General features: G+C 38.7%; 1 protein-coding gene across 50 annotated transcripts; it reads right to left on the bottom strand.

The window, feature by feature from the left end:
• Window positions 1-40,320: 40,320 nt before the first annotated feature.
• On the bottom strand, window positions 40,321-67,715 carry LOC114650318 (circumsporozoite protein-like). 50 transcript variants are annotated; one of them, XM_051926990.1, is made up of 18 exons: window positions 67,549-67,715; window positions 67,287-67,367; window positions 65,372-65,452; window positions 64,595-64,666; window positions 61,836-61,901; window positions 56,539-56,601; window positions 52,911-52,958; window positions 51,904-51,951; window positions 50,901-50,948; window positions 49,898-49,945; window positions 47,992-48,039; window positions 46,985-47,032; window positions 45,076-45,123; window positions 44,074-44,121; window positions 43,064-43,111; window positions 42,287-42,338; window positions 41,223-41,268; window positions 40,321-40,585 (listed from the first exon to the last, which is right to left on the bottom strand). In XM_051926990.1, the coding sequence occupies exons 2-17, from the start codon at window positions 67,360-67,362 to the stop codon at window positions 41,262-41,264; spliced, it is 849 nt and encodes a 282-aa protein (XP_051782950.1). In that variant the 5' UTR covers window positions 67,363-67,367; window positions 67,549-67,715; the 3' UTR covers window positions 40,321-40,585; window positions 41,223-41,261. The 50 variants fall into 50 exon arrangements, with proteins under 50 accessions (XP_051782950.1, XP_051782954.1, XP_051782953.1 ...); XM_051926994.1 differs by having other exon boundaries at window positions 43,064-43,108; XM_051926993.1 differs by having other exon boundaries at window positions 44,074-44,118.
• Window positions 67,716-72,089: the final 4,374 nt, after the last annotated feature.

Below are 72,089 nucleotides of genomic sequence, written 5' to 3'. Positions count from 1 at the left end.
GGAGCCAACCCCAGCCAACACAGGGCACAAGGCAGGGGAACCAATCCTGGGCAGGGTGCCAACCCACCACAGGACACACACCAAACACACCCACACACCAAGCACACACTAGGGCCAATTTAGAATCGCCAATCCACCTAACCTGCATGTCTTTGGACTGTGGGAGGAAACCGGAGCGCCCGGAGGAAACCCACGCAGACACGGGGAGAACATGCAAACTCCATGCAGGGAGGACCCGGGAAGCGAACCCAGGTCCCCAGATCTCCCAACTGCGAGGCAGCAGCGCTACCCACTGCGCCACCGTGCCGCCCAGAAGAGATACCATGCACAATATTTTATTAATTTTTGTGGGTTCTCGGTCTGTAATAAAGTGCAATATGAAATGTACACCTTGAAGAAGTATATGCAAATAAATGGGTATTCCTACCTTTCAATGTGTTTTTCTAGTTGTCTTGAACTATGTAGTTCCTGTAAAAATTATAAAAAATAAATTATGACAATATGTATTTGAAATACATTTTAAATTAAAGTTGAAGAAGAAAGATTTTAATATAATTTAAATACATACTTGTATAATTCAGTACAGCAGTTGTCAATGCCAGTGACCAAGGTTTTAACTGCAGACAATTTTTCAATGGACCTCCAGATTCATTTAACTTCTCATTCAATATCTTCATCACTTTCTACTGTAGGTCATGGGTACACAGTCTGAATATACCGATGGCAAATGTTGATTACAAGCGTCATTTCAAATTCCTACTTTGAACAAACTACTGCAATAATAAATTGTTTATGTTCTTTTATTTATCCTCTGTGTAGATTCAGAATAAAACAAATTAATCTGGCTGTTAGTATAGATTCTTCATATGATAACAAAGTAATTTACACCTGTGCTCAGTGAAATTAATTTACTTTTAAAAACTAAATAGACTAACAAAAACTTCTTCTTCTTTCGTCTGCTCCCGTTAGGGGTTGCCACAGCGGATCATCTTCTTCCATATCTTTTTGTCCTCTGCATCTTGCTCTGTTACACCCATCACCTGCATGTCCTCTCTCACCACATCCATAAACCTTCGCTTAGGCCTTCCTCTTTTCCTCTTCCCTGGCAGCTCTATTCTTAGCATCCTTCTTCCAATATACTCAGCATCTCCACCTCTGCACATGTCCAAACCAACGCAATCTTGCCTCTCTGACTTTGTCTCCCAACCGTCCAACTTGAGCTGACCCTCTAATGTACTCATTTCTAATCCTATCCATCCTCGTCACACCCAGTGCAAATCTTAGCATCTTTAACTCTGCTGCCTCCAGCTCTGTCTCCTCCTTTCTGGTCAGTGCCACCGTCTCCAACCTATATAACATAGCTGGTCTCACTACCATCCTGTAGACCACCTCTTTCACTCTTGCTGATATCCGTCTGTCACAAATTACTCCTGACACTCTTCTCCACCCATTCCACCCTGTCTGCATTCTCTTTTTCACCTCTCTTCCACAATCCCCATTACTCTGTACTGTTGGTCCCAAGTATTTAAACTCATCCACCTTCGCCAACTCTACTTTTTGCATCCTCACCATTCCACTGACCTCCCTCTCATTTACACACATGTATTCTGTCTTGTTCTTACCGACCTTCATTCCTCTCCTCTCTAGAACATATCTCCACTGCTCCACGGTCTCCCCAACCTGCTCCCTACTATCGCTACAGATCACAATGTCATCAGCAAACATCATAGTCCATGGCGACTCCTGTCTAACCTCGTCTGTCAAACTGTCCATCACCATTGCAAATAAGAAAGGGCTCAGAACCAATCCCTGATGTTATCCCACCTCCAACATGAATGCATCCGTCACTCCTACTGCAGACCTCACCACTGTCACACTTCCCTAGTACATACAGTATCTTGTACAACTCTTACGTACTTCTCTGACACTCCCGACTTCCTCATACAATACCACAGCTCCTCTTGAGGCACCCTGTCATATGCTTTCTCCAGGTCCACAAAGACGCAATGCAACTCCTTCTGGCCTTCTCTAAACTTCTCCATCAACATCCTGGTGCTCTTTCTTGGCATGAAATCATACTGCTGCTCACTAATCATCATCTCACTTCTTAACCTAGTTTCCACTACTCTTTCCCATAACTTCATGCTGTGGCTCATCAATTTTATTCCCCTGTAGTTACTGCAGTCCTGCACATCCCCCTTATTCTTAAATATCGGCACCAGTACACTACTCCACTCCTCAGGCATCCTCTCACTTTCCAAGATTCCATTAAACAATCTGGTTAAAAACTCCACTGCCATCTCTCCTAAACACCTCCATGCCTTTCCATTTTTCTTCCTCTTCATAGCTGTCCTTACTTCCTCCTTGCTAATCTGTTGCACTTCCTGATTCACTATCTTCATATCATCCAACCTCTTCTCTGTCTCATTCTCTTCATTCATCAGCCTCTCAAAGTACTCTTTCCATCTGCTCAACACACTCTCCTCGCTTGTGAGTACGTTTCCATCTTTATCTTTTATCACCCTAACCTGCTGCACATCTTTCCCAGCTCGGTCCCTCTGTCTACACAATCGGTACAGGTCCTTTTCTCCCTCCTTAGTGTCCAACCTCTCATACAACTCATCATACGCCTTTTCTTTAGCCTTCGCCACCTCTCTCTTCACCTTGCGCCTTATCTCCTTGTACTCTTGTCTACTTTCTGCATCTCTCTGACTATCCCACTTCTTCTTTGCCAACTTCTTCCTCTGTATACTCTTCTGTACTTCCCCATTCCACCACCAGGTTTCCTTTTCCTCCTTCCTCTTTCCAGATGTCACGCCAAGCACTCTTTTTGCTGTCACCCTTACTACATCTGCTGTAGTTTCTCAGCTGTCTGGTAACTCTTCCCTACCACCCAGTGCCTGTCTCATCTTCTCCCAGAACTCAACCTTGCAGTCTTCCTTTTGCAACTTCCACCATTTGATCCTTGGCTCTGCCCTCACTCTCTTCCTCTTCTTGATCTCCAACGTCATCCTACAGACCACCATCCTATTCTGCTTAACTACACTTTCCCCTGCCACCACTTTGCAGTCTTCAATCTCCTTCAGATCAACTCTTCTGCATAGGATGTAATCTACCTGTGTGCATCTTCCTCCACTCTTGTACATAACCCTATGTTCCTCCCTCTTCTTAAAATACGTATTCATCACAGCCATGCCCATCCTTTTGGCAAAATCCACTATCCTCTGACCTTCTTCATTCCTCTCCTTGACACCATACCTACCCATCACCTACTCGTCTCCTCCAACATGCCCATTGAAATCCGCTCCAATCACCACTTTATGTCCGTTGGGTACACTGTTCATGACTCCAAAAATATCTTTCTCACCCATTGCACACCCAACTTGAGGTGCATATGCACTAACAACATTCATCATCACACCTCCAATTTCCAGCTTCATAATCATTACTCAGGCGGCACGGTGGCGCAGTGGTAGCGCTGCTGCCTCGCAGTTAGGAGACCCGGGTTCGCTTCCCGGGTCCTCCCTGCGTGGAGTTTGCATGTTCTCCCCGTGTCTGCGTGGGTTTCCTCCGGGCGCTCCGGTTTCCTCCCACAGTCCAAAGACATGCAGGTTAGGTGGATTGGCTATTCTAAATTGGCCCTAGTGTGTGCTTGGTGTATGGGTGTGTTTGTGTGTGTCCTGCGGTGGGTTGGCACCCTGCCGAGGATTGTTTCCTGCCTTGTGCCCTGTGTTGGCTGGGATTGGCTCCAGCAGACCCCCGTGACCCTGTGTTCGGATTCAGCGGGTTAGAAAATGGATGGATGGATGGATAATCATTACTCTGCCTGACACTCTTTTCACCTCCAAAACACACTTGACACACTGTTCCTTCAGAATAACTCCTACCCCATTTGTCCTCCCACCCACACCATGATAGAACAATTTGAATCCACCTCCAATCCACTTGGCCTTACTCCCCTTCCATTTAGTCTCTTGCACTCACAATATATCAACCTTCCTTCTCTCCATCATATCAGCTAACTCTCTTCCCTTACCAGTCATACTGCCAACATTCAAAGTTCCTACCCTCAGGTCCACTCTCTTTACTTTCCTCCTCTCCTCCTGCCTCCGGACATGTCTCCCTCCTCTTCTTCTCCATCTTCTTCTTCGGCCAACAGTAGCCCAATTTCCACCAGCACCCTGTTGGCTAACAGTACTGGTGGTGGTCATTGTTAACCCGAGGCTCGACTGATCCGGTATGGAAATTTGTATTGTTGTCCACATGTTGATTTGGCAAAATTTTACACCGGATGCCCTTCCTGACGTAACCCTTCCCATTTATCCGGGCTTGGAACCAGCACGAAGAAACACACTGGTTTGTGCATCCCCTGTGGCTGGGTTAAATAGACTAATAAGAACATCATTATTTAATTATATTTATAAACCAGAAATGTAGTTTACAACAAGTTAAAAGAATTAAAATTATAAGACGAATAAATAGACAACATTTCATTTGTGCTTAAATGTTTGCAAAGAAATACATACTTCAGGGACATTATAAAAGAAAAAACAGTAAAGAAATTAATTAAATCTAGTTATAAATGCAGTAGAGTACAATACACAAACCAGCCTTTGATTAAAAATTAGTTAGTGCCAGGGATGCACTGATTGATCGGCCACTGATCTAAATCAGCCAATTTTCACTAAGAAAGACTTGATCAGTGATTGATAAAATGGCCAATCGTAAAATCCAATCTTTTCAGTCCCTGCTATTCTACGCAAGGTATTACGATAGTTGAGCCTGCACGTCTCTCTCTCTTTTTTTTTCTTTAGTTGCAAACTTCCTGCAGTATAAACAGAACAGTTAAGGCTTGTTTAACAAGAGAGTTTAGCTTTTACTTAAGAAAGTGGAGTTATAATCTGAGAAAACAGAATCAGAGAAGTCATCCTGTGCATTTAGACAGATTGCAAGAAAAACTACTTTAATGAATTCAGACCTTTTTATTTTATCCTTTAAATTAAAATGGACGCCGTTTCAGTTTAGATAGGTAGATTGCTTTAAGTGCAGCAGCTTTCATTTTTAACTAGAAAAAGAAAAGATAAAGAAGAATGTGAAATTGCTCCTTAGTAAGCAATAGGCAGGTTAGCTTAACAGCAAAATGCATCTTTTACTTATAAACCTGTTGAGCAACTTTGTCTTGTGTCTTCTTGATAAACAACTTATGAACATTTGATATCTTTGCGGCCTTTTGAAAGATTTGTACTGTGTTTTTTTAAATTTATTTCTGTGTTTCATACAGTATACATTTTGGTAAGAAATAAGTACTATATAATTAAAATAGTAATTCATATTTTATAATTAAACCTCAAGAACTGCGAATGTCACGCTGATAGACTGAAAAAAAAACCACACCTTTATAATTATACTAGGGGCTTACCCCCTGCTCACTTTGCTCACCAACCCCCCTTGCCTGCGCTGTGCACCAGCCACTTTGCGTCTCTGCCACTCGTGTTGTGAAGAGGGGGGCTGAACCCACCCCAAGGAGATGCAGTTGCTCCTCTGAAACCACCTCTTAAATGGTGATATAATGGGAAACCAATACATTTTTTTTACCTCCTCTTTGCTTGATGAGCTGCTGGCTTGCTGCTGCTGCTGTGCCATGTGATCTGCATCTTGTGCGGCACTTTGAACATTTAAAAGCCTTTATCGTCTACTCTTTGTCTTTTATTTCCGGCCCTGGGTGTGGTTAAATTTCTTGGCACAAACTCTCGTGTTGCTGGACGTGAGTTCTTGATATTTTTTAGTTTATAATTTAAAAACGGAATAACAATCTGAAAATCTAATAACATCACATTAAAGTTCTATAAATTCTGAAAAGAATACCAAATATATATATGTAGCTTTTAAAATAAGCCCTATTTAAAGCGTGACAAAAAAGGTCACATAAAAACGGCACACTTTTAGGCTTAGGATTTTATATAGAGAGAGTAGATTAAATGTATATTATAATAGCAAAAAAGGCTGGAGTGCAATTAATGATTAAAAATTATTAATCTATGAGTACACATATATTTACATTTAAGCAGTGTTTAATTGCCAATAAGAGTTCATTGATTTGTAAGAACATATAGGTACATTATTGAAAAAAAAAAACCAATGTGATAACATAATTATAAAAAGGATTTTATTTTTTGTTTTATTCCATACATATTATGGATAGATATTTTTGTACAAATTTTATTAAAATATTTATTTTAAGAAATTTTTATTTATTTTAGTATTTTTATGGTCACAAACAATACGCCTACAGAATTTCATTTTGTTAATAAAAAAAATAAACAGCTGAGCTATAAAAATACCAAAGGTAACACTTTAATATAGAACAAAAGGCTTCTATATGCCTGGTTATGAAGGAGCTTAGTGTAAAATGTTTTTTAAACGGATAAAGAAAAAAAATGAAAATCAGTATCGGAATCAGCCAAGTATCCATAATCAAGTATGTAGCAGTCCAGTGCTGCTAAGATTCACACCGTCAATTCGACTGTGATTTATTTAGTTTTTTGGTGGAGATTCCAGCGACACACCCAGCCATGGCCCGACCCGCACACACTAACAGAGACACAAAACCAACAAAAGAATAAATAATATATTGAATGAAAATCCAATACACAACAACAACAATCAGATAAACCTCCCCTTTCCCCTAAGATGATACAGTTGTAATATAACAATGAACCTCAACAATAAACACTAACTACAATACCCTTATACAGTCCAATACAGCAAAAGCGGATGAAATGGTTTGGTGTGAAGATGACAATTCCGAAAACAGCTTCCAAAGAAAATTAATGAAACAGTCCTACCGGTAGTCCTGAGAGGCAATGGATGAGATTTGCAAGAGTGCTCCTTTTGAAGATGCCAGACAATGAATCCACCACTATACACACAACAGGCAGGCATGAGACAGTCCATTTATCATGGGAATTGATCCAGGGCACAACTGAATTTTCAGACAACACGTTGGACAAGGCACACAAAAACACTGATCTCTTGTCGCTCTGTTTGACCACCACTTTCAACTGCCCCTACTTCAGTTTCAGTTATCCTATTCGGGTAATCCCCCTTGGGCTGCTGGGAAATGGAGTTCTTCCCACGGTAGCACAGCTACAAGTGATATGAAATTGGTGATCAGTATCAGCCTTAAAAAAACCTGATCAGAGCATCCCTAGTTAGTGCAAAAATGTACAAACACCAAAGACCTCTAGGACTGCATTATAATTAACAAGCAAATCACATATATGAACAATCATTTTCAGTTAGTGTTGTAATATCATTTTAAAGTAGCAACCATTTGTCATGTGGCAAATAAAAATGCAATGGATAATTCAATTAATAAATGACAGAAAACTGAACTTAAATTTAATTGTAATTACATGATCAAGTTAGATAATACGCTTATCTTCTAACCAAAAAATAATCTGAACTTCAGCAGGAGCCTTTATTGCTTATACCTTTTCTGGCATGGCTTACTTCTCTCTACAGTAAACTTCTCTTCTGTAGACATTTTTTACAGAATGATCAAAGATAAAAAGAATTGTGGTCATATTAAATAGACTGTTTCATTGTCTTAATTGGACTAGAAAATAATAACAGACCCAGCATGCTTGTGCAACTTTGTTTAGGGTTTCCATAATTGTCCTTCATCAAGAACAGCATGATTTATTTACACTGAGGCCTATGGACAGCAGATCAGGGCCCATTCTGGAGCTGCCCTTATATACAAATCCAAATGATGCCATCAAAGAGTATAAAAGCCTTATAGCCTTAACATCAAGTAAAGACTGGCTGAAATGTAGCTTTCTCCATTGTCAAATATAAAAACTGTATCCAGAACTGAGGAGTCTAAAAGAAGAGCTAATTTTCTTAAACCAGGAATATAGCAATTTGAATTTTAATTTGCACATTAACCAAGATTATGCATCAATCTTGGATCGCAAAGCGATGTGAGGATCTTTTAACCATTTGCTCTGATGACATAACATGCATAGCGCATTCCAGGAAATTCTCAGACAGATTGTTTAGCAATCACCTGATGCCAGTGCTCTGAAATTACATCACCAGTAGTGAAACAAAGATGGCATCACAGTTTAACGAAAAATATAAACAACTTCTTAAGATCATTATGAAACCAGAAACTAATGTACAAATTCAGAATCCTTGAGTCCCAAAACACTTAAACAGACATATACTTTGTAAAAATTCATACAGGATAATTCACAAAATATTAAGAAAAGTCAGTAATCATAACATAAGCCTTTAATGAAGAAGAAAATGTTTAATAAGGAGACCTCAGAACAGATATTTTCTGTGCTTTTAATTGTGCTTAGCTAAAATTCTGCCCCTACCTTTTGGCTTCTCTGTGGGAAATGGTTTTGCTGCCTTTTCTGGAACTTTGGTTGGCTTCTCTGAAGGGAGTGGCTTAACTTCCTTGCCTGACATGTTGGTTGGTGTCACTGAAGGGAACGGCTTCATTTCTGTTACTGGTGTCTTGGTTGGCATAGCTGAAGAGAATAATTTCTCTTCCTTGCCAGATATCTTAGTTGGTATCACTGAAGGGAATGGATTCTCTTCCTTCCCTGGTGTTGTGGTTGGCATCACTGGAAAAGCTGATTTTACTTCCTTGCCTGGTGTTGTGGTTGGCATCACTGAAGAGAATAATTTCCCTTCCTTGGCTGACATGTCGGTTGGTGTCACTGAAGGGAATGAATTTGCTTCCTTCCCTGATGTCTTGGTTGGCATAGCTGAAGATAATGGTTTTACTTCCTTGCCTGGTGTCATGGTTGGCATTACTGAAGAGAATAATTTCCCTTCCTTGGCTGACATGTCAGTTGGTGTCACTGAAGGGAATGAATTTGCTTCCTTGACTGATGTCTTGGTTGGCATAGCTGAAGAGAATGGTTTTACTTCCTTGCCTGGTGTCGTGGTTGGCATCACTGGAAAGGCTGATTTTACTTCTTTGCCCGGTGTCTTGGTTGGCATTACTGAAGAGAATAATTTCCCTTCCTTGGCTGACATGTCGGTTGGTGTCACTGAAGGGAATGGATTCACTTCCTTCCCTAATGTCTTGGTTGGCATAGCTGAAGAGAATGGTTTTACTTCCTTGCCTGGTGTTGTGGTTGGCATCACTGGAAAGGCTGATTTTATTTCCTTACCTGGTGTCTTGGTTGGCATTACTGAAGAAAATAATTTCCCTTCCTTGGCTGACATGTCGGTTGGTGTCACTGAAGTGAACGGCTTCATTTCTTTTACTGATGTCTTGGTTGGCATAGCTGAAGAGAATGGTTTTACTTCCTTGCCTGGTGTCGTGGTTGGCATCACTGGAAAAGCTGATTTTACTTCCTTGCCTGGTGTCATGGTTGGCACTTCTGAAGAGAATACTTTCTCTTCCTTGCCAGATATCTTAGTTGGTGTCACTGAAGGGAATGAATTTGCTTCCTTCACTGATGTCTTGGTTGGCATAGCTGAAGAGAATGGTTTTACTTCCTTGCCTGGTGTCGTGGTTGGAATCACTGGAAAGGCTGATTTTACTTCTTTGCCCGGTGTCTTGGTTGGCATTACTGAAGAGAATAATTTTCCCTCCTTGGTTGACATATCGGTTGATGTCACTGAAGGGAATGGATTCACTTCCTTCCCTGATGTCTTGGTTGGCATAGCTGAAGAGAATGGTTTTACTTCCTTGCCTGGTGTTGTGGTTGGCATCACTGGAAAGGCTGATTTTACTTCTTTGACTGGTGTCTTGGTTGGCATTACTGAAGAGAATAATTTCCCTTCCTTGGCTGACATATCGGTTGGTATCACTGAAGGGAATGGATTCACTTCCTTCCCTGATGTCTTGGTTGGCATAGCTGAAGAGAATGGTTTTACTTCCTTGCCTGGTGTCGTGGTTGGCATCACTGGAGAGGCTGATTTTACTTCCTTGCCTGGTGTCTTGATTGGCATTACTGAAGAGAATAATTTCCCTTCCTTGGCTGACATGTCGGTTGGTGTCACTGAAGTGAACGGCTTCATTTCTTTTACTGATGTCTTGGTTGGCATAGCTGAAGAGAATGGTTTTACTTCCTTGCCTGGTGTCGTGGTTGGCATCACTGGAAAAGCTGATTTTACTTCCTTGCTTGGTGTCATGGTTGGCACTTCTGTAGAGAATAATTTCTCTTCCTTGCCAAATATCTTAGTTGGTGTCACTGAAGGGAATGAATTTGCTTCCTTCACTGATGTCTTGGTTGGCATAGCTGAAGAGAATGGTTTTACTTCCTTGCCTGGTGTCGTGGTTGGAATCACTGGAAAGGCTGATTTTACTTCTTTGCCCGGTGTCTTGGTTGGCATTACTGAAGAGAATAATTTCCCTTCCTTGGCTGACATGTCGGTTGGTGTCACTGTAGGGAATGGATTCGCTTCCTTCCCTGATGTCTTGGTTGGTATAGCTGAAGAGAATGGTTTTACTTCCTTGCCTGGTGTTGTGGTTGGCATCACTGGAAAGGCTGATTTTACTTCTTTGACTGGTGTCTTGGTTGGCATTACTGAAGAGAATAATTTTCCCTCCTTGGTTGACATATCGGTTGATGTCACTGAAGGGAATGGATTCACTTCCTTCCCTGATGTCTTTGTTGGCATAGCTGAAGAGAATGGTTTTACTTCCTTGCCTGGTGTCGTGGTTGGCATCACTGGAAAGGCTGATTTTACTTCCTTGCCTGGTGTCATGGCTGGCGTCACTGGAGAGGCTGATTTTACTTCCTTGCCTGGTGTCTTGGTTGGCATTACTGAAGAGAATAATTTCCCTTCCTTGGCTGACATGTCGGTTGGTGTCACTGAAGTGAACGGCTTCATTTCTTTTACTGATGTCTTGGTTGGTATAGCTGAAGAGAATGGTTTTACTTCCTTGCCTGGTGTTGTGGTTGGCATCACTGGAAAAGCTGATTTTACTTCCTTGCCTGGTGTCATGGTTGGCACTTCTGAAGAGAATAATTTCTCTTCCTTGCCAGATATCTTAGTTGGTGTCACTGAAGGGAATGAATTTGCTTCCTTCACTGATGTCTTGGTTGGCATAGCTGAAGAGAATGGTTTTACTTCCTTGCCTGGTGTCGTGGTTGGAATCACTGGAAAGGCTGATTTTACTTCTTTGCCCGGTGTCTTGGTTGGCATTACTGAAGAGAATAATTTCCCTTCCTTGGCTGACATGTCGGTTGGTGTCACTGTAGGGAATGGATTCGCTTCCTTCCTGATGTCTTGGTTGGTATAGCTGAAGAGAATGGTTTTACTTCCTTGCCTGGTGTTGTGGTTGGCATCACTGGAAAGGCTGATTTTAACTTCTTTGACTGGTGTCTTGGTTGGCATTACTGAAGAGAATAATTTTCCCTCCTTGGTTGACATATCGGTTGATGTCACTGAAGGGAATGGATTCACTTCCTTCCCTGATGTCTTGGTTGGCATAGCTGAAGAGAATGGTTTTACTTCCTTGCCTGGTGTTGTGATTGGCATCACTGGAAAGGCTGATTTTACTTCTTTGACTGATGTCTTGGTTGGCATTACTGAAGAGAATAATTTTCCCTCCTTGGTTGACATATCGGTTGATGTCACTGAAGGGAATGGATTCACTTCCTTCCCTGATGTCTTGGTTGGCATAGCTGAAGAGAATGGTTTTACTTCCTTGCCTGGTGTTGTGGTTGGCATCACTGGAAAGGCTGACTTTACTTCTTTGACTGGTGTCTTGGTTGGCATTACTGAAGAGAATAATTTCCCTTCCTTGGCTGACATATCGGTTGGTGTCACTGAAGGGAATGGATTCACTTCCTTCCCTGATGTCTTGGTTGGCATAGCTGAAGAGAATGGTTTTACTTCCTTTCCTGGTGTCGTGGTTGGCATCACTGGAAAGGCTGATTTTACTTCTTTGCCCGGTGTCTTGGTTGGCATTACTGAAGAGAATAATTTCCCTTCCTTGGCTGACATATCGGTTGGTGTCACTGAAGGGAATGGATTCACTTCCTTCCCTGATGTCTTGGTTGGCATAGCTGAAGAGAATGGTTTTACTTCCTTGCCTGGTGTCGTGGTTGGCATCACTGAGAGGCTGATTTTACTTCCTTGCCTGGTGTCTTGGTTGGCATTACTGAAGAGAATAATTTCCCTTCCTTGGCTGACATGTCGGTTGGTGTCACTGAAGTGAACGGCTTCATTTCTTTTACTGATGTCTTGGTTGGCATAGCTGAAGAGAATGGTTTTACTTCCTTGCCTGGTGTCGTGGTTGGCATCACTGGAAAAGCTGATTTTACTTTCTTGCCTGGTGTCATAGTTGGCACTTCTGAAGAGAATAATTTCTCTTCCTTGCCAGATTTCTTAGTTGGTGTCACTGAAGGGAATGAATTTGCTTCCTTCACTGATGTCTTGGTTGGCATAGCTGAAGAGAATGGTTTTACTTCCTTGCCTGGTGTCGTGGTTGGCATCACTGGAAAGGCTGATTTTTACTTCCTTGCCTGGTGTCATGGCTGGCGTCACTGGAGTGGCTGATTTTACTTCTTGCCTGGTGTCTTGGTTGGCATTACTGAAGAGAATAATTTCCCTTCCTTGGCCGACATGTCGGAAGGTGTCACTGAAGGGAATGGTTTCACTTCCTTCCCTAATGTCTTGGTTGGCATAGCTGAAGAGAATGGTTTTACTTCCTTGCCTGGTGTCATGGTTGGCATCACTGGAAAGGCTGATTTTACTTCTTTGCCCGGTGTCTTGGTTGGCATTACTGAAGAGAATAATTTCCCTTCCTTGGCCGACATGTCGGATGGTGTCACTGAAGGGAATGGTTTCACTTCCTTCCCTAATGTCTTGGTTGGCATAGCTGAAGAGAATGGTTTTACTTCCTTGCCTGGTGTCGTGGTTGGCATCACTGGAGAGGCTGATTTTACTTCCTTACCTGGTGTCTTGGTTGGCATTACTGAAGAGAATAATTTCCCTTCCTTGGCTGACATGTCGATTGGTGTCACTGTAGGGAATGGATTTGCTTCCTTCCCTGATGTCTTGGTTGGCATAGATGAAGAGAATGGTTTTACTTCCTTGCCTGGTGTCGTGGTTGGCATCACTGGAAAAGCTGGTTTTACTTCCTTGCCTGGTGTCGTGGTTGGCACTGCTGAAGAGAATAATTTCTCTTCCTTGCCAGATATCTTAGTTGGTGTCACTGAAGGGAATGGATTCACTTCCTTCCCTGATGTCTTGGTTGGCATAGCTGAAGAGAATGGTTTTACTTCCTTGCCTGGTGTCGTGTTTGGCATCACTGGAAAGGCTGATTTTACTTCCTTTCCTGGTGTCTTGGTTGGCATTACTGAAGAGAATAATTTTCCTTCCTTGGCTGACATGTCGATTGGTGTCACTGAAGTGAACGGCTTCATTTCTTTTACTGATGTCTTGGTTGGCGTAGCTGAAGAGAATGGTTTTACTTCCTTGCCTGGTGTCGTGGTTGGCATCACTGAAAAGGCGGATTTTACTTCCTTGCCTGGTGTCTTGGTTGGCATTACTGAAGAGAATAATTTCCCTTCCTTGGTTGACATGTCGGTTGGTGTCACTGAAGGGAATGGTTTACTTTCTTTTACTGGTGTCTTGATTGGCATTGCTGAAGAGAATAATTTCTCTTCCTTGCCTGATATCTTGGATGGTGTCACTGAAGGGAATGGATTTGCTTCCTTCCCTGGTGTCTTGGTTGGCATCACTGAAGAGACTGATTTTTCTTCTTTGCCTGGTGTCTTGGTTGGCATTACTGAAGAGAATAATTTCCCTTCCTTGGCTGACATGTCAATTGGTGTCACTGAAGAGAATGGCTTCATTTCTTTTATTGGTGACTTGGTTGGCATCACTGAAGATAATAATTTCTGTTCTTTGCCTGCCATCTTGGTTGGTGTCACTGAAAGGAATGATTTAATTTCTTTTACTGGTGTTTTGGTTGGCATCACTGAAGAGAATGGTTTTACCTCCTTGCCTGGTGTCTTGGATGGCATTACCGAAAAGAGTAATTTCTCTTCCTTGTCTGACTTCTTGGTTAGTGTCACTGAAGGGAATTTTTTCACTTCCTTCCATGTTGTCTTGGTTGGCATCACTGGAGAGAATACATTATCTTCCTTCCCTGACATTTTGGTTGGAGACACTGAAGGAAATGGCCTCATTTCTTTAATCAGTGTCTTGGCTGGCATCACTGAAGAGAATGATATTATTTCAATGCTTGCTGTCTTGGTTGACATTTCTGTAGAGAATAATTTCCATTCCTTGCCTGACATCTTCATTGGTGTCACTAAAGGGAATGGTTTCACTTTCTTGTCTGGCATTGTGGTTCGCATCAATGAAGGAAGTGGTTTAACTCCATTTTCTGCTGTTTTGCTTGGCTTAATTGTTTCATTTTTTACATCTGTGTAAAAAAAAGAAAAGAAAAAATATAGTTTGGAATGAATTTCATATCACACATTGTCACACACGTGTGCGTGGGAGGCAACTGAAGTGCTCAAAAAGGGATAGTTCCATGCCAGACCAGGGGGTGGCAGAGTGCACTGATCCTTCCTCCTTTCCTTCGGCAGACCAACCACTGGACATTTTGCCTGGAATCAAAGACATCATTTCTAGTTCCAGCCCCAGTGACGTCATTTCTGGTTTCCGGCCCCAATGACATCACTTTCAGTTCCTGTCCTAATGACATCACTTTAAAACTGCCATGTTTGCCTATCTCTGTTGTTCTAATTTTGGATTGAAGTCTGTCAAGACCATGTCAATTTTGAACCAAAACCTTCACATTCGGCAGCCTACTTCAAGTATACAGGCAGCTGTCCCCAAACCTTTCCTATGTTGTCTGAATCCTTTCACAACATAAAAAGGGTAGAAATTATTGCTGTTCTCGAATTTTTAAGGTACTAAGTAATACAAAGGCAATTTCAATTACAAAATTGTCCAATAGATAGATAGATAGATAGATAGATAGATACTTTATTAATCCCAATGGGATGACCCAATGTAATTTAATATGTAAACTGAAAATGGGAAAAAATGTAAGAAACAATTTGGAAAAAAACAGTCAGATTGTGTTTTTCCCCTTTCTTGCAACTGGTAGAAATACACAAGAATATCATTCATAGATAATGTAGATGGAATAAATTTTAAGAAAAGAACAAATATCACAAAAATGTGACTGCATGTTGATTGCTAATTACCATCATTACTTAAGATGGAGTATTCTGTTATAAATCTGAGTGCATGAGTGACTGTAACGTGTAAAGTGTAACTGCAAGTTCCATGGAACAGAGTGGCAGAGATTTTTTTTTATTTCTTTCACGTAGGTGTAGGCTGAAGAATTGTCAAGGGTGTTGACATGCAAAAAAAAGTTACTTGGACATTACCAGAATCAAAACCAAATAAATGAATTACAAGACAAAACCAGTAATTTCTTCTCTAACTGATTCTCTTTTTATTCTTTTGTTGGTTTTTCAAAAGCTAAGACTCTCATGCAGGTTTTTTATTGATTAAGTACTGATTTTGTTATGCTTGCTGCCATCTGTACAATGTATTTCTGCTGACCTCACAAATGTTGCCACCAAAAAAAAAAACAATTAAAAAATCTAAACAAGAAATAAACATGAATAACTCAGCAAAACAAATTGAAAAAATCAGATTAAATGCAAACACATTTCTTCCATATACTACACAATGTCACTGGATGGATAGGTGATTCAACTATATGCAACAACAACAACATTTATTTCTGTTACACATTTTCCTACAAACCATGCACCGCAAAGTGCTTTACAAGATGTCCAGAAAGTAGTTACATGCCAGAAAAAGCAAATTAAAATTAGATAAGAAAAATAATGCACAAGATATATGATTAGAATTATTTTTTAAGTCTCTAAATAACAGTCCAATTATAACGTCAGTTGGTGGACAGAAAAAAACAACTTTATTTAAGCTAGAGAAAAAAAAATAGGTAGGGTTTCCAGGTAAAAAGACCACCCAGCCCCCACTGGACATTCTGCCTAACATAAATGTTCTTAAGCAGAACAGAAAACGAGTGCCATTCACAAGAGTGGCACAGCTCACCTACTGGATAAATGTGAAGAAGAGAAAAGGGGACTGGAGCCAAAGAAAGCTTTCATGAACGACAGAGCACTTAGCGAGGACTGAGTTCGGGGTTGAGCCTGAAGAGCCATTTGATTCCCATAGATCTTAGGACTGTTTGTTAGGTCCTTAAGATAAATATCTCTCCTTTGGTCTTCCTGTTAAGAGTAAAAAATAGCCCAGCTCCTATGTTTTAACCATTTATTTGTTTTACTAAATTACGTTTTTTCCATATTATTGTAGTAGGTGGCTCTGGGTATATTACTGCAGGTGCTTTCCTGTAAGGGGTAATGTTTATTGTGTTTCTTACATACAATAATCCCTCCTCCATAGCGGGGGTTGCGTTCCAGACTCAAGCCCCCCAAAAACCCACGAAAGGTGAAAATCCGCGAAGTAGAAACTATATGTTTATATGGTTATTTTTATATTGTCATGCTTGGGTCACAGATTTGCACAGTAACACAGGAGGTTGTAGAGAGACAGGAACGTTATTCAAACACTGCAAACAAACATTTGTCTCTTTTTCAAAAGTTTAAACTGTGCTCCATGACAATACAGAGATGACAGTTCCATTTCACAATTAAAAGAATGCAAACATATCTTCCTCTTCAAAGGAGTGCGCATCAGACAGAGAGAGTGAGAGAAAAAAGCAAACAGTCAAAAATCAATAGGGCTGTTTGGCTTTTAAGTATGCGAAGCACCGCCGGACAAAGTAGCTGCGAGGAAGGGAGCAAGCATTTTTCAGCATTTTTTAGAGGAGCGTCTGTATCCTCTAGGCCAGTATGCGAACAGCCCCTCTGCTCACACCCCGTCCGTCAGAGCGAGAGAGAGAGCAAGCAATCAAAAATCAATACGTGCTGTTTGATCTTTTAAGTATGCGCAGCACCATGCGGGAAGCATATCGCTTGCAAAGCAGCCACATGTAAGCCCAGCAAAGAAGGGAGCACTGTGAAGGTAATCTTTCAGCGTTTTTTGAGGAGCGGCCGTGTCATCTAGGGGTGCGAACAGCCCCCGTGCTCACAATATATTTGAGGAGTTTTATTTAATACATAATACGCGCTGTGGTTGGGTAGCTTCTCAGCCATCTGCCAATAGCGTCCCTTGTATGAAATCAACTGGACAAACCAACTGAGGAAGCATGTACCAGAAATTAAAAGACCCACTGTCCGCAGAAATCCGCAAACCAGCAAAAAATCCGCGATATATATTTAAATATGCTTACCTATAAAATCCGCGAAAGTCGAAGCGCGATATAGTGAGGGATTACTGATTGTTACTGATTGTTTTACTTCAGTCTTCCTTTTTGTAAATTCTGTTTTTTTTTGCTTGACATAAGACTGCAAACAGTAGTTTTAATCGCAAAGTTGTAGTGTGTGTTTGGGAGTACTTTTAAATAACACGACAGTTACTTTTTTTAACTATATGCTGCTTTGGGTGGCAGTTGGTCTTTAAATAAAATATTAGGTTTTAACATTACATGCATTTAATTCACATTACATAACTATTCGTGATGGACTGGCACTGGGTCCACAATTGGTTCTTATCTGAAACTCAATGTGCAAGCTTATTGCAACCCTGCATTGTAATAAGTGGGTTCGGAAAATGAAAGAACTGATAACTGTGTCACAACAAAATCTACAGGTATGCATGAAAATAATTGCACATGCATTTAATGGACTGAATAGTCACAGGTACATGTGTAAGTTCGTCTAAATAAGGACTAGTGACCCATTTAGGTTCTGTCTATAGGCTAATGATGCTAGGATAAGCTCTGGCTGCTTGGGCCTTTAAAGGTTAACACAGTTATTTCATAGTTTGAAAACCAAAATATATTTTTACTGCATACTTACGCTCTATTTGTGCCAAAGAACAGGTCACTAGGAAAGTGGTAAATGTCAAGACCATCATCATGTTAAGCATCTCTGTTGGGAAAAGAGAACAAAGTATCAATTATAGGAGAAAATACAGTATTGAATGCATTTTTATTAGAAATTTACATTCCCTGCATTTGAACAACAAAGATTTAGTCACATTTATTTAATGAATTTATTCTGTGAAACCTGAATTCATTCAATTAACTTATATATTATAATTTAATCAAACTATAGAAATAAACCCACTCATGCTACTTTTCTAAGTGAAACTAAGACAACGAGGCACTTGGTAACGTTTTGCTGCAAGGAGCAGAAGTGGCCAATTTCTAACTATCAAACACCCTTCACATTATAACTCTGTACCTGATGAGTAAATTCCAGGCATTTTGAACTTTGCTGTATGTCCTATCACAGAAAAGACCGATTAAACAATATGGAGAGTCTGTATTATTCTTTTTACATAGCCAGGACCATACAAAAGAACTTTTGAATGTAAAACAGAGGATACGAGGAAGACTCAAAGGGCTTAACAAATGTGGTCCTTGTTATGAAAAGATCTGCCATGTACATGCTTACATGGTGAAAAAAGTCCATTAGTCATTTATTTGTTCCTGTTTTTTAAGTTTTAGTTGCAGTAAGAGAAGGAACTGTTACTACTTAATTTGCAATACCTCTAATATTGTGTGCTTCATTTGTCACTAATTATAAAGCAAAATGGTGTCAGCTTAATTATCATTCCATACACATATTAAGAATTCTGTCGTAGGATGATGATAGACCATGAGCAAGGGACAGGTAACTTTTCCGGTAAGGGATCTATAGTGTTGTCAAATACAACAAAAACTCTTAATTCTGATAGATTAAATAACAAATAAATCTACTATGAAACCCAAGGTGAAGTGGAAATAGTCTGTTTCAGCAGTACTGGATGAAAAACTGTCTTAGTACACATTCATTTAAACAAGGCCAATTAAGACTTCCACATTAGCTTATTATACATGTAATTGGAATGTAAGCAGAAAAATCTTACTCAGATACAGAAATAACATGAAAAAATAACAACTGTCCACTGGCTCACCCCTGCTGTTAGAAATTAATTACAATCAGTGTTTTTATTTAGACCCATGAGGTACTGAACCACATCCTGGCTAAATAGAAACCTGAACACCTTCTAATGTAATGCACAGGATTCACTTTGGGCTTTAGGTAACAGTTGATGACTACCTGTAGAGTGAAAATATTCACAATCTATATATATATGTGTTTTACTAAAGACGGTTAATGTTAATTATGACGGACTTTGGTTGGGGTGGCGACCCATGTTAGAAAGATTAGCAAAACAGGGAGATCTTGTAAACAGAAAGGACCAGAGAAATGAGTTCAGAACAAATGATGGTAATTCCCAAACAATATTTTCTTGAGACATAACAACAGACAAAGATTTAAAATGAGTTAGTTCCATTTTATATAAGAAATGGTTCAATAAATAGTGAATAAAAATCCACTGATTAAAAGTGTCAGTTAGAAGTACAATAAATAAAAAATGAGTCCTCATAGACAGAGATGAGTTTTTCCTCCAGTTATGAAGAAACTTGCAACTGCCACTTTTTAACTGCAGTTATTCACTCACAGCTGAAATAAAAGACCAACTCGATCTCTTTCTACACCATTTTACACAAGCATTGCCCTTTGAGATATCATATGGCAGTTTAGATCTCTTCCCACTTTCAGATATGCATCAACAGCTTTTATTAGTTTGCTTCAAGTGGCCAGATCAGCTAAGCTGCCTTTATAATCATCTGTTGCATGTCTTCCCCAATAATTATGCCAAAGCCTTTCATAGTGCATATGGTAGAAAATTAAAGAAAAATGCTTTCAGCCACAAAAGGATTGCATACATATTTTAATAAGTTAAATTACTGAGATAAACATATTCCTTATTTTGCACAACATCTTGTGGGACTGTATCCCACCAATCCTTCATGCAGAAACGCCACTGAGTGTGGTGTTACTGCTGCAGCCTCACAGGTCCAGGGGCATAAGGACAATTCGTTGCTTATTCACTTTCCATCTGCAATGTGCAAATCCTCACTGCATCAATGTGAATTTTCTCTGGGTGCTTTAGCCAAAATCTCCCAGACATGCATGCCAAGTTACCTGGCAGCTCTGAATTTGCCCAGTGTACACAAGTGATTGGTGTGTGACTGTGTCTCCTTGACAATGTGCTGACAGCCAGTCCAGGATTAGTTCCTTCCTTGTACATTATTCTGACATACCACATCCCAAAGAAAATAAAAAATAGTATAGAAATATGTTAAATAAAATTGGAATCTGTCATATATACAGCTTTTGACATATATTTGTATTTTTTAAGCACTGCAGTCTAATGAACCATCCATCCATCCATTATTCAACCCGCTATATCCTAACTACAGGGTCATGGGGGTCTGCTGGAGCAAATCCCAGCCAACACAGGGCACAAAGCAGGAAACAAACCCCAGGCAGGACACACACACACACACACACACACACACACGCACACACACACACACACACACATCAAGTACACACTAGGGACAACTTAGGACCGCCAATACACCTAACCTGCATGTCTTTGGACTGTGGGAGGAAACCGGAGCGCCCGGAGGAAACCCACGCAGACACAGGGAGAACATGAAAACTCCACGCAGGTAGGACCCTGGAAGCGAACCCAGGTCTCCTAACTGTGAGGCAGCAGCGCTACCACTGTGCCACCTCTAATGAACCATATAACAATTATTCTCTGAAAATGCAATACACATTACATGAAAAGCACAATGTAAAGTACATATATGAATTACCAGTTCAGATCCAGTATGGTCTGCAGTGGATAGTCTTCAGCGATCAGCGGCAAATTCCCTTTGTTTCTTTGTTGCGATTGTACATTTATACCCAAGGTTTACTTAAGGCAACGAAATATAATACTTGAAATCCAGCTGAAAAGAAGTCACATCTCTAGTTACATGACATGAATAATCTTTTACATTAATTCTCACGCACTGTAGTTTAGATGCCAAAAATGTCACTGTGATATCAATGGACTTAACTGAATTTAATCTGACAATGGTCAGTTTTACAACATCTCCATCTGAATGCATGTTCTTCTTAGCTTTTTTAAGCCATGCATTGTAAAATTCAGCACTTGTAGCTTACTCTGTGTGTGCATATGAAGTCCAACAAACTGTCCTCCAACAACAGTTTTGTGAAGCTTCCTCAGCCTCTGCTATTAGTGCATTGCTATTCAGGCAGGGCTCAGGGTTTTATCTTTACCATATTTATTAACTAACTATTGCAGTCTATTCAGGAAACATAGCCATAGTACAGAAAACAACCCCCAAGTGAAATGCTAGTCCATTGCAGAATACAGTCACCCACACTCACTCCTATCAGGGCAGTTTAGAGTTCTATGAATGTCTTCAGATGCCGAAAGAAACCAGATGGCATGGAGAACACCCACACAGTCCTTTAAAGATTCTGCAAACTGTGCATACACATGGCAGAATTTTGTGAGGGTTTTTTTTTTTAGGATACTTTGTTTTTTGAGCGTGAGTTTGTGTGTGAGTGTGCTCTACAGTGAAATGATGCCCCGTCCAGATTTGGTTCCTGCTTTGCATCTAAATGCTTGCTATGACAGGCAATGACTCACTGCAATCCTGACCAACAAATACATTTGTTAGAAAGCAGAGGATTAACTTTCAAGCACAGGCATCCTTTGATTGAATGTTTTAGCTATTAGCTATTTTATACTAAAACTGTATACTGTTACTACAGTTTTACTAAAACTGGACTACAGATCTCACCTTCTTTATCAGAGAGCCTTAGCATCACCGTAAATGCTCATTTTTAAATAATCCTTTTTGGGGTACCACACCTTACCATGGTAATGCACGCTAAAGTTCATTATTGTCATATTACTGTACTTGTCTGGGAAAATTCTCACCCAGACTCTGTATAGCAAATTTGAAGACAATGATTTGTATTACTTACTTGGACATCAAATTTCAAGGATCAGTGTGTAGCAGTAGGGCGTCGTACCATATTAGCTATTATGGATGCAATGAGAAGTCAGGTAAAATGACACCTTTCATTGGCTAACTAAACTGATTAAAATATTTTCAAGCTTTCAAGGCAGCTAAGGCACCTTCTTCAGGCAAGATTTTGGGACAGCTACAGTTATTGTGTAACAGGTGTACCGCCGCAGTCAAAATCCCAACTTCCCACTGTCCCCGGAGTGGGTAGCACCACACCTGAGAGAGTTCAGGTGCTTGATGCCAGAATCAAGAAGGGGAACGGAAGACAGAGGATTATTAATTGGAAGACTGTGGAAATCATGTGAAATGTTCTTGTGTATTGCTTTTTGCACTGAAAGCTGTATTAAACCATGTTACTCAAAGGTGCAGTTTTGGAGTTAGGGCTGTACAATGGATGGTACAAAATGAATAAAATTGTAAGGGATACAGCATGTTCTATAGCAGGGATGGGGAGCGTCAGTCCTGGAGGGCCACAGTGGCTGCAGGTTTTTGTTCCATCCAAATTGCATAATTAGAAACCAGTCCTTTAATTTTATAGCTTGTTAGTGTTAGGTTCTTATATCATAGATTTTTTTCCTTTCCAATCATATCATCCAAATGATTTGAAGCCGAAAACAGATCATTTTAGTCTGTCACATTTTTCTCTTAAGTGTTTTATTAAACTAAATAGTGCATTATGAATCCATAGAGATATAAATGAAAACAAGTTAGATGGAGAAGTGCTGGTTCCTTTGTCATTTGCATCTTGCTAATAAGGAGCTATTAAAAACAGGTAATGGAGCAGTTTTAGACTGAATTAAGCAAAGGATATAATTGACTTCTAATTAAGAAACTGGGTTTGATCAAAAACCTGCAGCCACTGTGGCCTTCCAGGACCAATGCACCAGTTCTGTTTGGGCACCAGTTCTGTAATATCAATGTTTTTTGCTGGTGTTCCCAGAAGGAGGTATTTCCTCTTGCAGGACACCCTGGGATATCATCGAGAGGAGTCACAGCTTATAGCTTGATGGCAACACCAGTCTTTACCAGGTTCTGAGAAGGACAGCAGTGAGGGCTGTAAGGCAGATAAGGAGGCATTTGTTAGGGGAACCTGTGAGCAAGCGACACTCCAACTATGGCCTAGTGACCCAAGTCCTGTTTACAGAGGAATTGAAACATTATGCACATCCAAATCTGTTTGGGTAATGGAACGGTCCTTAAGGATGATGCTGCAGTTGTGACCCACTGGGATGGCCACTTTGAGCAGCAGTTTAAAGCTGATCCTCCAAGTAGGATGTTGGACATCTCTGGGTCCATGGTTCTTGGGGCTGATCCTCCAATTGAATCACTCAATCTCACTGAGATTGCACAGGCGGCAAACCAGCTAAGGGTAGGGAAGGTTGAAGGGATCTGTAGTATCTGGGATGAACTTCTCCAGGCAGGTGGTAAGGCGGTCCTCCTGGTTTTGCAAGCAATCTTTGCTTCCATTTGGGAGATGTACGTTATCCCAACTGATTGGAAAATGGGACTTGTCCTTCCTATCTGGAAAAGGAAGAGTGATTGCCTGGATTGCGGCAAATACAGGGGGATAACACTACTCTCTGACTCAGTTAAGGTTCTTGCTAGGGTCATCCTCAATAGGATCTGTGATTACTTTCTCACTCTTCAGTGACCGGGATATTCTGATTTTATGCCTAAGAAGTCTACCAGTGACCGCATTCTGGCACTGAGGGCTCTGATCGAACATAAACGTGAATATCAGCAAATATTTGTGGCTTATCGTCAATTTATCATTATAAAATAAAATTTACTTTTAAAAATGAAAAATTTTTGTTTTTCAAAATTGTTGAAAATGGATGTGGAGGCTAGGATTAGGGATAGGGGTGGGTTAAAATGATTAAAGACATTGTAAGATATGCTTATGGATAGCATACAGAATAAAGTAAATAGGCAAAAATGTATTATCAATAAAAATATCCTATATTTATGATAGCAATGATGAAAGATGTTTATCATTATTTCCAACTTAAATATGCTCGATTTATGTAACCATGAAACACAATTACATTTTTAAAGTGAAAACTAAGACGTTATTCAATCATTTTTTTTACTGAAACTGTAGTTTCACTTTGTGTTCCAGAGGGATATTTATCTGAAACAATATATCATTAAGAAAAAAAAAAGAAATATTTTCTTGATGAGGTATGCTTTGCCCTAACATCTAGGATTAAGATCAAGAATGACACTCATTGTCATCAATAGGAAATATAACATTACAGCACTTGTGGTCCAACTGATTCCCAGTTGAAGCACCATGTACAGAGCTGCCACATTGCACCTTGTCTGGGGAGTTGAGCAATGTAATTGCTAGGCTGCTTGGCACCATTGCTTCATCCTGGTTTAACAGACAATAGTAAATAATCTTGGCATATCTTAATGTAAAAGGTTTCAGCCTTAGTGTAGTAAGGTAAACCTGAACTATGCAGAGATGCATGAATGTAATAAATATGTTAGTAAATTTACTTTCAAGTATATCCTTGCTTTCAAAAATGTGCGTGCAGATATTTTACCACTTTAAACCAATTTTTGACAGACGATACTGATTTAACAATGAAAAGACTATCCTCACTTAAACAGAACTGAAAAACCCACAACCTTCAGCAGAAAATAGAGAGCTCATTTACAATTATCAGCATCAATGGACTGTACCGATTTTCTGTTTACCCAGTTAGAACAACAAATGTATTAGCCAGTATTGACATTAACCAATAAGATTTTATGGTGAACCCATCTGTCTCTTGTTATGTTATGTAGTAGTAAAAGATTTAACTGAGGATTCTTATAAATGTTGAAGTTTATCCACTAATGGATAAACTTTGCAAAATCGTACCTGTGGCAAAGACCTTGCACAGGATGAATTACCAATGATTATTGATAAAACCATTTTCAGTGAAATACCTTAGCAACATTTGTGTTACGATTAGGTATTTTATTTAATTTTTGCACCATTTTTCTGAATCCCTTTTTCACAATTTGTACATCTATTAAGAGGTTTTGAACATCAGACCCCTTTGTTAATTATTTCTTTTATCCTTAATTAACAAGCCAAACAATAATGAGGAACAAAACAAGCCAACACATGACCAGCTTGTGTCCAACATACAATATCTACATACTGTATATAAAATATAATGTCTGTCTGTATGTATGATTTTCTGCTTTTCACGAGAGAACTACTTAACAGATTTAGATCTGGTTTTTTTCTATAATTTGCTTGATCATTCGGGCTGATTTTGAGATTTCTGTCATCGTGCTAAGTATAATAGTTTCGGTTGCGCCAAGTTATTCACGCGAATCTGAGAGACATTCTGTGGGCCCAGGGGAGGGAGAGGTGGGACCTCAGGAGTAGGGAGTAGAGAGTAGGGCCATCCTCACTCATGCATCAGCCGCCGTTGAGTCGCTGTACCTCTCACCACGTGTTGGAGCATACCTTACCTCGGCTTATCTAGCGATACCTGTTTGCTAAGCAGATCTTATCATCTAGAGATTGTTAAGGAGTAAAGTTTGACATTTTTGAGAGAGAGATCTCAGCTACATGTATTTTAGAGGGTACCTGCTCATTGGCAGAGACATCACAACCATGTGCTCTTCTCCCCATGCGAGGGACACTCTCCCATCATAGCTGAACACAATTAGATACAGTGGCAATGTTTGAAATTGGAGAATACCTATCTTCCACTTGGCCAGAGATACCTTGCCTACTTTTTACATTTTTGGCAAAGAGATCACAGCTACATTCTTGCCCTGATAGCAAAACCAAAAATAATCTATATCAAGAAACACACAGATACAAAAGCTATCAATATAAATTCTTCTCAATACAAATTATTACATCAATCAATTTTTATTGATTTTTAAAGTTTGTCCTGTATCACTACCAAGGAGCCGTGGGGGACAGTTAGCCTGAAAATAAAGAAATGGCAGGAGTTTGAGGCTCTGACTTAGTTGGACACTTGTTGGCTCACTTCTCATTTTTTGTTTGGGTGCAATTTAAGAAAGAAATGAAGCAATTCAGAGAACTGATTCTTAAAAAAAGAAGTAAATTAAAATGAAAGAAACAAAAGTTAATTACAACAAAAACTGGTCACCAGTTAAGTGAAGTTAAGAAGTTAAGAAAAGGGTTACAATGAAAACCTACAGCCACAGTAGTGCTCCAGGACCAGAGTTGGAGACCCCTGTACTATCACAGTGGAGGAAAATGTATCCAATTCTTATCAAAATTTAAAAAAAACATCTAGTCAGCTATTTAAGCGTGGTAATCATTTGGATTACATTTGAGTGATTATTTTGAGTTAATCTTTTTATTTCTTTGCCCCCTTTATGAGTAGAATATAGTGCATTTATGTATTATAAGATTTGAGTAAGATGCAGCACTTGAAAGAAAATCAAAAATGAATTCAATCAGTTTTTGATTTATTTTTGTATAATGAGTAGAGGCTCAAAAATTCTGCACAAATTTATAGCTATAATGTGTAGAAGAAATGGTTAAATCATCCATAATTAATGTAAGTGTGCATACACATTTGTTTGAACATGTAGTAAAACAGCAATATCAGTTTGATAAATCCTACTTATCCTCCTAATATTATATTTGAGATACTCTAGTAAACAGCATTGATGGCATGGGGAAGGGGCACAGGACAAAAGTCACTTAGTGACTGACCATGCACTCCTGTTATCTGATAAAGAGATGTAACTCCGCAGCACCAGATAGTTACTATACTGTACTTCGTCAGACACATGCGCATGGGAGACAGTTTACAGGCTCATTCGTCAGCCAGACCGGGGGTTGGCTCTCTCACCTGATCCCCTCTCCTCTTGTTCCTCTGCCCAGCCGGAGACCCTGCATCTCAATGGCATCACCATCGGTCCACCCACTGTTGACATAATTTCTAGCCAACCCGGATAACATCATTTCTAGTACCCAGAATTCCCCTTCCTGCCACATCAGTTTCTGTTCCAGCTGCCCTGACTCCACCTCTTCCTTTTACCCACCATATTTATAGAGCAGTCTCAACTTGTTAGACAGTTCAGTTGTGAACTCTGCTTCTGTAAAGATGTTTTTTTTATCTTTGCTGATTTTCAGTATACGGGGTGGTCATCCCCCAAACCTTTTTGTGTCTGCTGCCTAATTTTTTTTTTATCGCAACTTACACTACAAATTCAAAGTTGCACACAGAAAATGGACTCTCCACTCAACTCTTTTCACAGATGCCCCTTCTCAAATTCATGTCCTCAAGGTCAGATATGCCCTGCCCCCCAGGTCTTTGGTTTGGGGAGGACTGTGTCACACTCATCAATGTAGTCTTTCTCTTCCAAGGTCTTAAGTAGAGTACATGTGAGAATGAATTGAGTGCTATACTGCAAATGTTTCTTCACTTTCACCCAGGGTCAATGAGTCCTCTACCAACCAGATGAGATTTGACATCTGGTCCTACTTCTTCAGGTTCAGTCTATCCAGGTTTTAATGCCACAGTTCCAACTCACCATCTTCTTTTGGGACCAGCTCTAGAACATATGTTGCAGTATCGGGCACCATTTGGAAAACTACCAAGACCTAAATCAGCCTAAACATTATTACACAGGGTAGCCAGGCAGAGCAATCTCTTCTCATCATTACCCATCCTGCCAATTAGTCGACTCATAATGATGTTAGGTGCTGTTTTGTTTCCATATTATTATTTTTGTGTTGGGTTTCAGATATTCTACCTGTGCTGTTTTGTAGAGAAAAGCTGGGTGTATGTGATTTCAGTAGTGTCTCTTTAAGTCAACTGTGAGAAAAAGAGAAAGAATTTAGAGCTGTAAGAGAAAATTCAAAATATGTCTATATGATCTGTTATAAGATATAGGTATTGTAGAACAAAGGAAGCTTACAATTTGCTGCTACCCATGGAGTTAATAGGATAGATCATCATAAGCTTAGCTACAATACAACCACTATGGAGTTACTGCATTTCCCTAAGTAAATAAAGGCAAGTGTTTTTTGTTGTCTTTGAGAAACTCCCAACCATTTGGGCTTAACATCACTTACATTTTGAAAATGATTAAAGTTACTTTGCAAAATACCAGGTAGGACATTTGTCAGCATCATTTGGTCAAAAAGAAATAACCTTTAATACTGATGATTTAGAAAAGTGAATTGCTTGCTTTATAGTCTGTATTTGTGAGTGGGTGCTGGGTAGGATTGGCATTTCATGCAACGGAGACCAGGTCAGGTCAGGTTGGAGAGCATGTATTGGTAGAGCATGTTGCTGCACCCACCACACAACTAAACAGCTTGGGATCCCAGGCAGATACACGGTCCAATCCCACCCTCCGGAAATGAACCATCTATGTGCTGCATCCAGTTGTTACACGGGCGTTCCGTTGGCCTGGTCCAGCCGCTCAGGTCCTCAACAATGAGGATCCCACGAGCCAGATCACCCTTGAGGAATTGCGCCATATGGCCATAGTGCTGTAATTGATGCTCCCTCACAATGCAGGTAATGTGCCTCATTCAGGACTCTGTGAGCAACCACTCATTTGACACAAAGTCAAACCAGTGGTACCCAAGGATTTTATGTACAGACACAGTACCAAAGGAGTCTAATCTACATCTCAAGTCACTGCATAGTGTCTATGTCTTGCAACCACATAGCAAAACAGGAAGCACCATAACTTTAAAGACTTGAACGTTCATCCAAGAGATATTAGGAGCTCCACACACCCATTTCCGCGACCTCATGACTTCTCTATGCTCTTCCGATCTGCCTGCTGATTTCATTAGAAGAGTCACTAGAGACATGAATGTTGCTGCTGAGGTAAGTAAACCTCTCGATGAAGATGACATTCTTTCCGAAAACAGACACTCTGCTGTTGGTTATGCCCAAGAGGTCATTAAAGGCATTATTTTTTGTTTTTTATCCAGGGCACTCACAAGTCCAGACATTCGGACTCCTTGCTCAGTTTCTAGAGAGCCCTGATCAGAGCCTCTATTGTCTCCACAAAGATCACATCATCATCAGCAAAGTCAAGATCAGTGAATCTTTCTTTACCAAGAGATGCCCCACAGCCACTGGAAACTACGACCCTACCCAACACCCAGTCCATGCAAGCATTGAACAGAGTTGGAGCAAGAACACATCCCTGATGAACCCCAGAATCAACTGGGAAAAATGCAGAAGTTCTGCCTCCACTCTCCACAGCACTCACAGTACCAGTGTGCAGCCTGGCCATGATATCCAGCAACTTTGGAGGAATCCCATGAAGCCTCATGATGTCCCACATGGCAGATCGATCAACTGATTCAAACGCTTTATGAAAATTGACAAAGGTTACAAAGAAACTCTGCCAATATTTGCAATTGCGCTCAATCAGAACCCTTATTGCCAGGATGTGGTATATGGTAGACTTCTTAGGCATAAAACCTGACTATTGCTGAAGAGTATGCAAAGGATCACAGATACTGCTGATGATGACTGAAGAAGGACCTTACCTAATACCAAGAGCAGTGTTATGCCCTTGTATTTGCCGCAATCCAGGCGATCTCTCTTCCCTTTCCAAATAGGAACAACAAGTCTTGTTTTCCAGTCAGTTGGGATGATGTCCATCACCCAAATGGAAACAAAGATTGCTTGCAAAGCCAGGAGGACAGTCTTAACCACCAGCCTGGAGAAGTTAATCCCAGATACTAAAGATCCCTACAGCCTTCCCTACCTTTAGCTGGTTCACCACCTGTGCACTCTCAGTGAGATTGGGTGGTTTACAGCCAATTGGAGGATCAGCCTCAAGAACCCTGGACCCAAACATGTCCAACGTCCTGGTTGGAGGATCAGCTTTAAACTGCTGCTCAAAGTAGCCAACCTAATGGGTCATAACTGCAGCGTCATCCGTAAGAATCATTCCATCACCCGCTTTGACAGCGACTCTCTGAAGAATAGATTCAGATGTCCCTAAAGTTTTGATTCCTTTCTGAGCAGGACATTGGTCACTAGACCATAGATGATGTGTCACTTGCTCACAGATTCCTCTAACAAACACCTCCTTATCTCCCTTAGTGCCCTCGCAGCCTTCCTTCTCTGTTCCCAGTACAGACTGGTGTTGCCATCAAACCATGTGCTGCAAATCCTCTCGATGATGTCTAGGGTGCCCTGCAAGATGAAATACCTCCTTCCGGGAACTACAGCAACACCAACACAACCCTTAGCAACCTCAGAGTCTAGCATGCAAACTCATTAGAAACAGCCTGATTTTGGCATCTGGCCAGATCCAGCATCATTTTTCTAGTAGGTGTTAGCCTGCTGGACCTAAGATGAATCTTCAGAGTAGCAACAACAAGTATGTGGTCAGAATTCACAAACTGTGCACTTCTGTATATCCTGCAGTTCTGCAGGAGCCTCCAGTGTCTGCTCACAAGGATCTGATTGATCTCCTTTACTGCACCACTATTATAGGAGTACCAAGTCCAGCGATGCAGCTCAGGGTGCTGGAACCAGAATCCAGTATCCTGCAGCCCATGACCTTGCATAAAGTCAAGGAACATGGAGCCATTTTCCCCATGGCCCCCAGACCCATGGACACCAACACAAATGTCTCCCTCGCCAAGTCATCACTCACCGCAGTCAGAGCATACACAGAGATAACAGACAAGGCACCCAGAGAGTGCCTTATTTTGAGTCTCATAATATGCTTGTTGAAAGAAGTAACATCGGACACCATCGGAAAGAGCCGATCCACCACAGCAACAGCTACTCCCTGAGTTTGACAACCATAAGAGAGACCAGACCAATAAAAGGTGAGACCCATGAAGAAAAATGAAATGCCACAAGGGATTGTTAGAAGGTATACTGAAAGAAAGTGCCATGAAAATGACTAATCTAGGAGCACAGAAGTAAGCACTGGGATACATTAACCCCTTAACCGCACTTTGCCGGATATATCCGGCATCGTAGCTTTATTGCTGACGCCTTACTGCCGGAATTATCCGGCACATTTGCCTGTGGTTATGTGAATGCCTGGCGCGTAGTATAACTGACAGTTTGGCGTGGGTATTATTACTACGTTGTATTTCGACAACTCTGCGCTTGTATTGGCCGATCACGTGATGTGATTCGAAAGTGAAAGCTGTGAATATGGCGAAACGTAAATTGACTTCAAGTGATGTTTTTCAGGTGATTTTGGACAATAATTCTGATCATGATTGTAGCAGTTCTGAAGAAGATTGTAGCGACAATGATGATCAGCAACGTGCGCTGCATGATACTGTGAATGACAGCGCATCGGATGATGGCGATGAGTGGGTGTATCCCCAGCATCTCAACTGGACTGCTGCCCGAGATGAACTACCTTTTCTGCATCCGTTTGAGGCAACGTGTGGCTTTATTGTTGATGTAAACAATTACACTGCTGAGCAGTTTTATGAGCTGTTTGTGTCACCTGATTTGATCAGACATTTTGTTCATCAGACAAATCTGTATGCAGCACAGTTTATTGAGAAAAATCCCAATTTATCTCCACATTCCCATGTTCGTGCTTGGGTAGACACTGATGAAAACGAAATGAAAAAATTCATTGGGATTTTGATGTTGATGGGAATAATCAGAAAACCAGATATTGAGATGTACTGGTCTACAGATCCTATGTATGCAACACCTATTTTTGCAGCTATCATGACACGTAACCGATTCTCTTTGCTGCTGAAATTCTTTCATTTGAATGACAACAGAAATGAGCCAGATAAGAAAGATCCAAACCGCGACCGCTTGTTCAAGCTACGTCCTTTGATTGACCATTTATTTGAAGCATTTCAGTTGCCCTACATGCCAGGACTGTCAGTTGCAGTTGATGAAAGTTTATTGTTGTGGAAGCCTGAGAAAAGGTACATTTTGTGTTTTATTATGTGTTTGCCCATTTCTAGAATTTGCACAACATTTAGTGGTCAATACTGCTTGAATAAATGTAAAAAATGTAAAAAAAATGTAAAAAAGTAAAAAAACGAAAATTGTTCAGATTTCGCCTGGCGTGGGGAATATTTAGGGAGTTGGTGGTTAAAGGGTTAAACAGATGACCTCCAATCCAGATGCTGTCAGCAAGGAAGCCCTTATCCTATGCAGAGTACCCTGTTTGTGTTATGATAAAACATTTTTTTGGGTGCTGCCTGATCCTTCGAATTTCAGCTTGAACACCCAGGTGGAGCTTCCGTGAGCATTTTAGACCTTGACAGCAGTTATTTGAGAATTACCTAACAAATTAAAGCTGGATGGGACCTAATAGCACATTCCAGTTTGGAGTCAGAAAAAGAGTCATGTACAAGGAAGATTAGCCAGATGTTTGAAGGATGTGAGTAAGTGGAGTGCTTGATGGACCAGCCACTCCTTTGTATGAAGCAAACGTAATAATTAACTGCTGTGGTTTATGTCTGAAGTGATTAGTAATACAAATATATAGTCATATATATGACCAAAAACATGCTAAAATATTCTGGTAAAAGCGTAAAGCAGGGGTGTCCAAGAGATCCTGCACTGGATAAGTAGGTTAAGGAAATGGATGGATGGATGGATGGATGGATAGATGGATGGATGGAGAAGAGGTGTCTGAAATCTTTAATTTGACTAATTCTTGTAAACAATATTTGAATAAGGTGTTAAAAGAACAGCCACCACACCCTGCTGCTCATGTGATTATCACGAAAATTCATCAGCCTTTCTCTGAACCAAGTCACTTCCACACAGCCAAGATCTCAGCCACAGACAAGAAACTCAGTCACGTTTCAGTTGTTTTTTTGTAGAAATATTATAATAAATATAAATGAATGATAATATATATATATATATATATATATATATATATATATATATATATATATATATATATAATATTGTAATAGAGACACAAGATCAAGATAGCATAAAGGTTTGCGTTTTTCCGGCCCCGTATACTGTACAGTTTTGAAAAAACAAATAATATGGTCAGTGATATGACTTTTCAGCATTACAACAGACAAGATGCATATGGTGAAGGGACCATTTATGGGGTGGAACCGGAAACTGGTGAATGGAATGCGGAAGTGGTAGCGCATGGTTTAGACAATCCAGGTAAAGTTATGGCGGCTTTGTTTCTGTCTTTCTGTGGAGATAAAAGAAAGAAAGGTTAGTATCTTTGTCCGCTGGCACGATATTTTACGTTGCTCGTCGGGTCTTTACGCGGCTCCCTATGCACGCGTGCATGACAATATATATATATATATATATATATATATATATATATATATACTGTATAGTCACACACGTGTGTATGGGAGTCAGCCAAAGGGACCAAATGACAGTAATTCCATGCCAGACCGGGGGTAACAGGGTGCACTAAACCTCCCTCTTTTCTCTCTACAGACCAGACACGGGAAATTACGCCAGGATGTCACTTCCGGTTTTGGTCCAACAACATCACTTTCAGTTCCAGCCCCGAGGACATCACTTCTGGTCCTGGCCCCAATGATATCACTTCCCCCACTGACCTTAAAAACCCGCCATCTTCCCTACATTAGTCAGTCCTGTTTCAAACTCGAACCTGTACACATTTGTACTAAAATGTCCACCTTTAGCAGTCAGGGAAAGTACACTGGTGGCTGCCCCAAGCCTTCGTTATGTGTATCTGGCTGTTTATTTCACAGTGGCATAGTCAGCAGGATGGCTTCCTTGTGGAATCAGGAGCCAAACCAGGGAAAAGCTGGTACACACCATCCAGACCTCCAACCACTAAGGAAACAGGTGGGAGATTAGCGTGTCCGCGTTCCCGCGGTGGAGTTGGTCAGTCTGGCTAGAGGGAACCTGAGGCTCACTTCAACCCAAGGGTCTGATAAAGAGCCCTAGGCATGTGGACAAAGGGCCTATGGACTAGGGACGAGCTCAAAAGGGAACATATGGGGGATTGATTATGGGCTCTGCTCTGCAGGACCCCACCAAGGGAAAGACCTTTGCAAAAGGTGGGAGTGCCCCAGGTTGGCGGCCAAGGATAGTGATGCAGTGGGAAATCAACCCCCAACTGCCGACAGCTCCTCAAACCATAAAATTATGGACTGAAGTCGGGTGTTGGTTATAATAACACCAGGCAAATAGTAGAGCAAGTAGCATGTGCGCTGCTGCTCACAGCCCTCCCCACCGATCTTGTCCAGCTGGCCTGGGGTCGGCTGATTAAGAACATGGCCTCTTTGATAGAAATCGTACAGATCATAAGGGTGGAGTCCTACCCAGGGGAACCAGAAAACAACCTGTGTGAACCTGGACGATCTTGTGTTCCTACATTGGAGCCCCGCTGCCACCCTACGGAGCAAACCTCGGGACCTTCTGGCCCGCAGCAGCCGTCTTCCTGCAGTGAGCGATGGGTCTGTGGAGGCTCTCGCTAACCATCTGGCCTTCTCACATACAGGGGAGGTACTATTGAACAGAGTTTAAACACCAGCCATATTTAAATTCAGGCAGTAACATTTCAATTGTTGCCCGCCACTTGGTGTTGTCGTGACAATGGTTTAAATTTAAGACCAGTATAACATGTGTACACGTGGATGTCCACCAATATAAGTCTGCCTCTTGCTTTGTCAGTTATAAGGGGGCGGTAAAAAGACTGGCAGTAGCCGTCATGAAAGACCCTCTGTTCCTGGTGATACTTGGTAGAGACTGGTCAAACAATAAAAGTGGTTTAACCCTCTAAACAACAGTTGGGCTTAGTGATGGACGCTGAAATAATGTATACAGCCAGAAGAGAGACGGAGCATGGCCTCTAATGATGATGTGGAAATTCCCGGACCGTTGCGGGCTGATACATCACTTCCGCAGCAACATGGAAGAAAACATCATCCCTTGAGGTCACCTCCAACTCTCTCACTCAACTGCATTTCCAATTCAGGCAGACTCTGGCTTCTTTAAAAAGAGAGCAGTGGAATGATGACTCCCTTAAGTTTGCGAAAAATGCAGTCGTTCTGATAGACAGCCACCGTACTCATCATCCTATGCCACAAGGACCTCACTTTTGTGTTGAAAAATGATCTACTATATCAAGTAGCTGAACACGAGGGGGAGGTATGATCACTGTTGCTAGTCCCACGGATGTACCAGCGTCAAGTCTGTTAGCTAGCACACACCCACCTCCTCGGAGCTTATTTGGAGCCTCTGGAGCATATTAAACTTTTTTTGGCTGGGAATCAATGAGGAGGTCCGCTGCTTCTGTGTATACTGTCCAGAATGTCAACTGAGGCAGATTCCCTGAAGGGACCATGCTCCTCTCATTCCTCTATCCCTGATTGATGTCCCTTTTGAATGTGTTGGGGTTGACCTGGTAGGACCCCTAGAACCCTCGGCCAGGGGCCATAAATATATAATGGTCATGGTGGATTATGCAACCTGATATTCAGAAGCTGTTTTGTTGCGTTCAGCTACCACAAAGGTTATCGCATCAGAGTTTTTAGGGGTCTTCTTGCAAGTCAGCATCCCTAAGGAAATCCTTACAGATCAAGGGACGCCCTTTACCTCGAAAAGTTCAGAGAAATGGCTAAGCTACTGAGGATGAAATATTTGAAAACCTTGTATCATCCTCAGACCAATGGTTTAGTGGAGTGGTTTAGTGAAACCCTCAAACAGATGCTTTGTAAGATGGTCAGCGAGGACGGAAGGAACTGGGATCAGCTCCTCCCTCTCGTTCTTTTTGCATACCGGGAAGTCCCACAAACCTCTACGGGGTTCTCACTGTTTGAATTATTGTACGAACGACAACATCGGAGCATATTAGACATTCTAAAGGAAGGTTGAGATAAAGAGGCCCTCCCCTTGACAAACATATTAGAGTATATCGCACCGTTATGCGATAGATTTGATATAATACGACTCATCCTAAAAGTTCACTTGGAAAAGGCGAAAGCAGCTCAGGCCTGCTGTTACGACTGAGGCACATTTCACAGGGAGTTCAGACCGGGAGATCGTGTCATGGTACTCGTTCCTACTTCACATTCTAAATTACTGGATCATTGGCAAGGGCCTTTCGAGGTTAAGGAGAGGAAGGTGTTTGTAGATTATTTGGTAAAACAACCAAATTGTCGATCCCGATCCCTCCTCCGGACAGCTCCACTCACTCTTTCCTCTTAAATTAGAACTTAACTTCGGCCCTGATTTGACCACCCAGCAACGCCGAGAGCTGGAAGCAGCCATCTCGGCTATCCCTGAGGTAAAGAATGAAAACCTGGGACGGACCTCACTGAATGCACATAACATAGTGATGGAACCTGGGGTAATAGTAAGAAAATGCCCGTTTTGGCTTCCTGAAGCAAAAAGAGCAGAACTGGATCTGGAAATCAAACGAATGCTGGAACTAGTTGTAATAGAGGAGAGTCATAGTGGAAAGCCTGATGGGAGGTTTTTCAATGACTTCTGTCAGCTTAACAAAAGTCTCCAGATTCAAACACTTATCCAATGCCGCGAGTGGATAACCTCCTCGAGTGGATAGGACAATCGAAAATTCTTGACCACCCTCGATATGACAAAAGGGTACTAGCAGGTTCCCTTAAAGGATTCCGCAAAGGAGAAGACTGCGTTTAGCTCACCTAGCGGACACTGGCAGTATTGTGTCCTTCCATTTGTGTTACATGGGAACCCATGACCTTCCAGCGTCTGGTGGACAAAGTGCTCCGTTCCCATAACTCATACAGTACTACCTACCAAGATGTTGTCATTATCTATGGAAGGAACACCTACAGCAGGTACAAGCGGTATTGAGGACACTAAGCAAAGCTGGCCTACAAATCAAGCCAAAGAAATGTTTCTTGTGGTTAACAGAGGCCAGATATTTAGGCTACCTGGTGGGCTGGGGTACTGAACGACCACAGTGTTCGAAAGTTGACACCATATTGAAAGGGCCCTGTCCGAAGACCAAGCAGCAGGTCCAAGCCTTTCTTGGACTAGCGGGTAACTATCGCTGCATTGTGCCCCATTTTTCTGAAAGAGTGGTGCCCTTGACGAACCTCACAAAGAAGAAGTGCCTGAATCAGATGGTTTGGGAAGCTAAATGTGAAACTGCATTTAGTGACTTGAAACAGGCCCTCACATGTCCAGCTATTTATTTCAGAATATATATCTTCTTCTTCTTTCGGCTGCACCCGTTAGGGGTTGCCACAGTGGATCATCTTTTTCCATCTCTTCCTGTTCTCTGCATCTTGCTCAGTTACACCCATCACCTGCATGTCCTCTGTCACCACATCGATAAACCTTCTCTTAAGCCTTCCTCTTTTAATCTTGCCTGGCAGCTCTATTCTTAGCATCCTTTTCCCAATATATCCAGCATCTCTCCCAAGTATTTAAACTTATCCACCTTCACCAGCTGTACTCCCTGCATCCTCACCATTCCACTGACCTCCCTCTCATTTACACACATGTATTCTGTCTTGTTCCTACTGATCTTCTTTCCTCTCCTCTTTAGAGCATATCTCCACTTCTCCTCAACCTGCTCCCTACTCTTGATACAGATCACAATATAATCAGCAAACATCATAGTCCACGGAGACTCCTGTCTAATCTCATCTGTTAACCTGTACATCACGATTGCAAATAAGAAAGGGCTCAGAGCTGATCCCTGATGTAATCCCACCTCCACCTTGAATGCATCTGTCACTCTTACCGCAGACCTCACCACTGTCACACATCCCTTGTACATATCCTGTACCACTCTTACATATTTCTCTCCCACTTCCGACTTCCTCATACAATATCACAACTCCTCTCGAGGTACCCTGTCATATGCTTTCTCCAGGTCTACAAAGACACAATGCAGCTCATTCTGGCCTTCTCTAAACTTCTCCATCAACACCCTCAGAGCAAACATCACATCTGTGGGGCTCTTTCTTGGCATGAAACATACTGCTGCTCACAAATCATCACCTCCCTACTTAACCTAGCTTCTACTACTGTTTCCCATAACTTCATGCTGTGGCTGATTAGTTTTATTCCCCTGTAGTTACTACAGCTCTGCACATCCCCCTTATTCTTAAAAATTGATGCCAGTACACTTCTTCTCCACTCCTCAGGCATCCTCTAACTTTCCACGATTCCATTAAACAATCTGGTTAGAAACTCTACTGCCATCTTTCCTAAACACCTCCATGCTTCCACAGGTATGTCATCTGGACTAACAGCCCTTCCAACCTCTCATACAGCTCATCATATTCCTTTGCTTTAGCCTTCATCACCTCTCCCTTCACTTTACACCTTATCTCTTTGTGCATCTCTCTGACTATCCCACTTCTTATTCACCAACCTCTTCATCTGTATACTCTCCTGTACTTCCCCATTCCACCACCAGGTTTCCTTTTCCTCCTTCCTATGTGCAGATGTCATGCCAAGCACCCTTCTTGCTGTCACCCTTACTACTTCTGCTGTAGTTGCCCAGCTATCTGGTAACTCTTCTCTGCCAAAGCACACTTTGCAGTCTTCACTCTCCTTCAGATTGACCATCCTGCATAGGATATAGTCTACCTATGTGCATCTTCCTCCACTCTTATATGTCGCCCTATGTTCCTCCCTCTTCTTAAAATATGTATTCACCACAGCCATATCCATCCTTTTTGTAAAATCTACTATCATCTGACCTTCTTCATTCCTCTCCTTGACACCATACCCACCCATCACCTCCTCATCTCCTCTGTTCCCTTCATCAACATGTCCATTGAAATCCACTCCAGTCACCACTCTCTGTCCCTTGGATACATTGTCCATTACTTCATCCAACTCACTCCAGAAATCTTCTTTCTCATTCATCGTTCACCCAACTTGCAGAGCATATGCACTAACAACATTCACCATCACACCTTCAGTTTCCAGCTTCATAATAATGACTGTCTGACACTCTTTTCACCTCCAAAACATTCTTGACATAGTGTTCCTTCAGAATAACCCCTACCCCATTTCTCTTCCCATCCACACCATGAACAATTTGAATCCACCTCCGATCCACTTGGCCTTACTCCCCTTCTATTTAGTCTCTTGCACACACAATATATCAACCTTCCTTCTCTTCATCACATCAGCTAACTTTCTCCCCTTACCAGTCATACTGCCAACATTCAAGGTTCCTATCCCCAGTTCCACTCTCTTTACCTTCCTTCTCTCCTCCTGTCTCCAAGGATGTCTCCCTTCTCTTGTTCTCCTTCTTCGGTCAACAGTAGCCCAATTTTCACCAACAACCTGTTGGCTAACAGTACTGGTGGCAGCCGTTGTTAACCTGGGCCTTGATCGAACCAGTATGGAAATTGGTCTTGTTGTCCAGATATTGATCTGGCAAAATTTTACACCTTCCTGACATAACCCTCCTCATTTATCCAGGCTTGGGGCCAGCATGAAGAAACACACTGGTTTGTGCATCCCCTGTGGCTGGGTTAGATATATATATATATATATATATATATATATATATATATATATATATATATATATATATATATATATATATATATATCTTATATACAAACATCTACGCATGGCGGTGTGTGTGTGTCTGTCTGTCAGGCCCAGAAGTGCAAGGCAGCCTGGAAGTGCGAGGCTAAAGCATGAAGCTCAAAGAAAGCGACTCTGTCACCAAATTGAAACTGCCAAGAAAAGAGAAACTCACTTAGCCGCTAATGCACAAGCAATGTCAGCACATCGGCAAAACAAAACCTCAGAGGAGAGAGAAATTCACTTATCTGCTGATAGACAATGGAGGCGAGCACATCAGCAAAATGAAACCACCGACAAATGAGAACCTCGCTTAGTTGCTAATGCACAACCAATGCGATTGACTGATTGAAGTGCCAAAATCAATGGTTTCTAGGAGCCCAGGATATATATATTGCTCCTTCTTTATAATAAAGCTCCATATCTTTCATATTACTTATCAACAGCATGAGTGGTCTCTATCCAAAACATTCTGTGAAAGATGCTGCATGTTGGCACAGTTTGTGTTTATGTCTGCCCCTGATATGTGTAGCTGATAGAAATGCAAAGTAGAGCTGTAATGCAACACTGTAATGTAAACCTTATAAAAGCATTACTCTTCCTGGTTTCAAGTACAAGTTATTCAATATGTTCTGGGAACTTGGTTGTTTTAATTTAGATTAGCATGTGATTAATAATTTATTGACTTTTTCTTATTTCAGATATAAAGGATTACAGATTCTACTTTCGATGTTAATAAGAATGCAAACCTTATTGTATGTAAATCATATTACAAAAGTCTCATTTGGATGCAACATTTTATTTTATTTCAATTCAAAAAATGTCAATAAGTAACAGTTAAAAGAAACTATTGATTTAAAAAGAATTTACACTTAGAAGTTTTTATATTTTTGCTCACTAATGATTGCTAAGCCTTCATGCAGTTCATTGTTCCAGTTGGTCCCAAGTCTGTTAAGATTCACTCTTTATAGACATCCTGGGTACACAGTACATAGGTGTTACATAGCATCAAGCCATCAGATAAATACTATTCTATTGAAGAGGTCAACTGTCAACAAAAAGACAAAAAAGGAGAACAATTTAATTCACAAGAGAAAATGACTAGCGTATTGACTATTTTTCTATTATGATTTCTGTGTTTGTAGTATTGGTGTTCCCACAATGAGTGAGCCTGTAGCACTATTTAAATACACTGCAATACCTTTAAAATCACTTTAAGTGTTTTGTTTCCCACATTGTTAGTTTAGGCCAAGGCTTTTGACCTACTGCAGTGTTCATTATTCAGCTTCTAAAAATACTCACAAACTTAAGTATTTATATAGCTATTAAAACATCAGAAGAATTATGACAAGAACTGGCCATTCATGACTTCCAATCTAACACTGATAATCTGAGTCAAGCTCATATGCTGTTCTGGTAGCCATGGAATATTCAATACTTTTTGGAACTCAAGAATGGAACTAACAGCCTAATTTGTTGACCAAGAAGATGTGCATATCAAATGAAATTTGAATCAGTGAGAAGTCATGTCTTTTTGACACACCAAGTTATTACATGTATATGTTATTTTTCAAAGACACAATTGTAGTTTTCATTGTTTTCAGATAATAAATCAGGAATAAGCCAAATATCATTTACAGTAAAGAAAAATTTGATTAATTCTCTGTGAATTACATTGATCTTACCTTATTTCTTGCCTGTTGTAAATCTTTCTTTCTTGACATTTATGGTCTGGAAATAGTTTTTAAAGAAATAATATTACTAACAATGACAGAACAATATTTTTTAAAATAAATAAAACTATTTGTGTGAAGAAGAGACTTAAACCCAGTCTAATACGTGACCACACCTTTTCAGGAATATAACACCTTCAAGCATGGAAGAATGGTGGTCACAGACTAAAGACACAAAAGAAGGAAGGAAAATAGAAGTGAGAAGAGAAAAACCAGACAGGCTGCACTACAATGTAAAGGAATTGCATGTTCTTTTTGAGCAGGCATGTTCAAGTCAAATAGGTGTTTTTGCTTTCTGTGCACATTTTATTGACTCCCATTTCTATCCCACACCAGAAGAATAAATAATCCTGCTTGAGCATAGAATGTGGTCAACCTAGTCAAAGTATAAAAAATGATAAAATGTGGTATTGGAATCTGCTTTGCCACCCATATATTTTATAAACTTGCTGCACTACATGGTTGTGGGAAACCCAGAGCCTATCCTGTACATACAGCAGCATTAGATTAGATTAGATTGGACAAACTTTATTAATCCCAAGGGGAAATGTACATGCAAACAGCAACAGAAATAAATAAAAAAATAAATAAATAATGTATATTGCACATAAATTGGAAAATGAACATAAAGACAGAGCACAATGCAGGAATACAATAAACTCTGGATGTACTGCTAGTCACAGGGCACATGCACACATACACAATACTGTGTTCACATTTATGGAGCCAGTTTAAACTTAACATTAATACAAACACTTGTGACTATGATTAGAGAACATATCCAGAACATGCACTACCTTCAAGCAGATAATGTCTGGGCTAAGGTTAAAATTCAGGTTCCTAGTCTCGTGCTAACCAGTTTGACCATTTATATTTATTTTTGATTGGATATTATTAAATATAATACAGTATGAATAATGAATTTAAAATAATCAATGATTTTAACTGCATTGTGCTACCTCATATACTTAACCAAAACTATTAGTAATTTATTAGTAATAACATTGTGAACTTACTTGGATGAAGATGCATTGACATTCACCTGAAAGGTAGTACTTTGGGTTGCTGCTGTAAATTTAGAAATATTCCAAAGAGTTTTCATTATTTTCAAGTTTTTCAAAGAGCTTTGAGTCTCAAAAAATTCAAAACAGCCATTTACTGGACTAAAGTCTAAAAATCCACAGCCCAGAAGAAATGTCTTATTTATTCCTTTACCTTTAAAACAGTCCTGAAATTACTTAAAATTCTAAAAAGTTTTAAAGTTGTTATACTTCAGAAAAATCTACAAAGCATGTCTATTATAAAAATGTTCCTGAAAAGTGCTTGGGAATGTATTTCAAGAGTTGTATCATGAAACCTCAGTAGGCTCCATTCTTAAATATAAAGTAAAAATAATTAAAAATTAAAACAGATGCCAGACTATTGAAATAATGTAAATAATTCATAGCTGCGGTGAGCAAGAGCTTATCAGAGCAGCATCACTTCCAAAGTGAGGTTTCACTTCCACTTAGTCATCAAGAATTGTGCCACACGCTCAACAAACATATTGCTTCACTCACATTAAGTGGCTGACCACCCAGTCTTCCTAACAGGATCATTTGCAAGATGGAAACCAATCCCAGACTGGGTAGCAGGCCATCAGAAGGCTCACAAATAAACAATTTCAATTTAGAATTACCAATTCATCTGGCACACATATCTTCAGGACGAGGACAGAAAACCACAGTAAAATTTCACTCAAATGCACAAACTCCAACCAGACAGCAAATGGGTATAAATTACAGTAGACTTACTTTGAGGTATCTGTGTATTGATGGCTGGATTAGGTGGATTTCCTGCTGCTGTTGCAAACGGAAGACAAAGAGTTTTGATTGGAATGTGACAATCAAAGTTAAACAAATTAAACACACTCTGAATTTAATTGAAATTCTGTCCCAAAATCCAGGGACGTGAACTTTCCCTTCACAACAGTTAGCAAAATTGTGATGTCTTTTTGCGTGAATGTCTTAACATCCATAACTGCGGATTCTGAAGCTCTTTCTTTGTGCACAAGATGTATCAAACAGTAATGGATGCAAGTAGCAGTCTCACAGAAAACTGAAGAACTACAAGATGACTAAGAAATGTACCAGCTGAAACTGTTATTAAGTTCGTTTGTTGCTATGTTGTCTTGTTTTTCTATAAATCTCATTTTGTTATTGCTATTTTAGGAATGAAAATGAAGATTTCAGTCCAACAATAAATATTTCACTTCTTTTCCATCTACATATTCCTGTTTGCTGAGTGGGTCACCATTATCCAGAATGTGAGGAACAACATCCTGTATTTATATAAGATGTTTTAATAAAACAAAAAAATATAATAATAATAATACTAAATACAATAAAAAGGGAGGGAGAAACAGCAAAGGAACTTAAAACAACAGAGAAGCCCTGGCTCTTTCTGAGTCATTTGTAAGGGTAAGGTTTGAATCCTCTCATTAAGGTGGGGTTGTTCGTACACTTATTCAACCACAAAGAAGCGTCCAATCAAAACAACACAATGTCCTCACTCTCCTCCACAATACTGATATCGTAAATCCCAGCCTGACTGAGTCCTCACACCAACAGCGACAAGGCAGAAACCAATCCTGGATAGGGTGGCTAGCCATCATAGGTCCCACTCATGAACATTCACATTTAGAATTACCAAGTAATTTGGCACACATATGTTTAGGATGAGAACTGAAAACCTGTGCAAAAATCCACACAGACAAAGAAAGTCCAAATAGAAAGCAAATGGGTATAAATTACAGTAGACTTACTTTGAGGTATCTGTGTATTGATGGCTGGATTAGGTGGATTTCCTGCTGCTGTTGCAAACGGAAGACAAAGAGTTTTGATTGGAATGTGACAATAAAAGTTAAACAAATTAAACACTCTGAATTTAATTGAAATTCTGTCCAAAAATCCAGGGACGTGAACTTTCCATTCACAACAGTTAGCAAAATTGTGATGTCTTTTTGCGTGAATGTCTTAACATCCATAACTGCGGATTCTGAAGCTCTTTCTTTGTGCACAAGATGTATCAAACAGTAATGGATGCAAGTAGCAGTCTCACAAAAACTGAAGAACTACAAGATGACTAAGAAATGTACCAATTGAAACTGTTTTTCAGTTCGTTTGTTGCTATGTTGTCTTGTTTTTCTATAAATCTCATTTTGTTATTGCTATTTTAGGAATGAAAATGAAGATTTCAGTCCAACAATAAATATTTCACTTCTTTTCCATCTACATATTCCTGTTTGCTCAGTGGGTCACCGTTATCCAGAATGTGAGGAACAACATCCTGTATTTATATAAGATTTTAGTAAAAACAAAAAAATATAATAATAATAATAAATACAATTAAAAGGTAGGGAGAAACAGCAAAGGAACTTAAAACAACAGAAAAGCCCTGGCTCTTTCTGAGTCATTTGTAAGGGTAAGGTTAAAATCCTCTCATTAAGGTGGGGTTGTTCTTACACTTATTCAACCAAAAAAAGCGTCCAATCAAAACAACACAATGTCCTCACTCTCCTCCACAATACTGGTATCATAACTCCAAGCCTAACTGAGTCCTCACACCACCAGCGACAGGGCAGAAATCAATCCTGGATAGGGTGGCTAGCCATCATAGGTCCCACTCATGAACATTCAAATTTAGAATTACCAAGTAACTTGGCACACATATGTTTAGGATGAGAACTGAAAACCTGTGCAAAAATCCACACAGACAAAGAAACTCCAAATAGAAAGCAAATGGGTATAAATTACAGTAGACTTACTCTGAGGTATCTGTGTATTGATGGCTGGATTAGGTGGATTTCCTGCTGCTGTTATTGCAAACAGAAGACAAAGAGTTTTGATTGGAATGTGACAATCAAAGTTAAACAAATTAAACACTCTGAATTTAATTGAAATTCTGTCCAAAAATCCAGGGACGTGAACTTTCCCTTCACAACAGTTAGCAAAATTGTGATGTCTTTTTGCGTGAATGTCTTAACATCCATAACTGCGGATTCTGAAGCTCTTTCTTTGTGCAGAAGATGTATCAAACAGTAATGGATGCAAGTAGCAGTCTCACAAAAACTGAAGAACTACAAGATGACTAAGAAATGTACCAGCTGAAACTGTTATTAAGTTCCTTTGTTACTATGTTGTCTTGTTTTTCTATAAATCTCATTTTGTTATTGCTATTTTAGGAATGAAAATGAAGATTTCAGTCCAACAATAAATATTTCACTTCTTTTCCATCTACATATTCCTGTTTGTTCAGTGGGTCACCGTTATCCAGAATGTGAGGAACAACATCCTGTATTTATATAAGATGTTTTAGTAAAACAAAAAAATATAATAATAATAATAATAAATACAATAAAAAGGGAGAGAGAAACATCAAAGGAACTTAAAACAACTGAGAAGCCCTAGCTCTTTCTAAGTCATTTGTAAGGGTAAAGTTTGTATCCTCTCATTAAGGTGGGGTTTTTCTTACACTTATTCAACCACAAAGAAGCGTCCAATCAAAACAACACAATGCCCTCACTCTCCTCCACAATACTGGAATCGTAACTTCCAGCCTGACTGAGTCCTCACACCACTAGCGACAGGGCAGAAACCAATCCTGGATAGGGTGGCTAGCCATCATAGGTCCCACTCATGAACATTCACATTTAGAATTACCAAGTAACTTGGCACACATATGTTTAGGATGAGAAGGGAAAACCTGTGCAAAAATCCATACAGACAAAGAAACTCCAAATAGAAAGCAAATGGGTATAAATTACAGTAGACTTACTTTGAGGTATCTGTGTATTGATGGCTGGAAATTCTGTCCCAAAATCCAGGGACGTGAACTTTCCCTTCACAACAGTTAGCAAAATTGTGATGTCTTTTTGCGTGAATGTCTTAACATCCATAACTGCGGATTCTGAAGCTCTTTCTTTGTGCACAAGATGTATCAAACAGTAATGGATGCAAGTAGCAGTCTCAGAAAAACTGAAGAACTACAAGATGACTAAGAAATGTAGCAGTTGAAACTGTTTTTCAGTTCGTTTGTTGCTATGTTGTCTTGTTTTTCTATAAATCTCATTTTGTTATTGCTATTTTAGGAATGAAAATGAAGATTTTAGTCCAACAATAAATATTTCACTTCTTTTCCATCTACATATTCCTGTTTGCTGAGTGGGTCACCATTATCCAGAATGTGAGGAACAACATCCTGTATTTATATAAGATGTTTTAATAAAACAAAAAAATATAATAATAATAATACTAAATACAATAAAAAGGGAGGGAGAAACATCAAAGGAACTTAAAACAACAGAGAAGCCCTGGCTCTTACTAAGTCATTTGTAAGGTTTGAATCCTCTTATTAAGGTGGGGTTGTTCTTACACTTATTCAACCAAAAAAAGCGTCCAATCAAAACAACACAATGTCCTCACTCTCCTCCACAATACTGGTATCGTAACTCCAAGCCTAACTGAGACCTCACACCACCAGCGACAGGGCAGAAACCAATCCTGGATAGGGTGGCTAGCCATCATAAGTCCCACTCATGAACATTCACATTTAGAATTACCAAGTAACTTGGCACACATATGTTTAGGATGAGAACTGAAAACCTGTGCAAAACTCCACACAGACAAAGAAACTCCAAATAGAAAGCAAATGGGTATAAATTACAGTAGACTTACTTTGAGGTATCTGTGTATTGATGGCTGGATTAGGTGGAATTCCTGCTGCTGTTGTTGCAAACGGAAGACAAAGAGTTTTGATTGGAATGTGACAATCAAAGTTCAACAAATTAAACACTCTGAATTTAATTGAAATTCTGTCCAAAAATCCAGGGACGTGAACTTTCCCTTCACAACAGTTAGCAAAATTGTGATGTCTTTTTGCATGAATGTCTTAACATCCATAACTGCGGATTCTGAAGCTCTTTCTTTGTGCACAAGATGTATCAAACAGTAATGGATGCAAGTAGCAGTCTCACAAAAACTGAAGAACTACAAGATGACTAAGAAATGTACCAATTGAAACTGTTTTTCAGTTCGTTTGTTACTATGTTGTCTTGTTTTTCTATAAATCTCATTTTGTTATTGCTATTTTAGGAATGAAAATGAAGATTTCAGTCCAACAATAAATATTTCACTTCTTTTCCATCTACATATTCCTGTTTGCTCAGTGGGTCACCGTTATCCAGAATGTGAGGAACAACATCCTGTATTTATATAAGATGTTTTAGTAAAAACAAAAAAATATAATAATAATAATAAATACAATTAAAAGGGAGGGAGAAACAGCAAAGGAACTTAAAACAACAGAGAAGCCCTGGCTCTTTCTGAGTCATTTGTAAGGGTAAGGTTTAAATCCTCTCATTAAGGTGGGGTTGTTCTTACACTTATTCAACCAAAAAAAGCGTCCAATCAAAACAACACAATGTCCTCACTCTCCTCCACAATACTGGTATCGTAACTCCAAGACTGCCTGAGTCCTCACACCACCAGCGACAGGGCAGAAACCAATCCTGGATAGGGTGGATGGCCATCATAGGTCCCACTCATGAACATTCACATTTAGAATTAGCAAGTAACTTGGCACACATATGTTTAGCATGAGAACTGAAAACCTGTGCAAAAATCCACACAGACAAAGAAACTCCAAATAGAAAGCAAATGGGTATAAATTACAGTAGACTTACTTTGAGGTATCTGTGTATTGACGGCTGGATTAGGTGGATTTCCTGCTGCTGTTGCAAACGGAAGACAAAGAGTTTTGATTGGAATATGACAATCAAAGTTCAACAAATTAAACACTCTGAATTTAATTGAAATTCTGTCCAAAAATCCAGGGACGTGAACTTTCCCTTCACAACAGTTAGCAAAATTGTGATGTCTTTTTGCATGAATGTCTTAACATCCATAACTGCGGATTCTGAAGCTCTTTCTTTGTGCAGAAGATGTATCAAACAGTAATGGATGCAAGTAGCAGTCTCACAAAAACTGAAGAACTACAAGATGACTAAGAAATGTACCAGCTGAAACTGTTATTAAGTTCCTTTGTTACTATGTTGTCTTGTTTTTCTATAAATCTCATTTTGTTATTGCTATTTTAGGAATGAAAATGAAGATTTCAGTCCAACAATAAATATTTCACTTCTTTTCCATCTACATATTCCTGTTTGTTCAGTGGGTCACCGTTATCCAGAATGTGAGGAACAACATCCTGTATTTATATAAGATGTTTTAGTAAAACAAAAAAATATAATAATAATAATAATAAATACAATAAAAAGGGAGAGAGAAACATCAAAGGAACTTAAAACAACTGAGAAGCCCTAGCTCTTTCTAAGTCATTTGTAAGGGTAAAGTTTGTATCCTCTCATTAAGGTGGGGTTGTTCTTACACTTATTCAACCACAAAGAAGCGTCCAATCAAAACAACACAATGCCCTCACTCTCCTCCACAATACTGGAATCGTAACTTCCAGCCTGACTGAGTCCTCACACCACTAGCGACAGGGCAGAAACCAATCCTGGATAGGGTGGCTAGCCATCATAGGTCCCACTCATGAACATTCACATTTAGAATTACCAAGTAACTTGGCACACATATGTTTAGGATGAGAAGGGAAAACCTGTGCAAAAATCCATACAGACAAAGAAACTCCAAATAGAAAGCAAATGGGTATAAATTACAGTAGACTTACTTTGAGGTATCTGTGTATTGATGGCTGGAAATTCTGTCCCAAAATCCAGGGACGTGAACTTTCCCTTCACAACAGTTAGCAAAATTGTGATGTCTTTTTGCGTGAATGTCTTAACATCCATAACTGCGGATTCTGAAGCTCTTTCTTTGTGCACAAGATGTATCAAACAGTAATGGATGCAAGTAGCAGTCTCAGAAAAACTGAAGAACTACAAGATGACTAAGAAATGTAGCAGTTGAAACTGTTTTTCAGTTCGTTTGTTGCTATGTTGTCTTGTTTTTCTATAAATCTCATTTTGTTATTGCTATTTTAGGAATGAAAATGAAGATTTTAGTCCAACAATAAATATTTCACTTCTTTTCCATCTACATATTCCTGTTTGCTGAGTGGGTCACCATTATCCAGAATGTGAGGAACAACATCCTGTATTTATATAAGATGTTTTAATAAAACAAAAAAATATAATAATAATAATACTAAATACAATAAAAAGGGAGGGAGAAACATCAAAGGAACTTAAAACAACAGAGAAGCCCTGGCTCTTACTAAGTCATTTGTAAGGTTTGAATCCTCTTATTAAGGTGGGGTTGTTCTTACACTTATTCAACCAAAAAAAGCGTCCAATCAAAACAACACAATGTCCTCACTCTCCTCCACAATACTGGTATCGTAACTCCAAGCCTAACTGAGACCTCACACCACCAGCGACAGGGCAGAAACCAATCCTGGATAGGGTGGCTAGCCATCATAAGTCCCACTCATGAACATTCACATTTAGAATTACCAAGTAACTTGGCACACATATGTTTAGGATGAGAACTGAAAACCTGTGCAAAACTCCACACAGACAAAGAAACTCCAAATAGAAAGCAAATGGGTATAAATTACAGTAGACTTACTTTGAGGTATCTGTGTATTGATGGCTGGATTAGGTGGAATTCCTGCTGCTGTTGTTGCAAACGGAAGACAAAGAGTTTTGATTGGAATGTGACAATCAAAGTTAAACAAATTAAACACTCTGAATTTAATTGAAATTCTGTCCAAAAATCCAGGGACGTGAACTTTCCCTTCACAACAGTTAGCAAAATTGTGATGTCTTTTTGCGTGAATGTCTTAACATCCATAACTGCGGATTCTGAAGCTCTTTGTGCACAAGATGTATCAAACAGTAATGGATGCAAGTAGCAGTCTCACAAAAACTGAAGAACTACAAGATGACTAAGAAATGTACCAATTGAAACTGTTTTTCAGTTCGTTTGTTACTATGTTGTCTTGTTTTTCTATAAATCTCATTTTGTTATTGCTATTTTAGGAATGAAAATGAAGATTTCAGTCCAACAATAAATATTTCACTTCTTTTCCATCTACATATTCCTGTTTGCTCAGTGGGTCACCGTTATCCAGAATGTGAGGAACAACATCCTGTATTTATATAAGATGTTTTAGTAAAAACAAAAAAATATAATAATAATAATAAATACAATTAAAAGGGAGGGAGAAACAGCAAAGGAACTTAAAACAACAGAGAAGCCCTGGCTCTTTCTGAGTCATTTGTAAGGGTAAGGTTTAAATCCTCTCATTAAGGTGGGGTTGTTCTTACACTTATTCAACCAAAAAAAGCGTCCAATCAAAACAACACAATGTCCTCACTCTCCTCCACAATACTGGTATCGTAACTCCAAGACTGCCTGAGTCCTCACACCACCAGCGACAGGGCAGAAACCAATCCTGGATAGGGTGGATGGCCATCATAGGTCCCACTCATGAACATTCACATTTAGAATTAGCAAGTAACTTGGCACACATATGTTTAGCATGAGAACTGAAAACCTGTGCAAAAATCCACACAGACAAAGAAACTCCAAATAGAAAGCAAATGGGTATAAATTACAGTAGACTTACTTTGAGGTATCTGTGTATTGACGGCTGGATTAGGTGGATTTCCTGCTGCTGTTGCAAACGGAAGACAAAGAGTTTTGATTGGAATATGACAATCAAAGTTCAACAAATTAAACACTCTGAATTTAATTGAAATTCTGTCCAAAAATCCAGGGACGTGAACTTTCCCTTCACAACAGTTAGCAAAATTGTGATGTCTTTTTGCATGAATGTCTTAACATCCATAACTGCGGATTCTGAAGCTCTTTCTTTGTGCACAAGATGTATCAAACAGTAATGGATGCAAGTAGCAGTCTCACAAAAACTGAAGAACTACAAGATGACTAAGAAATGTACCAATTGAAACTGTTTTTCAGTTCGTTTGTTACTATGTTGTCTTGTTTTTCTATAAATCTCATTTTGTTATTGCTATTTTAGGAATGAAAATGAAGATTTCAGTCCAACAATAAATATTTCACTTCTTTTCCATCTACATATTCCTGTTTGCTCAGTGGGTCACCGTTATCCAGAATGTGAGGAACAACATCCTGTATTTATATAAGATGTTTTAGTAAAACAAAAAAATATAATAATAATAACAAGTACAATTAAAAGGGAGGGAGACACAGCAAAGGAACTTAAAACAACAGAGAAGTCCTGGCTCTTTCTGAGTCATTTGTAAGGGTAAGGTTTAAATCCTCTCATTAAGGTGGGGTTGTTCTTACACTTATTCAACCAAAAAAAGCGTCCAATCAAAACAACACAATGTCCTCACTCTCCTCCACAATACTGGTATCGTAACTCCAAGCCTGACTGAGTCCTCACACCACCAGCGACAGGGCAGAAACCAATCCTGGATAGGGTGGCTAGCCATCATAGGTCCCACTCATGAACATTCACATTTAGAATTACCAAGTAACTTGGCACACATATGTTTAGGATGAGAACTGAAAACCTGTGCAAAAATCCACACAGACAAAGAAACTCCAAATAGAAAGCAAATGGGTATAAATTACAGTAGACTTACTTTGAGGTATCTGTGTATTAACGGCTGGATTAGGTGGATTTCCTGCTGCTGTTGCAAACGGAAGACAAAGAGTTTTGATTGGAATGTGACAATCAAAGTTAAACAAATTAAACACTCTGAATATAATTGAAATTCTGTCCAAAAATCCAGGGATGTGAACTTTCCCTTCACAACAGTTAGCAAAATTGTGATGTCTTTTTGCGTGAATGTCTTAACATCCATAACTGCGGATTCTGAAGCTCTTTCTTTGTGCACAAGATGTATCGAACAGTAATGGATGCAAGTAGCAGTCTCACAAAAACTGAAGAACTACAAGATGACTAAGAAATGTACCAATTGAAACTGTTTTTCAGTTCGTTTGTTGCTATGTTGTCTTGTTTTTCTATAAATCTCATTTTGTTATTGCTATTTTAGGAATGAAAATGAAGATTTCAGTCCAACAATAAATATTTCACTTCTTTTCCATCTACATATTCCTGTTTGTTCAGTGGGTCACCGTTATCCAGAATGTGAGGAACAACATCCTGTATTTATATAAGATGTTTTAGTAAAACAAAAAAATATAATAATAATAATAATAAATACAATAAAAAGGGAGGGAGAAACAGCAAAGGAACTTAAAACAACAGAGAAGCCCTGGCTCTTTCTCAGTCATTTGTAAGGGTAAGGTTTGTATCCTCTCATTAAGGTGGGGTTGTTCTTACACTTATTCAACCACAAAGAAACGTCCAATCAAAACAACACAATGTCCTCACTCTCCTCCACAATACTGGTATCGTAACTCCAAGCCTGACTGAGTCCTTACACCACCAGCAAAAGGGCAGAAACCAATCCTGGATAGGGCGGCTAGCCATCATAGGTCCCACTCATGAACATTCACATTTAGAATTACCAAGTAACTTGGCACACATATGTTTAGGATGAGAACTGAAAACCTGTGCAAAAATCCACACAGACAAAGAAACTCCAAATAGAAAGCAAATGGGTATAAATTACAGTAGACTTACTTTGATGTATCTGTGTATTGATGGCTGGATTAGGTGGATTTCCTGCTGCTGTTGCAAACAGAAGACAAAGAGTTTTGATTGGAATGTGACAATCAAAGTTCAACAAATTAAACACTCTGAATTTAATTGAAATTCTGTCCAAAAATCCAGGGACGTGAACTTTCCCTTCACAACAGTTAGCAAAATTGTGATGTCTTTTTGCGTGAATGTCTTAACATCCATAACTGCGGATTCTGAAGCTCTTTCTTTGTGCACAAGATGTATCAAACAGTAATGGATGCAAGTAGCAGTCTCACAAAAACTGAAGAACTACAAGATGACTAAGAAATGTACCAATTGAAACTGTTTTTCAGTTCTTTTGTTACCATGTTGTCTTGTTTTTCTATAAATCTCATTTTGTTATTGCTATTTTAGGAATGAAAATGAAGATTTCAGTCCAACAATAAATATTTCACTTCTTTTCCATCTACATATTCCTGTTTGCTGATTGGGTCAACGTTATCCAGAATGTGAAGAACAACATCCTGTATTCATTTTAGTAAAACAAAAAAATATAATAATAATAATAATAATAATACAACAGAGAAGCTCCTGCTCTTTCTAAGTCATTTGTAAGGTTTGAATCCTCTCATTAACACTAGAATTACCACAGCCTACGAAAAAACTCGTATATCCGGCCCACCTTAAATCGCTTCTTAAAACCTGACATGCTGCCAGCAGCTGGCTATTCCATCCCCCCAACGACTTAGAACGTAAACAGGCTTTTCCTAGCTCTTGCCTTGATTGATTACCTGGGAGTGAAGTGGAGTTTTAGAGTAGAAATAATAAGATTGTTATTTGAAACACACGCATTTCATATGTGTTGCATTTCTACAGTAATCTGTGTAAACACATTGTTAAAACAGAAACGTGTTATATATTCTAGTAGCAATTGACAAAATGTAGGCATAAACTATATAATGTATGAAGCCTGAAGTCCAAATATCAAAGAAACACTTTCACAAAAGGTACAAAAAAAGCCGCCACCAAAAAAACCCGCCTTAGTGTGAGACATTAACTATTGCTGCTTCTGTGGCGTAACAGTATCAGTTGCTGACTGGGAATCAGAAGGTCATGAGTTCGATCCTGCACATCTCCCATTTGAGAAGTGTTCTTATTTTCACTATTTTAGAATAAAAAGATACATTTGATTTCAGTCTGTAACAGCTGGTGTAATTTATGATATTTGTAAAGGTTAGCTTTATTTTTTTAAAATTCACTTTTCATTGTCTCAGTCGCGTTCAGGATCCATCCCTACCGCCCCCCACCTGACACTGCTGTTTTTACATAAAGAAGCGCTATAGTTCTGCAGTGTATCACGATACATACGACCGCGTGTTTTTTTCCCCCAATATTGCCAGTCCCCACATGTTGCTATATGCTGTTTCTTTTGTACTCCAGGACATGCAGAGGAAAGCATAGTAAAGAGCAGTAACTTCAGCGCTATATGCAATCATCAGACATTCCCCATCTGATGCTGTTTTCACATAAAGACGCGCTAAAGCCCTGCAGTGTACTTGTGACTGCATTGTCGTACCAATGCTTGCGAACTGAAGTGTCTGCATGCACTTTTCGTGGCATTATACGTGTATTTTTTGAGCATGCCCATGTAGCTCAAACACAGGAACATATGTTGATGTAAAAGTATAACAAAACAAGTGCACTTTTATTCAAGACTATAACCGAAGAAAAAAGAAAGCAAGTTACAGTAGGCGGTTGATATGACAGCTTGCATGGTGGAATGCTAAGAACTGCTGATTTCCATTCTGTGCTATATAACTTAACATTTGAATCTGATGATTGCATATAGCGCTGTCTTGTTTAGTGTGCGCAAGAACATGCAGGTGGCCAGTTGCTGAGTGCTACAACGCACATTTTAAAAAAAGAAAGAGACAAATATATGTGACATTTTGAAGAAATCATTTTATGACGCGAATAGTACCAATCAGAAAACATCGTCGAAGTAATGCAATATTATTTGAAAACGAACAGCGTCAGGTTGGGTGTGAAGTTATACTGGCGCTGTTTGAGTCAGATCAGAAGCTGAATAAGCTGAAAAAGCTCCTGTTCTGACTCTAAGTAAAAAAGCATGAATTAATCAACAGAAATAACCGCGATTGACATTTTAAAGTTAACGATTTACAGTGCATACCAATTTATAAATTCAATGTCCGTTTGAGGAAAAAAAAAACACTATCTTCAAAGCTGGGAATCGAACTCGCGTCTCTGTGGCACAGTAAGGCAGTGGTGCTCCAAGTCAGCAAACCGTCCTTATAACTTATTTTTTTCAAGATCCATAACACACAGACAGACAGAGCACTGCGTAATACAGAGACAGACAGGCAGAGATATACAAACAAACAGGGAAGGCACATGTACTGAAAGAAAAAGCACTGAATAAGCTCACCCGCTCTAACATCACCCCTCCCCCCGATCTGACTCTCTAAGTAACAGCGCAAGTACAGACACAAATCAAGTGCATGTGTGTACTGTATAATATTAACAAAAAGAGCAGCTTACTACTGAAAACGGCAAATATAGGAGTGAGTGGGGATCGAACCAGGACTCTTGATCACACTTGGTTTGCGTCTGTACTTGCGCTGTTACTTAGATAGTCAGATCGGGGGGAGGGGATAATGTTAGAGCGGGTGAGCTTATTCAGTGCTTTTTCTTTCAGTACGTGTGCCTTCCCTGTTTGTTTGTATATCTCTGCCTGTCTGTCTCTGTATTACGCAGTGCTCTGTCTGTCTGTGTGTTATGGATCTTGAAAAAAATAAGTTATAAGGACAGTTGTTCATGTTAATTGCAGTCTCAATTGTTAAAAAAATATTTTAAAAGGAGCATCCCACATGAAAATATAACGATCTCATTAACTCACAGTGCATACCAATTTACAAATTTTATGTCCGTTTGAGGTTAAAAACAAAAAAAAGAAGTAACACTTTATCCCCAGCAGGGAATTGAACTCATGTTTGTGAGGCAAAGAAAAGATACTTGGTCTGAGAAGCAAATCTTAGCGCGCTACGCCACGGAAAGTGTTATATGGTGTGTGAAGCTTTTGTGGAAGTGTTTATTTGATCTTAGGAACTCGGGCTTTACACATTCTACATTTTGTAACATTTATTACTAAAATATGAAAAAGTTTCTGTTTTAGCAATGTGTTTACACAGATTACTGTAGAAACGGAACACGCATGAAATGCAAGTATTCCAAATAGCGATCTATTATTTCTATTCTAAAACTCCAGCAGTTCAGTCACTCCCAGATAATCAAACAAGCCATGAGCTGGGAAAACTTAGTGAACGTTCTGCGACGGTGGGGGATGGAATAGCTGGCTGCTCGCTGCTCCTCTTAATCGGCACATTTAGAAGACAAAAGAGAGGTGAGAACGGTTTTAAGGTGGGCCGGATCTACGAGTTTTTTCGTAGACTCTGGTAATTCTAGTGTTAAGGTGGGGTGGTTCTTACACTTATTCAACCACAAAGAAGTTTCCAATCAAAACAACACAATGTCCATTTACTGCTGCTATTGCATTGTGCCTGTATGAGCAAACAGAAGACAAAGAGTTCTGACTGACTTAGTGGCTTACCTAGAGGCATCTTTGTGCCAATGGCTGGATTGATTGCATTTATGGTTGCTGGTGTATTGTTGTCTGTGTCACAGAAAGAAAGATGGAGAGCTCAGTGTAGAAATTAACAATCAAACTGAAAAAATTAAAAACTCTGAATATCTGAGAATTTCTTTTTTACTTACACTTTTTTAATAAATTTGTTTCACTGGCTTTCCTTAGTAAACTAATCTTTAAAAATCAGGACTATGTGTACAGCAAGAAAACATTACCTAGTATTCATTGAAATTGAAGAGGTTTAGCAACGACACTGGCCAGATGTACACAACTCTTTTAGATTTCATAAAAATGCCTCATAATAAATTAAATTAATGCCTATCAATTACCTTAGATTTATTATACCAACAATAATGAATAAAAGACTCTAGAAATGGGGTTATAGTGATTTTTGCTACTTCCCAAAAGTTCCAAACACCATATGCTGCCTCATAACTCCATGGTCACCCTGCATGGACTATGTATGCTCTACTATTGTCTGTAAAAAAATTTTTTCTTCAGGTACTTATGTGTTAACATGTGTGTGTTTAGGCAATTTGTACGCAGTACTTTGAAAAAAAAAGAAACACAACAGTTTCTGGAAAGAGGAACAATTAAACCTTGCATGCTTTCACAAAGAGGTGTCAGTTTATTTTTCTTATGAAAAGAACAATACGTGTCAGACACATGAAAAGTAAAGAAGTGCACTTTTTCCAAGAAGGTCTGGGTGGAACAATATGTGATCAGGCCACAATTAAAAAGGCCTTCAAAGTGTAGGTCACCCTAAGGCAAAGGCCACACTTATTAGGTTTTTGTGTATTCCATAATACCTGAAATGTCACCATACCCAAAGGAGAGGGCCATTGGCATGCTGGAGGTGGACATGTTATGTTCTAGTGTTCACACAAACTGTGAATTAAGCCACTGCCCTGTGTTCAAACTACAACCAGGCTTTCTGAAGATCAATATTACAAATGATCATACAAGGTCTCTTTACCAGGACAAGACGGACATATCAGTCTGCTGATTTAACAAATTGTTACAGATCTATTACCTGTACTGCTGCTGAAAAGTCGGCAGATAATTCCCACATCAGGGATAGCCCATGAGGCACAAGCCTGCTTGCTGCTGAGCTTAGAGCAAAGTGACCTCTCTGACCTGAGGCCATCTGTTCATACCACCTAGATAATTTGATCCTATAAAAGAAAAATGCCTGGCCACACACATCTGCTGTGGTCACAACTGTCATGAGGAGTTAATGATGATGTGCAAATGCTGCTTTGTTCTACCTTTTCCCCTGACCATATCTTCACAACATGTCTTTAGGATGCCCTGGATCCCAAAATCCAGGGGTGTTAACCTTTGCTGACAATGGTTAGCAGCTTTTTGTGGACCTTCTGCTTAGGAATGGCATAGCATCCACACTGCAGATTCAGAGGCTCACTTGCTCACTTGGGGTCAAACAGCAGTGGCTGTAGGTGGCAGTCACACAAGATACTGAAACTCTACAAGGCGATTTTGAACTTTAATAGCTGTGGTTGTCTTTCTGTTGTTTTGTTGCTATGTCATCTTCTTTTTCTGTTATTTTTATTTGATTATAAATATTTTGGCAATGGAGATTAAGATTTTAGTCCAACAATGTATGTTCACTTCTGTTTCATCTATGTGTTCATGTTTGATGATAAAGTGTACCTCTGTTATCCAGAAGCTGAAGAACAGAACCATTTACTAAAATAAATGGTTTTATTAAAAGAAAAGTATATAATAATAAAAATAAGTGAGGGAAAAACAGTGGAAGAACACAAAGCAGCATAGAAGCCCTGGCTCTTTTTAAGTCCACTGTAGAGTTTCAATCCTCTTATCAAGATAGGGTGGTTCTTAATCTTATTAACCATCAAACAAGTATCCTGTTACAAAAAGTCAAAAAGCTAATATCGTCATTAATCTCCAAAATTCTGGTACCCCACCACCCTGCCTGTAACAGTTATAGGGCAGGAACAAATTTTGGATTTGTTTACAGGCCATCACAAGGCTCACTGATCAAGGTTATTATAGTTTTGCCTTTTTATATTAGTTTTTATTTCTATATTTTTTCTGACCTTACTTGGAAATTCAGTTTAGTTTTAGTTTTCCTTCATCATGTATTTTTAGTTTTAGTTTAGTTTTTATTTCCCAAAGACATTTTTATTTTATTTATATATATATTAGTTTCAGTTTTAGTTTTAGTAATTATGGCATGGAGTGCCCACGGAGTTAGTTTTGTGTCACAGTCAGACAGAACTGCACACTTAACAGATTTGGATACGAGTTTAATGTTAGTGGAAGCTTACTACACTGCCTGGTTTACTATCTGGTTTTGTTTTTGTCTGATAAAAACAAGCATAATCAAAACTAGACACTGAATATGAACAATTTCATAATTTTATAATTTTTAAAATATTTTCTCATGAAAATCACAGGGGCTTAGAAAGAACAGGGCTCTTGGACTTGAATGAGTGTGCAGACCCCACCTTGCTGTATTGAGGGAAACAAAGAACAACAAGCATGTAGTGTCAAGGTTAGAGGTGATGAGTCTTGAACAGACCATCATAAAGGACAGTAAACCCATAATGAGCAGAGCAAGAGCAGTTAATAGGAGTACAGACAGGCATAAAACAACAGAGACAGCGCCTGTGATTAAGAACAACATATACATTATCTAAACCTGTTTATCCAGAGTAGGACTGCAGGAAATCTGGAGCCTACAGCAGCAGGTTTGGATGCAAGGCAGGAAAAATCCCTGGTATGCAATACTGTATGTATGATAAGGCTGATAAGAACAGAAAGAATATGATATTTCAACTATCTATTTTGAGAGAGATATAAAAACATTGAAAAAAGGGAGACAAATATTTTAAAATATAATTCTGCTAATGGATTACTTTCACAATATCAGGTATTTTGAGTTGTGCATATGAACTAAAAAAGATCAATTAATAAATATGGAATAAATACAAAAACCCATTAGTATGTTTAGTTTTTCATCACTTGTCAGACTCTCTACCTTTGTTTGTATCACTTCGTTGTTAAACAATGTTTTTAAAGCAAAAGTGATTGGTTAGCAACAATATGCTGATCTTATATGATGACCTCGATCAGTGCCGTTTTATTTTCAAAAACCAGGAGTGCTCTCCCCTCGACTTTCTTGTATACTCAGATATCGGGATGGATACTGTATTTGAGGAGTAAACTCCAAGACAATGATTATATTATTATATTATGTACATTAAGAAACCAGCAACAAAATCAAATTAATAATATATTGAACAATTATTATAAAAGTAAAGTTGAATAAATCGGACTCTGCGGCTTTATATATATAAAAAAAAAAAAATCGAGTGTGTGTTCAGGTAAAGTAGCCTACCACTTCCGGGTGATGGATTTGGCCCAAAGGTTAATACAGATCTATAATTGTGGTGTAACAGCCACATTCCAGATTTCGTCCATCTATCTAGTTGCGTTTTTGAGTTATCGTGTTTACACACACACACACACCAACACACGCATACACGCGCGCGCATACGCACACAATTCCAAAAAATAGTATTGTTGGACATTGGTTAGTCTATAACATCAAGATTCATCAAAATATCGAGGTCGAATTTTTTCATGATTACTATACTTTCTCTATACTTCGTAGGCCTACATGAGAAAGTAAAAACGATTTCTCCTGTGCGAAGTGACAGATGAATTGCTGTCAACAAAAAGTAGACACGTGAGAAATAAACTGAAACGTTACTCACTCGTGATTTTTCTGTCCATATTATTAACGTTTTGTTGACCAGCACATTCTGACTTCAGCTGTTTGAATTACATCTTGATATACAACAAGCACAAAGAAAGGCGGCACGCAAATCGCTTTCTATTTCTCACGCTTTATGCACCCCCATACTAATGCTATGTGAACAGCCGCCCTCCGTCATCAGCCGCCGTTCACTGGATGAATATATGCAGGCGGCTCGTGGTGGATGACTTTCTGTTTTAGAGTTAAAACTTACAAGGGTTAAAGACTAACGGCAAGAATATTCATTCAAAAACGAAAACTAAAAATATTTTAGTAAATTATTATTTTATATCTGTAGAGAAAAGCCAAGCAAAATGACACCTTTTATTGGCTAACTAAAAAGATTACAATATGCAAGCTTTTGAGGCAACTCAGGCCCCTTCTTCAGGCAAGATGTAATACAGAGACTGGAGTTTCCTATGTTTATATACACACTCTAGGACAAGAAACAACATTGGTAAATATTTAAATGAGAAATTGTAAATGTAAAAAATTAATAGATTCATTCAGGCTAGGGTTAATTTAACAAAAGAGAAAAGAACAATGTATTGTCAAGATCTCTAGATAAGATAACTGTCCAACAAAGTCTTTTGAAGTTTGTAATGAGTTTTTTCAAAACAATGTGGATCTGTAGACAGGTTGTCTGTCATTCTGAGAGATGTAAACAATCCTCATATCTGACCATAAACTCTTGTCTCTATTCAATCCATGTTGTAATGTATTAAACTTTAGCATGAGTTTAACTTCCCAACTTCCTTACTCATGCTAAAATTGTTAAATTGTTAAATTAACCCTAGCCTGAATTAATCTATTAATTTTTTACATTTAAAGATTTATCAATGTTGTTTCTTGTCCTAGAGTGTGATATAAACACAGGGAACTTCAGTTTCTGTATTACATCTTGCCTGAAGAAGGGGCCTGAGTTGCCTCGAAAGCTTGCATATTGTAATCTTTCTAGTTAGCCAATAAAAGGTGTCATTTTGCTTGGCTTTTCTCTACATTCATAATGGCTAACACGGTACAACACCCTAGTACTACAGATATTTTATATCTGTTAGCCTTTCCAGCTACTTTAATAGTTTCATTTAGTTTTAGTTTTTCATTTCGGTTTTGTTAACTATTTTATTTCAGTTTACGAAAATGTTTGTTTAATAATAGTTTCAGTTTTGATTTTAGTTTTCGTTAACTATAATAACCTTGCCACTGATAAACACATTCCTAACTGCAAATTGACATGTAACTAATAACACAACCACATATAGCCTATTTTTGAAGAGAGCAGACAACAAGAGGAAAAAACATTTATACTCCACAGGTAAATCACCCTGGGATTTCATAAGGGCCAAGATAATAGAGACCATGGCAGGCATTCCAATGTGTTTCATTCTTGTTCTTTAATATCACAAATGGAAAGTCCGGAAAATTTCATAATAAAAGGTATAAACTGCTGGAGACTTACTTTGTGGAATCTTTGTTGAACGGGCTGGATTATTTGCCTTCATTGTTGTAGTTGATACCTTGTTGCCTGTGTTACAGAAAAAATGAAAGATGGAGAGTTTATGGCAGAATCTAACACTCAAGCTGAATGTATTAAAACACTCTGTTATACACTTATTACTGCCACTTCCTTTGAAGCTTCCCTTTAATTCATTTCTGTCAAATAATTAAATTAACCATTTAGTCAATAAAAATCAGAAGCATTTATATTATCTGCAAAACATCAGTGCTTATTATACTTCAGATGAAGGCAGTCTTATGGCCTGACTTGCATCACTCCCTCTGTTGGCCTCAAGTCTCCCTGCAATTCTGAGTTCTTTTTACTAACTTAGCACCCATTGAGTATCTCCAAGGCACATAACCTAAACAGCCAGAGTCTTTTCAAATTGTTTCCTGTGGATCTTGTTCAGAATAAGACAGCCTGATATTTATTATTATTTACTCACTTGGTTGATGTCTTTATCCAAGTCAATTTACAACATTTGAGATACAATTAATTATATTTCTTTTGTTTTTCCAATTGGCTCAGTGACAGATGAGGCGACTTGCTCATGATAACACGTGTCAGTATCAGAGTTTGAAGTCCAAAGTCTTAACCATTACACCACACTTGATGGTCTTATTTAAAATACATTTCCTTTAAAGAAAGAGGCATACTTGTGGCTGAGCTGCTCAAGGGGTGTTGGGGTGCCCCTCCATTAAAGAAAGCAATTATATTTAAAGAGATGGTATACAGAAGAGTATGCAGGGCATGGGAGGACGATGGTTTGGTCCTTAGTTATTACAGATAGAAAATCAGTTACTGTCATTTCACTACTACTGTCTATTTGAAATACCAATGAATAATAAAATATAATAAAAAGTAAAAAAGTAAAACATAATTAAACATAATAAAATGTAAAGAAAAGATTAAATTATATCAATGCTTCGTGAAAAACAATATTATGAATAACTTTATTCTCTAACTTAAATTCTATAAACGTTGCTTTTTTGCATTTCTGTTTGCATATTGTTCAAGATATTTTTCTCTTTTTTGCTTATTGGACGATTCTCTATGTTCCTGATTGTTATTATATACAGCTCTTTTTTGTTCATTTTCCTTTCTCGATGTTCATTGTCAGCTCTTGCTGCTCTTTTTCTATTGCGATCTAAATTCAATGTTCTTCAGTAGATAATTTGCTTTTCTGTCTTGACATTATAACCAACTGTGTTGAAGGGCAAGTTAGCACTGAGAGTGTCACAGGGTACTACAAAGAGAGGATGTGCTCTGTAGGAGTAATTATTGGGTGAGCGGTGTGGAGGGGAGTGATCAAGGCTGAGTAACGTGGACACAACGGAAAACATTTTTAATATGATAGAGAGATACACTCACTTCCGCAGATTACATAAGTGCTTGTGTGTAAATGTGCATACAGTATATGTAGAGCAAGTTTCTTAAAGTGTCAAATTGTAGATGCCAGATAGGAAAGCCAATGCCAGAACCACTGCTAGCACCATGGTGTTGGTAAATGACAGCAGATCCTTTGGAGTACCCCATTAATGCCTGTCTATTATTAAAATAACATTTGTGGACTACCTTGACACAAAATCAAGATATAATGGGGCAGCATGTTTAGTGTCTCCTTTAATTTAACCCCAGCAACTTGGATGTAATCCCTAGAAAAAGGTATCAAAGAGCACTGATTGCTATGGCCTATTGTGTCTAACATTAATGGGTCAAGTTAATAATAATAATAATAATAATACATTTTATTTATATAGCGCCTTTCCCATGCTCAAGGCACTTACAGAATAAATAAAGAACGGCAGAATATACAGTATATAGCATTGTACAAACCAGATAAATAAACAAAGAAGATTAAGACAGTAAATTATGGGAAAAAAAAAAAAAAAAAAAATGTGGAGACTCCTTGGCAATGTAATAATACAAACTGCTCTTTTTGCACAACCATAGGAAAGTGAATATTTTTGCTGACATTGAATAATTCCTTCATGTTTTGATGATGAGAGCAGACTGAAATATTTGGGTAGACCAGCAGTGGGCAACTTTTTATTATTATTATTATTATTATATTTTGTTTTTAAGATTGATTCTCATCCTGTTGTTGTACATGCAACATTTACATATTCTCTCTTTATTCTGGTGTTTTTTGTTTGTTTTTTTTTATAGGTACTCCAATTTTCCTTCTTTTTGAAGACCCATAAATGTTTGTGTTAACATATTTGGCAACTCTAAACCTGTGGGAGTGTGGTTGTGGACAAGCAATGACCCTGTGATATACCAGCTCCCGGATTATGTGGCTTAGACAGAGTTATTTTGTGTTGTTATGTTTTATTAAAGAATTGATCCTTCTGAGTGCTCAAGATTATATTGTTGTATAGAAGAGAGTGGAGTCCTTTTTGTTCCAGAACATAATGGCATCCATAATTTCCACCCATTATACTGTATATCAACGTGGTTTTAAAATATCCATAAGTTATTATTGTAGTCAGAGAATATACAGTTCATGTAGACGAGTAAGAATGCCATGTTTTTGTCATATTCTAGCTTTTTTTTTAAGTTAAATGACACCATTAGTAAAAAATTAACTGTACGTCATTTTGAAATACTGTATATAGGTTTTCAATATGGCAACTACTTATACAGCCCAGCTTGCTAATATTACTACTCACTGCAAAAGAGAAAACAGGCCATGTTATAGAAAAATAGAAAATACTTACGTTTTGTAGGAGAATGTTCATTTCCTTCAGCTTCACCAGATTTACTATCTTTACCAAAAGTTTTATGTTGATCTGTGTGTTAAAATGTGATGAACTATTGTTAGCAGAACAAAGACATCTTATTTGCAAAAGAAATACCCTTCTATATCCTTAAGCATGACATTCATATGCACAATAAAGTAAAGCAATTTAATTAAACCAAGAGCTCTTTTAACTTTAGCTGACTTTAGTTTGGAGGTAATGCATGGACATTAATTATCTGTTTACTTATTATGCTAGATTAAATGTCTGGACTATGTATACTGTATCATAAGTCATGGTTTTAAAACTGTTCCATAAAACACTGCATACCTGAATTTTGTTCATCAGAATATTATACAAGACTCAAGTGTTCACTGGTTGTAAAGGTACCTTTTAGTTTTTCTGATGTCCTGCCAATTTGTTTAAATATCTATTAAATATTCACTTAAAATGGCAATGGTTATGTAGCTGATACAATGGTGACATTCACGGCAACAATAACATTTCATTTTATAGATAAATGATAGAGTATGAATGAAGGAATATGATACAATATCATTTTGATTCATTGTTTAATTTCATGTTATTGACCCAGTGCCTCAGGTGTTGAGGCTCAGTTACCTCCCCTGCCAGTGCTCCAGTTACAGAAATGTAGAGAGAACTACACTGAATACTTGTGAAATGCTATGGGATGGAGGCTTGTTGTGAATAAAATGTCCAGTGTGTTTATGAATAGACAAATAAAGCCAAACTTACTTTCTGATGAATCATGGGATGAGGGTCTTTTTTTTATTTCAGTTCTCGGTGCCTCATTTTCATTTTTTTGTCTTTTCTCATCTATACATTGGCATATTATGGAATGAGTAAAAAACAAAGTAACAAGAAAAGGCAAAGGTTATTTTAATCAAAAAGTTTCGATGCCATCAAAAATAAAATGAATCTCAATAGAGATATTTTTTCAAAGGTTTTGTAGATTTTGGAATCAAACTTTACATAGATGCACACAATTCTCCACCTTTAAAATAATGTTTAATCGTCAAAATTGTTTGCTGTGTGCTGTGGATTGGCTAGACTCTTGGAGAGATAGAAGTTAACATACATACATTTTGTAGAGAAAATGCATCTTACAAATAAAGAAAAAACACAGCGCTGGGTGGGATTCCAAACAAAGTAATTATCTAAGATGCAGAAAGCATTAAACAAATGACCTCATTAAAACCATTTAAAAAAACATTGAATTATTATCATTGAGTAACTATTTCAAATTGGCAATGTGGGAGCATTGGTGCGTGCATGAGTGGGTCCTACAATGGACCAGCCATCTCCTGCTGCAGGCTCCTGGAATTTGATTAAGCTGATTGAGGAATAGAATAATATGGCATTATCATCAATTCATTATAAACATCCACATATGTCATTACATGCTTGTGGGGAGCCAGAGCAAACAGACAAAAACTACATTCACTCATCTAGGGCCATTTTAGAGGTTTAGAGAGAGTCATGGCTCTGTTAAAAAAGACCTTAACAAAAGCTCAGTTTGTATTAAATAACAATAAGTGACTAACAGATGCATCATAGCAAGACCTTAAAAGCATCCGATCCTAAAGTGTTACCAGACTTTCTCAATGTGTTCCCATCGATTTTCTTGGGGTACTCAAGTTTTTCTCCCATAAAGATTTGCATAAAAGTATTATTGTCAACTCTAAATTTACAATGACTGAACTGGATAAGCTAGTTAGAATATATTTAGATAAATATGATTTTCAGTAAGATAAATACAATCAATCTAAACTTCATACTGCTTTTCCTCTAGTAACAGTGTAAGTAAAATCCTAAACAGTTATGCCACCATAATTCATATAGCAGAATGTCTTAAGCCTGCTAATGTGAATCCATAGGAGAGATTGGTTTTTATTACAGGTAATTTCAACATTAGAAGACAATATCTTCATTTTGTTGCTTTGTCTCATTTAGTTCATTTTTGAGCAGAACAAGTTTGTGTCTGCAGTCTCAGAAATTTTCAGTAGTGTATTACTTTTCGATAAATGGCCAAATTGCTTTATTTCATTCAGTTAACTGCAAATAACAAATTAACTACCAGTAGATGAGATAGCTGTTATGTCTTCAAAGGAGTATGATACAATATAATATTTACTTTCAATAACACAGCCAACAACATGAAGAAAATCCTTCTTTACTGGATTACATCACATTATATTACATTAAGTTAACCAGAATATGCATATCTTGCATAATAGTATAATAATAATAATAATAAGTATTTCAAACTTATAATTGCCTCTTGGAATACGTCACAATAACCCTCAGCTCAGTATGTTTATCTGGAAATAGCAGCATGTGACAAAAGTATGAGGGATGGAGGGGGTGCCAAGATATAGCAGATCACACAAGTAAAATACCTATTTGTGGGTATAGGTGATCATAGACTGATATAGCAGTATCGAGTCATCTATTTAAATGACAAACTCCGGTTGCTGTAAGAACTGATTTCTAATTGAAAAACTAGTTAGAATAAACTTGTAAGCACACAGCATTCCAGAACTGGGGTAAAGAAAACATATTCTGTAGTAAGCAGTTGAGACTAGTTGTATATTCATTTTATAATTCAAAATACCATTTTAATTTAAAACTATAATTTTCAGTTACTTACCCTCCTTTTCTGCTGAAGAACAAGACACGAGCACTAAAACCAGCAGTGCAATCCATGCCATTTTCATGCTGAACATTTTGACTGTTTATAAAGAAAAGAAAGAATTTTTTGCACTTTGGCTAATTTGGGTGCTTGCCTTGTTTACTAGAAAACTACATTAAAATATTTAAGTAGTTATAAAAAATTATTAATGCACTTACAGAGACGTTTTTATTATATAATGAATGACAAATTAATAAAAAGAAAAACAGATATGTATTACCTGGGTGAAGAGGAAATAACAAGGTGCAGACAGATGCGAGTTCAATAAGTCTTCAGATCAGACTTCTTTCTCTCTGCCTTTCCCTTACCTGATGGTTATATTTATATCCAAAAGTTAGATCACCTTGTGTCATGAGATGAGATTTTTTGAATAGAAATTCCTGTATGCTATGTGTCACTTGTTTCTTCCTTGTTCTTTTTCATGCACGTTTTTGACGTAATTCCAGGTATATTGATGTAAAGGTATCAAGTGTACAAAACATAATTACTAACAACAATGGTAACTGATCTGGCAAACAATGTAAAACTCTTAGCACCACTACATTAAGGGACAGTTTTTACCCAAAGTTCATGTGTTTACGCAGCAACTTTTGGACTGAGAAATACATTTTATTTATACTTAGTGTACATACTGTATATTGTGTGTAGTTTACATTTATGATGTTGCATTCTTTGTTTATTTTTCCTTGCTTTTGTTAATTGTAGAAGTAATAAAAGTTATTTTAAAATAAATAACTTATTTTAATAAAGGACAGAAATCAGCTTACCAGATGTATTCCTTATTCTAGTTATGCTCCTGTTTTTCAAACCTTGCAGAAAAAAAAAACTCAGAGATAAACTGCAATTATGTATTTCTGTATTGTATTTGTCATGACGTGGCTTTTGTTCTTCATTTTTTGCAGCTATTCATTGTTCTCTAAACGTATCTGAAACATCCTGGGGCTGTTTTTTGTTTTAACATGCTTTTAATGATATTAAAAATTACATGTAGTCTTCCATGATACCAGCAAGGAAGGTGAAAAAAATTTGGTGCAGTTTTTGGGGGGAAAACTGAAGCAGCGCTTATCTATTACTGTATATTGTGCCTTTCACATCTATCAATTTGTCTATTGTATAGTGCCTTTCACATCTATTTATTCAATAGTGCCTTTCATATGTATCTATCTCATCATACCACATGCTCTTGTGGCACTCATCATAGTACCAATGCACATCTTGGCCAGTCCAGTACCAGATTCATAGGACAAATTCAGGCTAAAATGTATCATACCCTTTCCACTATGCTGCTCAATCTGATGCCAGCTTTCCCATTTCTTTCTTTCTTTTTTTTTTTTAAATTTTATTAATTTTATTGTAATCATTCATACAAATCGATCAATTTTTACATAAAAATAGGATTGAAAAACAAGTCGACCCCCACCCCTGAGAGAGAGAGAGTATGGCCAACGGGGTAAAACTTAAATTGATGAGTTTAATAGGCCAGAAGAGATGAATGGAGAGGAAAAAGAAATGCAGAGATAATTACTTCCTCGGTGCTTTAAGAGCTTATTTCTACCATGTTCCAGAACATCAGTCCGTGACATCCACAGTCTCCCTATTCTTCCCATAACTTGCCCTATGGATGTGGAAAGCAACAAGTGCACCTGGCAAATTTTATACTACACCCGTTTCTAAATTGCCTAATCCTCTACCAATTTGCCCAGTTCCCCATTCTTTCAAAACCCACACTATAATGTCCGCACCCCCACCTCCGTAATCTTCCAATAACATGCACTGCTGTGTGTCTTATAATACATCCATAACATAAGTCCAATTCAAATCTTATTCTGCCTCTGCTAATGGAGTGCCCTGTCCTTGGCCATTTCCACTGTAAATCCACATGAAACAATCACTAGTCTTCTGATTTTTCTGATGTCTTGCATCCAAGTTTATCATTTAACACACCCCTAGAGTCATTCCCACCCTAATTTTATTATACACTTGTTGCCAGTCTGCCCAATCCTATGCAAGTTTGTTAGGCTTGCCTCACTTGGTCACAAATTCACATTGTAAGATCCACAGACCCCCATATCTTAAAAAATAACTTACCTCCCAACCTGTCTTGTACTACACCCTCAGGACCAGTACAACCTAAATATTATTCTGCCTTTATGATTAGGATGCCTATATTTCCTTGAACATAAATTATGTCTTTCTTTTGGGCCTGAAAATTTATCAGTTACTTTATGATTAAATTGAGTCATTTCACTAAGCCTGCCAAAAAAAGTAGCCTCATACTATTGTCTGTATCAGTGTTTCCCAATCTTTTCTTCTGTAATGGCACACTTTTTGTAAAGAAAATCATCCCAATCTTACTAACCGCAAACACATATATATCTCGCACACTTGCTCAACTGTCCGAAGTGGCAGTTCTAGATAACCCAATAAAAAAAGAGCTCCAAGATCAGGATTTGCAGATGTGTCATTTAGTGAATACTTTGGTGGCATCTCCAAGCTGCTTTGCCCTTTTGATTGCTCCTCTCAGAGGCAACTCATATGCCCACTATCCACCAGGGCTGTGAGGCTCACTGGTGAGCACACACCCATGGCAGATGAACTCTAGCAGTCTGGTGATGCTTCTGAAGTGCTCTAAGTGCTGTGTCTTCAACTCAGTGACCACAGACCTGCATTTATGCCAGCTTCTCCAGGTAGACCTATCCTCCTCATACAGGTCTTGATCACCAAAACCTGTCTCTCTCAGGTTCAGATCCAAATGAGCTACACTTCTATTTCCATGGCACACTGGTTGAAAAACACTGCTCTAGATGACTGCAGCTATTTTCATGCTGCTTGCATTTTTCAGAAAGATGTTTTAGGTCATGTGTTCCCATCATTGTCCACAACACTTCAACACTTCAAAACAGTAAACAGGGAAAGCAAAAAAAGGCATTGCTTACGCCAGAGCCAGTTAGCCAACTCCATCTGTCATAATAAGAGTGGAAAAAGTCCATAAGTAAGGTCGTCCTCAATCACTTGCCTGCTACTGAATTCTTAAGTCAGGTCTGTCTGGTCCAAGCTCCTCTATCTTATTTTTTTTCTTCAAGTGAATAATTCATGAAGAGGTGTTTCATTAAAGAAATAACAGACTTTCATTGATTTCTGGAGTTCCACTTGAAGTTGCCATTTCAAGTCGTGCTCACTCATCTGTAGTTACGTTAAAATGTGAACCATTAACATGAAATTGAAATAGTGCGTCAATGATTGTCCAATCATATTAGATTGAAAAAAAATAAAACTATACTAATTCACTGCCAATAAATGTGAGAGTGTCGGGGGTGCAAAGAGCTGCTTGCCTGGAAAATTTTGAAAGCAACCAAATTAATGGCAGCCTCAATGTCACCTGCTTGTCAAAAGATCAAGGACTTACATACACTTTCATTTGGCAGGCACCCTTCACTCAGGAAATACAGGTATTCATACAGAAATGAAACAAGTACAAGTCTGAACCAATTTTTGAAAGGATGTTGACATGTGCATGATGATTTCACATTACCAAATTAATTTAAGTAGATTTTTAAAAATAGTTGGGATGGGAGAGGCGCCCTGCATTACAAACCTCCACTGTGTGACACCATCTTTTGGTTATAGACTTCCTCCTAACAGTTTCTAGGAGAGATAAGCAAGTAAAAATGTCATTGTTCTAAGTAAACATATGTACACATAGAAATAAATTTAACTTGAACTTGTTTAGCTGTAGGCCAGGCACAAGTCATCCATTCAACCGCAATGAGATAGCCCATGCTCCTACCTTCACTGTCCTTTTCCTAGAACATGATTACAAGAGTAGCATATTAGAAAAATGATGAAAAACTATATCATGAATCTTGACATTTATTTGAATGATCTAAATAAATATTAAGCATGTAAGTTATTTTCCAACCTAAACACAATTATTTGCAAGCTTTAGCCACTGTTGTGATGTAAAATAACTTCAGTGTACAGGAGGTCAAATGCAGTCACCAAATAAAGAGGATTCTCAATCATTTATAATTTCTAACTATATGAGATGTGACAATTTAATTTCTAGAATAGCTTTGTATTGTTGCTTGTGTGCTTCGAATCTTGACAGATGATTCCGGCACCACTGTTGACATCTTTTCCGGTTCTGGCACCAATGATGACGGCACTTCCGGCCATGAAGACATCACTTCTGGCGCCAATGATGATGTCACTTAAGGTGCCAACGATGATGTCACTTCTGGTCACGAAGATGTCACTTCCAGGTCTGGCGCCAGTGATGTCACTTCCCCTACTCTTGCTTAAAACGGTCATTTTGTCTTAAGGCCAGTCAGTTCTGTTTTGGACTCTGTTCTATGCACATTGTGCTTATTTCAAATCAACTTTTGTAGCCAGGAAACAATATACAGGTGGCTGCCCCAAACCTTTATGATGTCTATGACTCATTCTTATGACAATATGCTGTAAGTATACTCAGAGCAGGAAGACGAGAGGATGGTAATCTGGGAGAAAATGGATGATATTTGCCCATGACACAAGAGGGTAGCAAGCACAGGTGCAGAAGGTAGATCAGACAGGTTATACTCACAAAGAAAGAGAAACGGAGAGATTGAGAGAGAGAGAACTACTTGATGTTGTTTTGCTGGGCAAGTGGATAGGCATGAGTCAACAACATGTACAGTGAATCACAGAGTGTTAAGTCCTCATGCAATGTCCCCATGAATTGGTTTGTATTGTTTTTTGAGGTGTTATTATTGATTTTTT

Source organism: Erpetoichthys calabaricus, chromosome 4, assembly GCF_900747795.2.
Source record: "Erpetoichthys calabaricus chromosome 4, fErpCal1.3, whole genome shotgun sequence".
NCBI classification, from domain to species: Eukaryota; Metazoa; Chordata; class Cladistia; order Polypteriformes; family Polypteridae; genus Erpetoichthys; species Erpetoichthys calabaricus.
Note: the sequence above shows the minus strand (reverse complement) of the source record. Positions and strands in the feature narration are given on the sequence as shown.

What these genes read in the sequence shown, in the direction of transcription:
- LOC114650318 (XM_051926990.1), bottom strand. Translation starts at nt 67,362, where the DNA reads ATGTTCAGCATGAAAATGGCATGGATTGCACTGCTGGTTTTAGTGCTC. An exon ending in TTCTTCAGCAGAAAAGGAGG is followed by an intron (nt 65,453 to 67,286) that starts GTAAGTAACTGA and finishes GCCAATGTATAG; the next exon opens with ATGAGAAAAGACAAAAAAAT. An exon ending in CAATACACAGATACCTCAAA is followed by an intron (nt 42,339 to 43,063) that starts GTAAGTCTACTG and finishes CTAAATTTACAG; the next exon opens with CAGCAACCCAAAGTACTACC.